Genomic DNA, 62,650 nt, shown 5'->3' on the forward strand with positions numbered 1-62,650 from the left:
TCCAGCTTTCTGCTCCTTGATGCTCCTCTCTTGAAGCTCTTCGGGGAGGGACTGCCACGACCTAAGTCACCACCTCGGGTCTCCTTGATGTGCTCACTGCTGGACAGCCATCCCTCGCAGAACATCTTTCCCTCTCTGCCCAGACCTTCCTGATTCAGGGCAGCATCCCAAATGAGCTCCCAGAGAAGTTTCTGCATGTCACTGCTAGCCAGCGTGTCCCCATGCTGGTGCAGGAAAGCTTTGTGAACGGCCACTGCTGGGAAAGCAGGCTGAGGTGGCACAAGCAGCTCCTGCACTGCAGTGCAAGCTTCTCAGAGCTCCTGTCACAGCCCCAGCCCTGCTCCCAGCTCTGTGCATTCTGCCCCAACAGAAACAGCCACAGCAGGCAAGAATTTACTGCTTTTGGAAAAATATTTATTTATCAAGATCAAGAAAACAATCATTGTCTGCTAATACCAAGTATCACTATCACTAAATGTACCACTATCACAAAAACAATCACCATCCTCCGATATTAACTATCACTATCGCTAATACAATCACTGTCCTCTAATATCAAAGAACGCTATCATTAAAACAATCACTATCCTCTAATATTAACTATCACTATCATTAAAACAACCACCACCCTCTAATATCAAGTATCCCTATCACTATCACTAAAAGAATCACTACCACTATCACTATTTATGACTATCACTATCACTCTAATATCAAGTAACGCTATCATTGAAACAATCACTATCCCCTAATATTAACTAACGCTATCATTAAAACCATCACTATCCTCTAATATTAACTATCACTATCATTAAAACAACCACCACCCTCTAATATCAAGTGTCCCTATCACTATCACTAAAAGAATCACTACCACTATCACTATCTATGGCTATCACTATCACTAATCATCATCCTCTAAGAGATAGTAGTCCTGCAGGTATTGGTGGTAGGAGGGCCAAGAGGATGCTGTGGGCTGAGGTGACTCCAGGGAAATCCAGTGGTCCCGTGAAGAGGTGTTGTCAGCCAGAGCACAGAAGGAGCAGGTGGGCAGAGGTGACGGGTATGCGCTCATGTTCTTGTACAGCCGGGCGAGCTCTGCTGCAAAGAGCTCAGGAAACAGGCGGCAGCTGTCCCTGAACCCGTTGCCTTGGGCTCTCTCGCCGCTTCCCGCTCCTTCTCCTGGCTCTGCTTCACCTCTAGGCTGACCACAGCTTTCCCAGGAAGAGTCCCAGTCCTGTCCTGTTGCCTCTTTGTCCTCCTGGCTCCTCCTGCAGAAACAGATTTCCAAGAAGACTCCTCACAGATAGCAATTTGGAGCACAGTTTCCTCAGAGCCCTGCTAGGAGTCACCTGGGCGCTCCTACATGCTGCAAAGACTTTCTTGCCAATGGCAGCAATTAATAACTCACCTGTCTCTCTTCAGCAGCTGATGCATGACTAGATAGCCAGACACTGCCCCAAGCAGAAGCAAAGCTGAGGCTGCTACTGTCCCTACTAGGATGTAGTACTTGCTCGGGTCACAGTGTCCAGCAGTCTCGGCTTTTTGCCCACCGGATGACCCTGGCAGGAGAAGAGACAATGCAAGAGTCAGCGTTTGTGCTCTGCACTAGGCATAACCCCACAGTGTGCTTCAGATGCCCAAGGACTGGCACTGCTAGTGGATCAGAACTGACATCTGATGCTGTCTTCAGAGATGGCTTCCTCTGGCTCTGGTGTCTTAGCATCAGGGACCAAGAGGGATCCCATCGAGCTCTCATGCACAAGAGGCCAGTGTGTGCCAGGGAGCAGCACTGCCCCATCTAGTCCTCCGGGCTGCAGGCCCGGGCTGCGTGCTGGGCACCTGCAATTCACCCATGGAGAGCACTGCAGGGATGCAGCAGAAATGCTGCTCTTTGCCCAAGACAGCATCTAGCAAGCACTCACCTGAATATTCCTCAGGCTCAGCAAGTGTCCTGGTGTCCTCTATTGGTTCTCTTTTTTCATGTGAGCCTGGCACAATGTCACTTTCTTCCACAGCTAAGGTCTCCGGCACAGTCTCAGAATCTGTCTCTTCAGAAAAACAAGACATTGCACACATTAAGCAGAAGCCACTGCCCCTCAGCACAAGCAGGGTACCATGGCCTGGGCATTGCGGCAAGCGGCGCTGACGAGGCCGCTGTCCCCCCCAAGACAGGAGGAATCGACAGCTGGATTTTCTGCAGTGCAACAAGAAGTGCAGACCCAAACCAGCCAAGACTTAATCAACCAAATGACCCACAGAAGGAGTACCTTCAGGTTCCCCCTCACCCTTGGACTCCAGCTTCAAGCCGTCCCTGAGCCTGAGCTTTGCAAGGGGCAGCCAAGGCTTGCTCTGATGTCATTGCTGCCTCCATGCGGTGCTGAGCGTGTGGCGAACCCAAATTCAGCACTGGCCTTTGCCCAACATCTGGATGCCAATGTCTGCACAGAGCAGCCCTGGCCAGGAATGCTACAACTGCAGCAGCAGCTGGAGATGCCCCTGGCAGTCATCTGGAAGCACAGCTGCGAGCAGAGGCTGTGCTGGACCATCTCTAGGGCTCCCTGCAGGAGGTGTGAAATGCAGTGGGCCTGCAGCAAGACTCTGACTGAGTGCTTCTGCCTGTCCAGGATACAGCACATGCCTACAGGAAGCAAAAGCTCAGCTTCCCGGCTGCCAGGGTTAACAGAGTGGGATATGCTAACCAGACGGGGCTTCATGCAAGGCTGCCAGGAGCTCCTCTGGAACATCCGGCAATCCTTCAGGGAACTCTTCAGGAACCTTGTCATCGTTCATCCCTATTGTTAGATTTACAAAAGCACGTTAACCTATGACGGTATTTTTCTCGTGAATAAAACAGGGAAAAGGGGCGCTCCTTTTTGTGAAGGCAGGACAGACTGACTACTCACGCTTGAGGTACCAGCTCGGAGTCAGCACGGTATCTGCCCCTCGCTCAGGGGCTGAAAGAGCACTCTCTGTGTCCACAACTACAAGCAAACACCCACAAGAAGTTACCATCACGTGCACTGCCCTGATGGGCACACCTCAAGGCCTGGATGTGGGAGGCACTGCTAGGGCACGCTCAGGCAGGTCTGCATCCTCACAGCTGCAGGGGGGTCTGGCTGCCCTCGGGACACTGAGCTGGCAGCTCCCACATGAAGGGAAAAGCCGTGGCGTGCCCACATGATCTGTGTGCGGGTCAGCCCTGGAGCCGGACCAGAAGGCTGGACACCCAGAGCGGAGGGACGGACAGCCACTGCTGAGTGATGGAGAACTGCTGCTGAGCTTCCGGGCCTGACCCGACCCTCCCCACATCCTTGCTCCTTAGGAAGCTCTCTCCATGCTGCACCCGAAAGCAGCTGCAGCCCCTCACACCTCCCCTGGAGCCTCTGCCCCTCTGCCTGCCCCGTGGTGCCTTCCTGGCTCAGCCATCCCGGCTCAGCCATCCCTGCTCCCGGCCCCGCTGCTGCCAGCCAGGGCTGTGTGCTGGCCCCTGCCTGCCTACCTGCTCCCTGCCCAGCTGCTGGAGCACTCTGGGCATTCTGGGCTGGCAGGGCCACGAGAAAGAGCAGCAGGAGGTAGCGGCTCAGGACCATGATCCCCCCTGCTAGAAACACTCTTCTGCTGCTGCTGCTGCTGCTGCTGCTGCTGCAGTGTTGCCCAGAGTGAGCACTGAAGAGCACAGTGGGGCTCTGGAACCTGACATCAAACAGAGCTCTGTGACCTCATACCAAAGTGATGGCTGTGAAGGCCCCAATGTACACCCACGTTGCCTGTGAATTCTTGCACCTCCCCTCTACTGAATTTCCTTCTTCTGCACAGGAATGGAAGGAGCCAAATGGAGAAGGGCTGGAGTATTTTGGAGGCAGCATTGTGCATGGGAATGCAGAGGCACTCATGTCTTATTCCTCCGAAATTCCCTAGAAGAAGACCTGGATGAAGGCTGCTGTAAAAAGCCCAAATTCAAGAGTGTTTCTTTGGTAGTATTTTGGTCTGAAAGAATTGTGGCAAAAACCTGCTTTTCCCATGACTTCTGCTACACTTTCATGACCTTTGATGGCAGCACTGCTTCCATCCTCCACTGTCACACAAACATGGCTGTGCAGTGCTGACGCATCTCCCCCGCCAGCCTGCTTTACTCCCTTTTCCACTTCCAATGCTACTTAAAGCTCTCTCAAGGAGCCCTGCTAACTCTGGAGCCAAGAGCCTTTTTCCCTTTGAGGCAGATGTAGCCCATGTGCCACCATCAGGCCTGCTGTCCTGTAGAGTAACCCACGCTCAAACTCCCACACTGTTGCTGGGAACACCAGGCTGCCGGCCATTCACCTCTAGAGCCTTCCTGGGTCTGGCTCACTGCACGTGGCGGAAGAAAATACCACATGCGGCCCAGATCCCTCAAGCAGTCATCCAGAGCCCCTGAGCTCCCTCTGCCTTGTCCTCGGACACCATCAGGCACCGCCACGGGACACACACAAATGTCTTGGTTGCTGCAGATATCAGGTAACACTGCTGGCCTTTTAGCCGAGCAGCTCTTCTGGCAAATAAATATGCATGACTTATGTGTGCCAGGCAACCTCCGCTCAGAAGCTCTTGGACAGCCTTCTAGAGCACCTTTGGTACAGTTGTCCCTGAAGCACCACTTAAGCCCCAGGTGTTTCCAGCTGCAAGCAAAGAGGCACTGACAGATTTCCACCCTTCAGGTCTCTCTCCAAGGCTCGTAAGAGTCCTATGCAGCTGACAAGCTGCAGAAACTCGGCCCATGGCATCCTCTGGAATCAAGCACACATCACTGCCCACCGTGAAGGCCGCAGCCCATAATGAGCAGAGGGCCAGAGCAGGCTGGAGGGTGTCTTGGTGACATCTCCTTCCTACGTAGCACCCAGGCAGGCTGCCCAGCTGCCTCGGCCTTGGCTCTGAGCACCATCTCGGGCCCTCCATTCCTGCCCCAGGGGAGGCACCGATGAACACGGCCCTCCTTTGTTCCTTGAGGGGCCACACGCCCAGGCTCTCCCTTACCGCGCTCCGCGCCATTGTGCTGCTCGGCGGCCCGTCACCAGCTGCGGCACCAGTGTCCCCAGAGCTCCTGTGCTGCTGCTGAAGCCGCCCGCGGCGTGTGGCCCGGCGGGGCGGCAGCGCTGCCCGCAGCCCGCGGCCTCCTCGTCCCCTGCTGCCGCCATTGCGCACGGGGCCCTGAGGGGCGGGCACGGGGCTGCGGGGCTGTGCCGGCCCCGCTTGCCGGGCCTCAGCCCCAGCTGCTGCCGCTGGCTGGCAGCGACCACTGCAGCAGGAAAACACCTCGGGCTTTACTGGATTACATACAAAAACTGCCCCCGGTCTTCTCCTTTTGTGTTGCTCTAGCCACTTGCCCGTCCCTTGCTTGCCCGCTATAGCCCTGTTCTTTGCCACTCGCTCTCTATTTTGTTGTCCCTCCAAAGCTTCTTCAACAGTCTCCATCCCGCCCCAGCCCAGCGTTCGCTCTCTCCTGCTCCCTCCTGCTCATTCTGCGTCTCTTCCTCTGTCCCTGCTGCCCCTTCCCGCAGCTCCGGCCCCGTTCCCTGGCCCTCTTTTGCTCCTCTTGTCTCTCCGTTCTGCTTCCTGCCCCTGTCTCTTGGGTCTCTATTTCTCGGCTCCGCTCCCTGGGCCATGCTCGCTTCAGACTCCCAGGCCAACCGCCCCGGCAGCCGCTCTCTGCAGCTGGGACGCGGCGGGGAGCTCTCCTGCGGCGGCACGACAGCGGCCAATGGGGCCCGGCACCGGTGCCTCGGCCCTCGTGCCGGAGCGGGGCCGCTCCCAGGCAGCGGCGGCAGCTGGAGCTGTGGCCCGGGAAGCGGGGCCGGCACAGCCCCACAGCCCCGGGCCCGCCCCTCCCGGCCCCAGTGGCAGAGAGCAGGGATGAGGTGGCAAACCAAAGCACTGGCCACTGGACAGAGCAACACACAAGGCAAATGCCAGGCACGCTTTTTGCCGGACCCCATTGAATCCAGAGCTCTTTTGCTGCTGCAGTGGCATGTCAGCTCCCTCAGAAGCAGCCGAGGCATTTGAGAAAGGGCACTGCAGGGCATGAGCATGCATATGTCCCACAGCTCTCAGTTGTGCATCTGGAAGGCTGCAAGTATGGGTGTCTATATGAGAAGAGTTTGTCAGGCTTGCTTCAAGGCTTGAGGCACAGCTCTCTTCTCAACAGAGCCTTGGGCTGCCCTCTCAGGAGGTGGCTATCTCAGAGCTGCTGCTATCTCAGACAGGCCCATGAGAGACAGCGCAGAGGCGCAGCTGGAGCTGCTGTGGAGAGCAGAGGAGAGGAACAAGGCTGAGGAGCTCAGTGGTTCCTCTTCATCACTTCAAAGGGAAGAGCATTGTCTTGGGACAGTCTTTACCACCCGAGCAAGAAGTAGAAGGACCCCCCCAAAAGCCCACTGTCCAGAGATGCCTTCAAGCATCTCTCCGGCAATTGCTGCCGGCAATATCCTCCCCACACACTGCAGGCAACAGTCAGCCTCAACAGCAGCTGTGCTGCGTTCCTTGGACAGCAGCTTTGCTGCACTCACACCTCCAGCTTTGGCTGCAGATGGCCCAGCTGGAGCAGGCATGGGCAAAGGCCTGCAGGACCACCGTCAGTCGGATTCGTGAGCCCAGGACAGCAGTGCCCTGGCATGCTGGTTTCTTGCAGTGCCTCGCTTTCTTCATCTGAGACAGGCACTCCGTCACTTCTTTCCACCTGGAAGGCCTTCCTACATTCCATCACTTGAGAAATCCAGCAGGAAATACCCCCATCTATATTGCCTGAGTCTTAATCTCCCTGAACTAAAAGTTAAGTCAAGTCCAAAAACAGGGATAAAGGAGCCTGCAACTGCCACACTCGCTCAAGCAAAAGATCACATCAAAGTTTGTGGTAATCGGCGGAAGAAATGCGGCACTCAATATGAGTGATCAGCAAATCTCAAAACGTTATTGGTAGGCACATACATTTATATTGGTGTTAATGAGGCCAATACATATTGCAAAAGGCGAGCTCATTATTGGTTAGTTACTTATCAGCTAACTACGCCTACCTTAGCATTCTTGTGGCTACTATGTTGCAGCTGTCCACATCTTTTCTTCATATTTCTAACTAACGATCCTCTCCCCCATCCTGATGTTGCACCAAGGGCACAGTGCCCTTGCCAGGTTTGGACATTGACTGCTGACTCCTATCCTCATCTACTTGCTTAACTAACGGTATTATATCAGTGTGACCTTTGTCAACTAGCTAGCTGTTCACAAAATCCTCCACAAAAGTTCTCTGTTGTATTCCAGCTCTGGGCTTTTTTCCCATACTGCGTGCGACAAGACTGTAATTTTTGTTATAATTATAGTCACTGTTAGCCATCTAATTTTTAAGAAGGCTCCTGTGATTGATAGGACAATCCTTCCCCTCTCACACAGCCCGGCTCCAGCTTTCTGCTCCTTGATGCTCCTCTCTTGAAGCTCTTCGGGGAGGGACTGCCACGACCTAAGTCACCACCTCGGGTCTCCTTGATGTGCTCACTGCTGGACAGCCATCCCTCGCAGAACATCTTTCCCTCTCTGCCCAGACCTTCCTGATTCAGGGCAGCATCCCAAATGAGCTCCCAGAGAAGTTTCTGCATGTCACTGCTAGCCAGCGTGTCCCCATGCTGGTGCAGGAAAGCTTTGTGAACGGCCACTGCTGGGAAAGCAGGCTGAGGTGGCACAAGCAGCTCCTGCACTGCAGTGCAAGTTTCTCAGAGCTCCTGTCACAGCCCCAGCCCTGCTCCCAGCTCTGTGCGTTCTGCCCCAACAGAAACAGCCGCAGCAGGCAAGAATTTACTGCTTTTGGAAAAATATTTATTTATCAAGATCAAGAAAACAATCATTGTCTGCTAATACCAAGTATCACTATCACTAAATGTACCACTATCACAAAAACAATCACCATCCTCCAATATTAACTATCACTATCGCTAATACAATCACTGTCCTCTAATATCAAAGAACGCTATCATTAAAACAATCACTATCCTCTAATATTAACTATCACTATCATTGAAACAACCACCACCCTCTAATATCAAGTATCCCTATCACTAGCACTAAAAGAATCACTACCACTATCACTATTTATGACTATCACTATCACTAATACAATCACCCTCCTCTAATATCAAGTAACGCTATCATTGAAACAATCACTATCCCCTAATATTAAAGAACGCTATCATTAAAACCATCACTATCCTCTAATATTAACTATCACTATCATTAAAACAACCACCACCCTCTAATATCAAGTGTCCCTATCACTATCACTAAAAGAATCACTACCACTATCACTATCTATGGCTATCACTATCACTATCTATGGCTATCACTATCACTAATCATCATCCTCTAAGAGATAGTAGTCCTGCAGGTATTGGTGGTAGGAGGGCCAAGAGGATGCTGTGGGCTGAGGTGACTCCAGGGAAATCCAGTGGTCCCGTGAAGAGGCGTTGTCAGCCAGAGCACAGAAGGAGCAGGTGGGCAGAGGTGACGGGTATGCGCTCATGTTCTTGTACAGCCGGGCGAGCTCTGCTGCAAAGAGCTCAGGAAACAGGCGGCAGCTGTCCCTGAACCCGTTGCCTTGGGCTCTCTCGCCGCTTCCCGCTCCTTCTCCTGGCTCTGCTTCACCTCTAGGCTGACCACAGCTTTCCCAGGAAGAGTCCCAGTCCTGTCCTGTTGCCTCTTTGTCCTCCTGGCTCCTCCTGCAGAAACAGATTTCCAAGAAGACTCCTCACAGATAGCAATTTGGAGCACAGTTTCCTCAGAGCCCTGCTAGGAGCCACCTGGGCGCTCCTGCATGCTGCAAAGACTTTCTTGCCAATGGCAGCAATTAATAACTCACCTGTCTCTCTTCAGCAGCTGATGCATGACTAGATAGCCAGACACTGCCCCAAGCAGAAGCAAAGCTGAGGCTGCTACTGTCCCTACTAGGATGTAGTACTTGCTCGGGTCACAGTGTCCAGCAGTCTCGGCTTTTTGCCCACCGGATGACCCTGGCAGGAGAAGAGACAATGCAAGAGTCAGCGTTTGTGCTCTGCACTAGGCATAACCCCACAGTGTGCTTCAGATGCCCAAGGACTGGCACTGCTAGTGGATCAGAACTGACATCTGATGCTGTCTTCAGAGATGGCTTCCTCTGGCTCTGGTGTCTTAGCATCAGGGACCAAGAGGGATCCCATCGAGCTCTCATGCACAAGAGGCCAGTGTGTGCCAGGGAGCAGCACTGCCCCATCTAGTCCTCCGGGCTGCAGGCCCGGGCTGCGTGCTGGGCACCTGCAATTCACCCATGGAGAGCACTGCAGGGATGCAGCAGAAATGCTGCTCTTTGCCCAAGACAGCATCTAGCAAGCACTCACCTGAATATTCCTCAGGCTCAGCAAGTGTCCTGGTGTCCTCTATTGGTTCTCTTTTTTCATGTGAGCCTGGCACAATGTCACTTTCTTCCACAGCTAAGGTCTCCGGCACAGTCTCAGAATCTGTCTCTTCAGAAAAACAAGACATTGCACACATTAAGCAGAAGCCACTGCCCCTCAGCACAAGCAGGGTACCATGGCCTGGGCATTGCGGCAAGCGGCGCTGACGAGGCCGCTGTCCCCCCCAAGACAGGAGGAATCGACAGCTGGATTTTCTGCAGTGCAACAAGAAGTGCAGACCCAAACCAGCCAAGACTTAATCAACCAAATGACCCACAGAAGGAGTACCTTCAGGTTCCCCCTCACCCTTGGACTCCAGCTTCAAGCCGTCCCTGAGCCTGAGCTTTGCAAGGGGCAGCCAAGGCTTGCTCTGATGTCATTGCTGCCTCCATGCGGTGCTGAGCGTGTGGCGAACCCAAATTCAGCACTGGCCTTTGCCCAACATCTGGATGCCAATGTCTGCACAGAGCAGCCCTGGCCAGGAATGCTACAACTGCAGCAGCAGCTGGAGATGCCCCTGGCAGTCATCTGGAAGCACAGCTGCGAGCAGAGGCTGTGCTGGACCATCTCTAGGGCTCCCTGCAGGAGGTGTGAAATGCAGTGGGCCTGCAGCAAGACTCTGACTGAGTGCTTCTGCCTGTCCAGGATACAGCACATGCCTACAGGAAGCAAAAGCTCAGCTTCCCGGCTGCCAGGGTTAATAGAGTGGGATATACTAACCAGACGGGGCTTCATGCAAGGCTGCCAGGAGCTCCTCTGGAACATCCGGCAATCCTTCAGGGAACTCTTCAGGAACCTTGTCATCGTTCATCCCTATTGTTAGATTTACAAAAGCACGTTAACCTATGACGGTATTTTTCTCGTGAATAAAACAGGGAAAAGGGGCGCTCCTTTTTGTGAAGGCAGGACAGACTGACTACTCACGCTTGAGGTACCAGCTCGGAGTCAGCACGGTATCTGCCCCTCGCTCAGGGGCTGAAAGAGCACTCTCTGTGTCCACAACTACAAGCAAACACCCACAAGAAGTTACCATCACGTGCACTGCCCTGATGGGCACACCTCAAGGCCTGGATGTGGGAGGCACTGCTAGGGCACGCTCAGGCAGGTCTGCATCCTCACAGCTGCAGGGGGGTCTGGCTGCCCTTGGGACACTGAGCTGGCAGCTCCCACATGAAGGGAAAAGCTGTGGCGTGCCCACATGATCTGTGTGCGGGTCAGCCCTGGAGCCGGACCAGAAGGCTGGCCAACCAGAGCGGAGGGACGGACAGCCACTGCTGAGTGATGGAGAACTGCTGCTGAGCTTCCGGGCCTGACCCGACCCTCCCCACATCCTTGCTCCTTAGGAAGCTCTCTCCATGCTGCACCCGAAAGCAGCTGCAGCCCCTCACACCTCCCCTGGAGCCTCTGCCCCTCTGCCTGCCCCGTGGTGCCTTCCTGGCTCAGCCATCCCGGCTCAGCCATCCCTGCTCCCGGCCCCGCTGCTGCCAGCCAGGGCTGTGTGCTGGCCCCTGCCTGCCTACCTGCTCCCTGCCCAGCTGCTGGAGCACTCTGGGCATTCTGGGCTGGCAGGGCCACGAGAAAGAGCAGCAGGAGGTAGCGGCTCAGGACCATGATCCCCCCTGCTAGAAACACTCTTCTGCTGCTGCTGCTGCTGCTGCTGCTGCTGCTGCTGCTGCAGTGTTGCCCAGAGTGAGCACTGAAGAGCACAGTGGGGCTCTGGAACCTGACATCAAACAGAGCTCTGTGACCTCATACCAAAGTGATGGCTGTGAAGGCCCCAATGTACACCCACGTTGCCTGTGAATTCTTGCACCTCCCCTCTACTGAATTTCCTTCTTCTGCACAGGAATGGAAGGAGCCAAATGGAGAAGGGCTGGAGTATTTTGGAGGCAGCATTGTGCATGGGAATGCAGAGGCACTCATGTCTTATTCCTCCGAAATTCCCTAGAAGAAGACCTGGATGAAGGCTGCTGTAAAAAGCCCAAATTCAAGAGTGTTTCTTTGGTAGTATTTTGGTCTGAAAGAATTGTGGCAAAAACCTGCTTTTCCCATGACTTCTGCTACACTTTCATGACCTTTGATGGCAGCACTGCTTCCATCCTCCACTGTCACACAAACATGGCTGTGCAGTGCTGACGCATCTCCCCCGCCAGCCTGCTTTACTCCCTTTTCCACTTCCAATGCTACTTAAAGCTCTCTCAAGGAGCCCTGCTAACTCTGGAGCCAAGAGCCTTTTTCCCTTTGAGGCAGATGTAGCCCATGTGCCACCATCAGGCCTGCTGTCCTGTAGAGTAACCCACGCTCAAACTCCCACACTGTTGCTGGGAACACCAGGCTGCCGGCCATTCACCTCTAGAGCCTTCCTGGGTCTGGCTCACTGCACGTGGCGGAAGAAAATACCACATGCGGCCCAGATCCCTCAAGCAGTCATCCAGAGCCCCTGAGCTCCCTCTGCCTTGTCCTCGGACACCATCAGGCACCGCCACGGGACACACACAAATGTCTTGGTTGCTGCAGATATCAGGTAACACTGCTGGCCTTTTAGCCGAGCAGCTCTTCTGGCAAATAAATATGCATGACTTATGTGTGCCAGGCAACCTCCGCTCAGAAGCTCTTGGACAGCCTTCTAGAGCACCTTTGGTACAGTTGTCCCTGAAGCACCACTTAAGCCCCAGGTGTTTCCAGCTGCAAGCAAAGAGGCACTGACAGATTTCCACCCTTCAGGTCTCTCTCCAAGGCTCGTAAGAGTCCTATGCAGCTGACAAGCTGCAGAAACTCGGCCCATGGCATCCTCTGGAATCAAGCACACATCACTGCCCACCGTGAAGGCCGCAGCCCATAATGAGCAGAGGGCCAGAGCAGGCTGGAGGGTGTCTTGGTGACATCTCCTTCCTACGTAGCACCCAGGCAGGCTGCCCAGCTGCCTCGGCCTTGGCTCTGAGCACCATCTCGGGCCCTCCATTCCTGCCCGAGGGAAGGCACCGATGAACACGGCCCTCCTTTGTTCCTTGAGGGGCCACACGCCCAGGCTCTCCCTTACCGCGCTCCGCGCCATTGTGCTGCTCGGCGGCCCGTCACCAGCTGCGGCACCAGTGTCCCCAGAGCTCCTGTGCTGCTGCTGAAGCCGCCCGCGGCGTGTGGCCCGGCGGGGTGGCAGCGCTGCCCGCAGCCCGCGGCCTCCTCGTCCCCTGCTGCCGCCATTGCGCACGGGGCCCTGAGGGGCGGGCACGGGGCTGCGGGGCTGTGCCGGCCCCGCTTGCCGGGCCTCAGCCCCAGCTGCTGCCGCTGGCTGGCAGCGACCACTGCAGCAGGAAAACACCTCGGGCTTTACTGGATTACATACAAAAACTGCCCCCGGTCTTCTCCTTTTGTGTTGCTCTAGCCACTTGCCCGTCCCTTGCTTGCCCGCTATAGCCCTGTTCTTTGCCACTCGCTCTCTATTTTGTTGTCCCTCCAAAGCTTCTTCAACAGTCTCCATCCCGCCCCAGCCCAGCGTTCGCTCTCTCCTGCTCCCTCCTGCTCATTCTGCGTCTCTTCCTCTGTCCCTGCTGCCCCTTCCCGCAGCTCCGGCCCCGTTCCCTGGCCCTCTTTTGCTCCCCTTGTCTCTCCGTTCTGCTTCCTGCCCCTGTCTCTTGGGTCTCTATTTCTCGGCTCCGCTCCCTGGGCCATGCTCGCTTCAGACTCCCAGGCCAACCGCCCCGGCAGCCGCTCTCTGCAGCTGGGACACAGCGGGGAGCTCTCCTGCGGCGGCATGACAGCGGCCAATGGGGCCCGGCACCGGTGCCTCGGCCCTCGCGCCGGAGCGGGGCCGCTCCCAGGCAGCGGCGGCAGCTGGAGCTGCGGCCCGGGAAGCGGGGCCGGCACAGCCCCACAGCCCCGGGCCCGCCTTTCCCGGCCCCAGTGGCAGAGAATGGGGATGAGGTGGCAAACCAAGGCACTGGCCACTGGACAGAGCAACACACAAGGCAAATGCCAGGCACGCTTTTTGCTGGACCCCTTTGAATCCAGAGCTCTTTTGCTGCCGCAGTGGCATGTCAGCTCCCTCAGAAGCAGCCGAGGCATTTCAGAAAGGGCACTGCAGGGCATGAGCATGCATATGTCCCACAGCTCTCAGTTGTGCATCTGGAAGGCTGCAAGTGTGGGTGTCTATATGAGAAGAGTTTGTCAGGCTTGCTTCAAGGCTTGAGGCACAGCTCTCTTCTCAACAGAGCCTTGGGCTGCCCTCTCAGGAGGTGGCTATCTCAGAGCTGCTGCTATCTCAGACAGGCCCATGAGAGACAGCGCAGAGGCGCAGCTGGAGCTGCTGTGGAGAGCAGAGGAGAGGAACAAGGCTGAGGAGCTCAGTGGTTCCTCTTCATCACTTCAAAGGGAAGAGCATTGTCTTGGGACACTCTTTACCGCCCGAGCAAGAAGTAGAAGGACCCCCCCAAAAGCCCACTGTCCAGAGATGCCTTCAAGCATCTCTCTGGCAATTGCTGCCGGCAATATCCTCCCCACACACTGCAGGCAACAGTCAGCCTCAACAGCAGCTGTGCTGCGTTCCTTGGACAGCAGCTTTGCTGCACTCACACCTGCAGCTTTGACTGCAGATGGCCCAGCTGGAGCAGGCATGGGCAAAGGCCTGCAGGACCACCGTCAGTCGGACTCGTGAGCCCAGGACAGCAGTTCCCTGGCATGCTGGTTTCTTGCAGTGCCTCGCTTTCTTCATCTGAGACAGGCACTCCGTCACTTCTTTCCACCTGGAAGGCCTTCCTACATTCCATCACTTGAGAAATCCAGCAGGAAATACCCCCATCTATATTGCCTGAGTCTTAATCTCCCTGAACTAAAAGTTAAGTCCAGTCCAAAAACAGGAATAAAGGAGCCTGCAACTGCCACACTCGCTCAAAAAAAAGATCACATCAAAGTTTGTGGTATTCCTCACTCTCCCACAAGCCAAGCAATTATTGAAAGAGCACATCAAACATTAAAACGCATTTTAGATCAACAGAGAGGGGGAGCAGAGGTCACACCGCAGATGAGACTGAACAAAGCTTTGTATGTTTTTAATTTCCTAAACAGTTCGTTTTGCAGAAGCTGATCCATCAATTTTTAGGCATTTTTCAAATAACACGCAGGCGAAACTGAAAGAAAATCCACCTGTTTTAATTAGAAACCCTGAGTCTGGACAAATTGAAGGTCTTTTCCAATTAATAACCTGGGGCAAAGGGTATGCTTCTGTCTCTACAGGTGCTGGAATTAGGTGGGTCCCAGCCAAAAATGTCAAACCATATCGCACCCCAGAACGTGTTGACAAGTCCAGAACCGAGGAAGCAAGTACGCAGATGTGAGCCGAGCACAGAGATCCCTGGTCACGCCTGACGTTCCTTGTTCATCGGTGGAACCTGCAAATTCTGGCTTTGTGTTAATGTTATTTATAAGTGTGTCAATTGTATGTCAAATGTTTGTTTTGTAGAGCTGACTTTTGGCAAAAGTTTGGGTTTTTGTTTTTGTTGAAAGCAAAATTTTAGAAATTGATATATATGTAAGGATTCTGCCAAAATTTAGCTCATGGATAAGATGAAGCAAATGCAAGTTGTATGTTGGTATTGGTGGGTTTTAATTCTTTTTTGTCGTGCAGATTTGCCTGTGGAACAACCAAAACCAAATGTTTGGGTGACCTTAGCCAAGGCAGCCGGCTCAGATACCATACGGTTGTCTAATTCGGAACCAGAAAAACCTTTCTCAACCTGTCTGGTTGGTGTGCCAGTAAAAGAGTTGCCTTTAGTCAAAAAACAATCCAATGGTAAGCCAGGTGAAATTGACAATGGAAACAATCCCACACTGAATTGGAACCTTTGGGCCAAAAAACTTCTGAGGTCAGCTTCTGAACCCCAAGAATTGGAAATCCTTGGTTCTTTAACAATAGATTTTTGCTTTACCTTCATAGCTAGTGCTTGGCGAAAAGGTGATCCTCCAAATTTCAATGTTACTCCCCATTACTTTGCATATAGAAATTTGAGGTTTTGGTGTAATTCTTCAAACAGTTGGGATGTGCTTCCTGAGGCTGACCTACATCTACGGCAATTGCCTAAGGGATATTGGTTCATTTGTGGAGACAGGGCTTGGCAAGGCATTCCAGCACACCTTGAAGGTGACCCTTGTGGCATTGGGATGCTCACTGTAATCGCACCCTCAGCTAAAGCGGTCAGGAAAAGGAAACAAAGGAAAACAAGATCTGCTCATCATTACGATGAGAACTGTCAGAGTGATTTCATGCCTTGGAAAGCTGCAAGAAGGGTTTCAGCAAGTATATTTTTACCCCAATTGACTTCAGCAGTGGCTTTGAAACAATTAGATCGAGTTGGGTGTTGGCTGAGCAAGCAAACTAATGCCACATCCTCTGCCATTAGTGATATGCTGACCGATGTTGATAGTGTTGGACATGCTACCCTTCAAAACTGAGCAGCAATTGACTTTCTTTTACTGGCACATGGACATGGTTGTGAGGAATTTGAAGGACTGTGTTGTATGAACCTGTCTGATCATTCGGAATCCATTCACAAAAGCGTACAAAACCTGAAAGATTTGACAGCCCAAATTAAAGAGGATGGTGAATCCTGGTTGGATGATCTGTTCCAAGAATGGAGCTTTGCACCTTGGCTAAGGCAACTTTGCAAGATAGGTCTCTATTTATTGGGTGTTTTGTTAATGCTTCATCATGGCCACACTGTGGGTCAGCAGCCTGTCTTTGAAAGTGGGAGAAGAAGGATGTTGTGCCACTGAGGCAAGAAAAGTGGTTTCCAAGGCTGTTCACAGGACACCCCAGGAGCTCGTCAGGCAGCACAAGCTCCTGGGAGCGCTCAGTGTCTCTGACAAGCTCAGGAGGAGCTGGGCCCAGGGGCTGTTCAGCAAGGCCCAGGCCTCACAAGCTTTTCTCAGGCCACCGTGTGGCCGCACAAGGCCGGGGGCATTCACCACCACAATCTGAAGCACAAAGTTTTGATGTAGGGTAAAAAGCCATGGCCCAGTGGAAGTGGGCTGTGTCCTCAGGCCTGTGGGAGAATCACAATGCAGATCCTTGTGCACCTGATTCCATCTCTCCCACTTTTCTAAGTTCTTGGTGGCAAGGTCATTTAGGTTAGACACACAGCTCACTGTAGCTTTCTGCACAATGAATTAAAGTGAGATTACACATCCCAAATCGTGTTCTCTTACCGTTTAACTGACTGATTTAAGGAATTTCTGGAGCAGCAAACTTGCTTCCTCAAATATTTACTGTCTGTGGCACAGAGAACAGAGGAAAGATTTAATGTCAAAGGCATCGCCCAGGCAATGCTCTTTTGACAAGTTCTGCCCTGAGCTTTCCTGAGGAAGATTGGAAAGGTTCAGTGTCACTAGCACAAGCTCCTGCAATGGCTGCTGGCCAGCAGAGCAGGGCTGGCAGCTGGGAAACAAGTGTTGCCACAAGCAGCAGCTCAACCAGGGCAGCAAATCCAGAGCAGGGAAGGAGCTGATCTGAAGGCCAAACCCCCTTTTAGCTCCTCCCAAGAGGGCTGGAACAGTTCCTCATCCCAGTGAGGTGCAGTGCTGGACCCCACAGCTCTGTGTGAGCACTGGACAAAAGTTTGCTCCCACTGGCTGGTGCGATGGTTTCTACAGGAGCTCTGGGTTCGTGTTTGTGCTGGACACAAGGAGGAGACGAGGAGCCAAGTGCACTGACACACCTTTGCCTTGAGCATAGCCCGGCCTGGACCAAACACACTGCAAGGGTTCCCCTTTGGCCCATGTCTCGAAACATCAGGTGCACTGTTTGATGACTCAGGCTGGTTTGGTGTCAAGGAATTTGCCTCAGAAAGACTGGGTTTGTCTCCCTCTGTGCCTTCCCCTCAGCAGCATTGCGGATGTTCCTGTGTGAAGCCATCTATCCCATGCAGTTTGAGACAACTTAAAACAATAAGTTGTGTCCTCTAAACTGTTCCAACAATCCCCTTCCAGCAACAGGAAATGAAAACTAAAGAAAAAAGGCCAGTGACTTCTAGATACCAAACTGTCAGACCTCACTGTCCCCCCTCTGGAACAAAGGCCCAAAATGCCGGAGGACAATCCCCCCAGGACACGCGTCACAAGATGGCTCCGGGTTCTCCCTCAGGAAGAACAGGAGCTGTCACAGAGCAGTTCCAGCAGGAGATGAAAGTTCGGTGGCTCGTCTGGCATCTGGCACTTTCTCCCAATGGCAGAGCTCTGTGGAGTGCTCACGGCAGGGGAATCAGCTGGGCTGGAGCCCCTCGTGTCTTTTCTGCCCAGCGTGGCACAGCTCACACTCTTGGGCTGGGAGTGGGACCGTTCCACTTCTGCCAGCACGATGTCCCTGGGCTTGGACAAACAGTTTTCTGCCAGGACAGCCCTGCAGACTGTTCCACATATCTTTCATAAAGCCCATAAAAACAACTCCAAACACTCTGCCTACAGCAGCTTTCAGAAAGAGCTGCAGAAATCCAGGACAGCTTAAAGCGAGAGTCAGAAGGCTTTTGTCTTGTTCCTGCCTGCAGAATACTTGATGATCTGATGCAATTTTATTCAAATGTAACATGGGATCTGAGTTTTTCTATTAAAATATTTCATGATGAGTGCAAGCCTCTAGAGCATGAGGTACAGGAGTGATGTGTGAAACCATGAGCATATCCTCCAAAGTGGCCAGTTTAGTTGTCCATTTTACTATTCTTGTATTTATTCTACACTAATAAGCAAAATCAAGCTTTGCTTGGATGTAAAACAGGCACGGCATACACTACAGTCCTCACAGGATCACCAGGGCTGGCAGTGACAAAGCATGCAATCTGCTTCATTGTGAACCACTACAGAGCTACATCACAATGTGGGTTTAAGTAGCATGGTATTATTAAGACCTCCTTTTTTGCATGAGATACAAAAAGGAAGTCCCACATGACCTTCATGCAAGCATGCAGTAAAGAACTGATCCTGCTATCCTAACAAAGCTTTGGCTTTGGCATTTACACTCTTCCCATTCATCTTTTGACGCAGACACTCCAGGTTTTCCCCCCCACCCCTGCAAGGCTGGCAGTCGCTGTTTCCCATTTACTGTTCTTCCCTAGAGCCAGTACAGCGGCTGGTGAAACTAAAAGCCCTGAGATCTGGATATCATGAAGGAGAATGAAATACTAATTAAGTGTTCACATTAGTAATACCCAGGTCTGCATTCCCAGTGCTCTGAAGTAGCAGCTGGAGGTCCTCGCATTGTTCCTGTTTGTGGATGTTCATGTTTCAGGGCTGCAACAGCAATGGCTTTGAGGAGGGACAAGAATGCCCCTATTCAAACAGTGGTTTTGCAAGGAGATATGAAGTTTCACTGCCCTTTTTAGAATATTTTAGAAAGATCTAAGAGAATATTGTGGCATGGAGCAGATCCCTAATTGTGTCTCCAGAGAAAGCCCCAAAGCACACGTTCACTCTGCCGCTGATGGCAACCCCATAAGCACATGGACTTGTTTTCCCTGCAACATGCCACCCTGCCTGGGCTTTACTAGACCAGGACTAGACTCATAGCTAAGCAAACACATGCAGCCACGTGATATAGAGTTTTCCCATCAGAAAACCTAATTAACGCATTCACACGCAGTTCCTTCTGTAACATCAGAAGCTGGCAACCATGAGGACTTTGCTGTCAAAAGCTTGCAGTATGCATTGGGCCCAGGAAGTGTTTTCCCTTAAGGCAAAGCAAATTGAAATGTGAACTTTAAAAGTTTCAAAAGACTATGAAAGGAAACTGCAAAAGAATTTCTGGATAGGGAGTATTGTCAATGATTATGCAGCCCACCAAGCAATTCTGGAGCAGAATCCTGAATTGCTTGTTCCAGCTATGCAGGAATTCATTACCCTGGCAGGCAGTGGTCCATGGGAACAAATGATCCCTCAGCTCTGGGCTGAATGGTACACAGGCTGCACTTTAGGTTTGAGGAAACCTTGTCACTCGTTATTGGCCTCCCAGTCCACTCATCCTTCTGCAAACAAGTTGCAAACAACAAAGTTGGACTGCTGGCCTGGGTAAATCTATATACAGATGACTTTTCCAAAGCAGTGCATCGTTTCCCAGTGAAATACACGACCTCTTCTTACCTATGAAATTGTGCTTGAAGACACCTGTGAGCCAGCTCTGTGCAAGATTGCAAAGGAGCAAAGCTTTGGCATTTGGGCACACTTCTCTTTGTTTCTCTGCTCAGGCCTTTGGTGAGCACAGAACTCATCTAGGTAGAAAACTTTTGACCATACAGGATCTTTTGGATCCATTGTCCCCCAAACATGTCAATGTGTGGCCCTGTTGTCATGACAAATTAAAAACAGCAGCACAAGTGACACAAAGAAAACATGGCAAAAGAGGAAGAAGAGAGGCCCAGTGAAGAAAGGATGTGGTGAGACACTGCACTCCCATAATCTCCAGGAGATCCTGGTGTAACATTCTTCTTTTGGTTTATTTAAATTTAATTGATTCATTTAGGTTGTTTTAAATCATCAAAATAAAATATATACAATTAAAATATGTCATCAAAATTTAAATATACAATCAAACACATTTATTCAAAACTATCAGAACATAGATACATTTGCAACTATGAAGCCTAAACCTATTCCAAAATCCTAACTCCTATTGTTGATGAATCCTATAGTTGATGAATCCTATTCTTGATGAATCCTATTGTTGATGAATACTTTTCTTGATGAATCCTATTCTTAATGAATCCTATTCTTGATAATCCTAAAGCCTAAATCCTATTCTTGAAACATTCTTTGGACAGTTGGCAGCTTCTTCCTGATCTTGGAAGAAAGAGCATTTCTGGACTGGAGGCAAGGACTTTCTTGGTAAGGGAATATCAGAAATGTCCAGACAAAACTTCTTGGAAAGACTGTAGCCAGTCGTATCTGTGGAGACACAAAGTTTAACAGAGCCTGGAATGCAAACCTAAAGCATCTGAAGCTCCGTATTTAATAGGACAGATTCCTTGGAAATTTCTAAAGAGCTGCACAGGGAAACATGCTCCTGCTGGCTGCAACTTGAAACAGACCAGAGGAAAACCCTGCCCCACTTCCACAGAGCTGCCACAGGAACAGCCTGGCCTCTGGGCTGCCCTGGCACAGCAGGGAGCCCAGAGCCCTGTGCTCTCCAGCCATGGCTCAGCTGCACATGCACCCTGCTGCTGCTCTCCCTGCCCCACAGCTGAGCAGCCCTACAGCTCCACGGGGCACTGCCAGCAGCACAGCTCATTGCAGGGCACATGCAGGGCACAATGTGCACAGCCATTGTGTAATTCAAGCCAGTGTTCCCTGCCAATGTGCACAGCCTCTCTGGGCTGCCACAAGACCCTTCCTCCCAACAGAGAGTGGCCCAGCTCCCACCTCACCTCTGTGTGAGGCAGATCCATGCTTGGTCTTCATCTTGTCCTCTGTCTGCAGTTGCTTCAGGCTGATCCATGCTTAGTCTTCACCTTTTCCTCAGTCTGGGTTCACTTGAGGCTGATCCATACTTCATCTTCACCTTGTCATCAGTCTGCTGTTGCTTCTGGCCCCCCATGTCATGACTAGGAAGGGCAATGGTGATAACAGAGTGGGGGCAGATGCACACCCTTCCTTAGTATTTTGTCATTTCTGGCACAGCTGAAAAGTCATGTCCGGTGGTGTCCAGCTCAGAAACTTGTCCGCTTTCTGGAGAACATCAAACTGTTACCAGCCCAGAAGGCTGTTGAGGTTTTCCTGCACATGTGGAGGTGTGCTGTCAGCAAACTTAATGATCTGGCTGCCCAGTGCCTCACATAGGGCACAGGCCAGCTTGGTGACCACAGCGCAGACGTTGGCGCTTCGCACAGGCAGCGCCTTGTTCTCCAGGCAGGACCAGAGCACGGGCAGGGCGTAGCGCTCGACCGCTTCAGGGCTCCTGGCATGAGCCCATTCCACAAGCACTGCCGGGAGAGTGACACAGCTGCTTACCCACCAGCCTCCATGCAAACAGGGATCTACCTCTGCTCTTGCTTCTTGGAAGCCTCTCGGGCCAAGATCAGTGAAACAGCACACACAGCCCCGTGACCCAGAAATGGGCAAAGCCGCTGATCATCCTTGAAACACAACCACCAGCCCCTCGGGACTAATATCTCCAACCAGAGCCTTGTACCTGTGGCAGACTTTGTACCTTTACTCAATTATTGCACAATTTCTTTCTGCATGAACAATGAATGAAACGTCAAATTGCCTTCTATTTCCATTAACAAGTTGTCTAAACCCACGTAGAAGATTTGGAAATGCACCCTAGAGAGATAATTGAGAGATTTCTAATAAAAGCAATGATTCCATTTTTGTAACTTTGATGTCAAGGGCCAAAAGTCTAATCTGGCTCTCCCCTTTGCTCTGTGGCACACAGCAAAGGGCAGTATTAGAACACACTTCAAAACTCCAGCCCACCAGAGATGGCTGCTACTTGACAGCTGGATGAGAACCACCAGAGACTAGCCTGGTGTCTTTGGCAGAATGCTTTTGTGGCTTCCAACACAGAGCTGTTTCAAACCTCAGGGTGTCTTGGAGAATTACCCAGACCCATTGCCCTGGCATTTGCCCTGGCACTTGAGCATCTCCACATTTTAATGACATTTTCCCTCCCAATGTTAATAGCATTTCTTCTTACAACGTGCACTGAAATAGAGGCATAGAGAGAGAAAAAAGCTACACAGGGGACTGAAATTTGTCCAAAACACGAGGGTTTTCTCACATTGCCTCTGGAATCTGCTCTCTGCTCATTTTCTGAACTGAACTATATCAAACACAGACAAAAAGTGACTACCAACAGGCTCCTTGCATGGCAGATTTGGCTGAAAGATCAAAACCTGAAATGCTCAGGAGACCAGTCTTGTTTCCTGATCAGGCAAACTGTTATGTAGTAGCCATTTACTATTCTGTGGTGGAAGAAACTTCATTTCCTCTATGCTGTTAATCCACCAGCAGTCATCAACATTGAAAAAGCTCCTGAAAGTACCCAAAACCAATTTGGCTAAGCAGGAAAAGGGTTATGGTACCCATTCAAAAATGGGACTTAATTTGAGTTTAAATGCAATTAAAGACATTGGCCACTATGGGACTTGAGAAGGGCCCCAGTGAGAGCTCAGCACCTCCTGATGTGGAGGAGCTACTCTACTGTCTGTTCACTGGCATTCCCTGTAAATACTCCCTCGGAGACCTCTTGGCTTAGAAGGGGAGGCCGTACCTGTGATACGCTCCGTGACATCCAGCAGAGCTTGGCCACTCAGTCGTCTCCATTGGTGGCAGAGCTCTTTCATCAGTGATACTTCATCTACAAGTGAAACACACGTTTCTGTTCACTCTTCTGAGGGCATAGGAGAGAGAACAGTGGTGAGGGAAAGGGCAGGGGCAACCCCATTTTATACAATAAAGTCCATTTCTGCTGATTTTTGAATCCTTTTCTTCTTTCCTTCCAGCCTACTTGTCAGTGTTTAAAATGCCAAAAGAAAAGCTCTCCTTTCACATTTGTAAATCCAAAGTTGTCTGCTCTATCAGGAGCTATGTTAAAACATTTCACATCAGGGTCCTCGAGAGTTCAGTCACATGGAAGCAATGAAAAGGTTCTGCATCCCAGAGCCAAAAGGAAGAAGCCTATACTTGGGACACAGAAAGGCACTGAGTCAGGCAGTCCATGACTTCGCAGAGCAGCTGAGGTGGAGAAAGTGGAAACTCCCCTTGAAGACCTGCCTCTTCAACACTCCATTGTTCAGCCATATTCCCCCAGTGTGGCATTTTCAGACCCGACATCAATCTGTGTGGCAGAAAAATTTACAGCTGCCCTTGCCTCTATAGGTATTTGCCATTTCCTTCTTGTCCCATGCAAAACAACGTGTGGAACAAGGCATCATTGACAGATGGATTTTGACCCATGTGTTATAAAGAAATGAACTTGATGAATCCTATGGTCCCCTTTGAAAAAAGAAGACAAAGAAGAAAGGTGGAAAACAGGCAGCTACTGCCTATAATGTAGAGCCTTCCAGGTGGCTGCTGTGCAGAAGCTCTGATGGGCCGGTGTCCCTTCATGCCTACAGCAAAGCTGTTCATTTGGCAAGTCAGACGGGGCCCAAGCAAACTCCAAAACCCCTTTGCCTCTGAATTGCAGCAAAGCTCTAGTCCAGGACTTGCTCTTCAGACCAGCAGCACAGAGCCAAGGGCTCCTGGGACTGTTGGGAAATGCTGCTGCACATTCCAGCCAGTTGGGGATGGTGCATAAGGACTGCACCTGCACAGCTTCTGGTGGGTGTCAGCTGGAGCATTCCACAGACAGCAACAGCTACCAAGGCACTCAGCGTTCTCTTGTGTCGGACAGACAGAGACACAGGTGAGGAGAGTCCATGCCAGAGCTCAGCCTTACCTAAATGCACAACAGATTGGTCCAGTGCCGTCATAGCTGCAGCATGAACCCCGGGATCCTTTGAGTTTAGGTTCTTTGTTATGCCTTCAACCAAACGGATCATCAATGGGTTCATGGCATCCTGCAGCAGTCCTATGATTTCTGCCAGCGCCTCCAGCGCCTTCTGCTTCACTTTCTTATGTGTGTCACAGATTCTCAGGCCAAAATAATCAAAAATCTGTGAAGAGAACAAACAACATGAAAGCTTGATTAAAATGACCTTTTTTGAAGAGGCGATGTAGAAATGAGCACTCAGGAATCTAAAAGATGAAAGTGATCCTTTCTTTCAGGTCAGCCCTTGCTTGCACATTTTCACTGTTTTCCTGTGGGCCACTCACTGGAATGGTTGCACAACCTCATGCTGCTTGAAAGATTTTCATCTGTTTTTAAGAGGTTTGGGTGGGGACAGAAAAATTCCTATGGTGTTTCTCTCATCCTATAAATCATTGAATCAATTCCATTTATTAATTCAAAAGACTACCTTTGCTTTACAAGTATGGAAGCAGATGTTTACAATGCCCATTTTTTTATACAGTTGCCTCAAGTATTGAGGGCAGCTATGATTTTGCCTAAACTATGGCTGGAGGAGATCTAAGTTTTATTTTCTCTGTCTCAGAACCTGTGTCTGGAGAAGGGCAGGGCTCAGATCAACTCTTCCAGGATCCAGACCATTGCTCTGACTAACAGGTGGACTTGTGAAATATAATGTGCTGTACAGCTCTCATTCCAGCAGGTTCAGTCCCTTGACAGCCACATTATCAGGCACAATTTTCTGGAAAAAGGGGAAAAGCAGCTACTGGGAGAAGGGATGGATCTGTCCTTATTTGTTTTCTTCCTTTCCAAAGAGAAAAAAAGGCCCCCCAAGAAGGGTGAGCACCATCTTTACCAAGAGGAACAGGGACGAGGATGGAAATGAGTTTTACCTGTGCAAGACAAGATGGAGTTCACAGAAGTATCCTTTTAAAAATATTTTGTTTAAACCAACCCAGCCGGATACTTCTCTTCCCCATGCAAACCCATTTTTTCTCTAGAAAATAATTGCCATGTCTTCAATGGCTCAATTCCCTCCACTTAACCCAACTGGGAGTAGGAGACAGCAGAGGTTACACCAGCAGAAAATTCTGCCATCATCTGATGAACAGCAGCAATAGGCACCTGCCAGACAAATACAGCTGGACTGAAATAACTTGTCCTGAAGCCTGGAGCTCAATTAATTTGTCTGGATAAGAAGGGCCAGTCTGTCCCAAACAGCCAGGATATAGTGCCAAGACACACTGAATTGAATTTACTTCTGCAGGCTTGGGAAAGGAGCTAAATGAAAGGAGCAATGAAGGTATCCTACATACTTGGACAATGTTAGTGGAGATGAGCTGGGGTCTGGTTTTGGACAGGTCTAGGAGGAGTGCCACTCCTTCCATCCGTGTCTGGAACGCCTTGGCTTCCAGGAGATGGTAAAGCTTCTGGAGCAGCTCCCTTTCTTCCACAGATGCAGGTAACGTGACCTGGGCTCTTGCACGGTGTAGGCGGCGTCCACCAGTGGCAGACTTTGCCCTGGAAAATAAAATCAAATTAGGATCTGTTTCTGATAATCCCTTCAGTTAATTGTGAGCCAAACATCTTGGGGAGCTTTCCTAATGATGTGATTTCAAGCTAGAAAATCATGAGGCTCTGAAGTGAAGAACAACGTGGACTTCATGACAATCATTATGGGAAACAATCTGCAAGTCACATTCTTCCAGTGCTCACGCAGGAAAACCAAGGATGAGATGCATCTGATCTACCTTCAGATGGCTTCTAAGACACACAGGTCACGTTGCTTTGTGGGGAAAGAGAGACACTGCTTCCAAGTTTAAATGCCTCCTCATACGGGATGTGTGTGTCTTACAATAAGGAAACTCATCACTCTGGAGAAGTGTCTCTACAACCAGGCATGACAATCTGCAAAAGTAGCTCAGATGCATCTGAACAGATGAACAGGGGCATAGCTAAATGATCCAGAAAATCAGTAACATAGAGAAAAACAGAAATCAGACATCCCAGAACTACGCTCACATTTCATTTGCTTCCCTAGAAACTAGATGCACAGCGTAACAAACCCACTGGGAATAATCCTCTTGGATCAACCTGTCTCTTCCATGAGAATGGGAAGATGCTGGGTATGCTACTGAGGCATGTGGTCACTTTCTTGCCACCGCTGAGCATGACAGAGCTAAATAAATCCCCTCTGTTGTCAGAGGAGAACAGTACAAGTAGCTCTGCCACTGGCATGAAGAGACAGCAAGGACCAAATTCCTGTCTTAAATGCTGATTGCAGCACAGGGCGAAAGAAACCAAACACGCTGTCCATCAAGCAAACTGTAGGAAGGACAGGAATCGCAAGACAAAAAGTCCACTTTGAGATACCTGTTGACCAAAATGGCTTAGGAATTGTCTTGCTCCTTACTACTCAAACTTGGTACTGCTGTTTGAGGGTAAGAAAACCAACAATCAGCTAGACCAAACCTCATGGAAGGGAACTGCTTGTTTGAGGAATGGCATCCTGCCTCTAGACTGGGACTTCTCATTAAAACACCCATCTAAAAAGGACTCCACTTGGATGAAAAAAAACCCTGGTTGAATTTACTTGTCTCAAGTCAGGCAGCAGAGACTTGGCCCTCTCTCCCAGCCTCCACAGCCCTGCCCTTGCCACTGCACTGGATCATCTGAACTGCAAGCAATGGGTGACTTTTTGTCGCCCAGTATTTGTGGAAAGCCCTCCAGAGAAACTGTGTTCAACACAATGCAGAAATAGATATTTTTTATCCTAGAGCATTTGTAGGGAAAGGAAACAATCTTTGGCACTGGTCATCTCAATCAGAAAGGTGTGCCTGAGGAAGAGGCATGTGAAGTTTTTCATGGGCTTTGTCACATCTGGCAAAAGTGCTCAGTACCGTTTGCTAGGAGGCGATGTGGCCTGGGGCTTCTGGGAGCCATCATTCCTCTTCTTCACCGGCTCCTGCACAGGTGGGAGTTCAGCCTTCTGGTTTTCCATCCCCTACAGAGACACAGAGAAACCCCATCAATCTTTAGAATAGAACTAGGAAATTCCCTCTTTAAAACACCAGTTAGAACCAGGATCACTGCTACCATGGCCTAGGGAAACATTTCCTAACTTACAGAAATAAACAGACCAGAGATTCAGTGATGCCAACTCTTTGTTTTTGGTAGCCCAAGGCAGGTTATGGGTGCTACCATACTGAGCTGCTGTCTAAAATCCCAAATTTATGAGTTTTGACCATAAATGGGAATTATGCAAACTGGTAGGCAATGAGTGGTCTTAAAGGAAGCAGCAGAAAGAACTGGACTCTTTGGGGGTTGGCCCATTGTGTTGGAAGTTGATTTGGTTCAACACTTATTCTCCCTGCCCCTGCATAAAGAAACACTCCCTTCTGTAATGTAGATAAAAAGAATAAAATCCCTCCCAATAAAAGAAATGATTTTCCACTGGATGCTGCTGAATTTACCAAGCTTCTTCCAGCTCCACAGGGCTTGACAGCAGGGCAGTATTCCTAAAAGACAGACAATAATTGTAGTAACTAGGATTGACTTGGACATCTTTTGTATATTTGGGAATTTTCTTGGTACTACTAAGAGACTTAGAGTCTCTTTTGCAAAGACTCTGTTATGTTCAGAAGCACTATTGTCACTTAATTGCTTTACTGAGGGCAGGGTAGGGAGAGTGCTGTGGGGGCTTACACATGAATATAAACCCATTTTCTCCTCTCTCCCTTTCCTCTTTGTGACCCATATTCAAAGTATTCAAAACCCCACTTTTCCCCTAATAATACAGTTCCTCTGTGGTCTGCAGAAGAACAGGCTGAGGATTAACAGCTCATTTTCAGGAATAAAATGATTCAGCAAAAGAGGAATGAGATACAGACACATTGGGTATGTTGGATCTCCTATTAGCAGTGGCAATACTTGCACAAAGGAGACATTTGTCCTGCCAAGCACTTACTTTCTTCTTAATTCTCTTCAGGATATCTTCCAGGTCATGCGTTGAAAGAGATTGTTCCAAAAGCTTTTTAAATTTTTGATTACTAAGCAACATCTTCACCATCTCCTGTCCATAATGCCTAAGGAAGGACGGAAGGAAACAAAAGAAAATTTAACAAAGGAAGAGTGTTAACAGAAGAGGCTGATGCCTTAAACTCATCGGGTGCAATGTTTGCATGAGAAGGTGTTACCTACACTCAGCAAAGAGGGAGATTTACCTCACTTGACACTGCACAGTGCTGTCAGCTGAACACAAGAGGCAAGAGGAGAATGTGGGGCAACAGAAAAATACCATTTCTCTCTGAAACTGGGGGCGTGCTTCTGTGGGATCAAAGGACCCCAGGCAACAAGGGAAACACATCTGCTTTGTTGTCAGAGCCTGTTAGCAGTGTTCTGCTGCCCTTGCACATCCATTTTCCTTCCTTTAACTGGAGGGAAGCCAGGACAAAACACCTCATCCTTGCTTTTGATTATTCTATACTATCTTTATGCACATGGGCAGTTAGTTGCTCTGGTGTTCTTGGCAGCTATTAATGGGAATTTCATCATCAAAGGAAGGGGATTTTGGTGGCTTGGGGTGATTTTGCCACTAGGAAACCACAATTTTCTTCAAGAAGAAATGTGGAGGTCACTGAGCCACACATAATAGCACTCTAGAAATCTGCAGAAGAGGTTTAGAAAGACTGAATACATTGGCTAAAGACCTCTAAAATATTTGTAGGGAAGTCTTAAGTTAATGAGAAACAGATGTTTGGGATCCTTCAATGATGAACATTAGCCAACACTTTGGCTTTCTCTTGTGCACCTAAGGCCAAACAAAACTGTTGGACTGGCTAATCAGAGCTCTTGTGATCTCAGTAAAGAATCTTTCAAGTGTCACAGGAAGTTGGCAATGCTCCTTGCTGCCAACCTCAGGTTACCCACTACAGTCATGTCCCCAGACAACCCAGAGCAGTGGTCACAGCACCAAGCCTGACAGAGCTCAAGAAGCGTTTGGACAATGCTCTCAGGCACATGGAGTGACTCTTGGGCTGTCCTGCACATGGCCAGGAGCTGGACTGCATGACCCACATGGGTTCCCTCCAACTCTGCATATTCCATGATTCTGTGCCCCTTAGCCACACTGTGAGGTCACTTATTATTGCCTTGAGTTTCCACTCTTTCTGGTTTTAGCTTAAAGCCAAACACAAAACGGTTTTCCTGTTTTAGGAGGTGAAAGAAGATCATTACCTCGTGTCCTTGTGACTGTCCTGAGCAAGTGTCCCTGCCACCTGTGCCAGCCTCTCAGCCCTGGGTGTGCCTGCAAGCTTCGTGACTCCCATTTTCTCCATCAAGGACAGGAGGAGTTGGGCCGTACACTTCCGCGCCAGGACGTAGCGGCTCCTGGGAAGGAGAGAGCAAACCCTGGGACACAGGGAGAAGGAGCAGCAGCAGCACAGGCCTTGGCCACAGCCTGCTCCCTGTCCGTGCTGGGGGAAGGAGCCTGGCTTCTCCCTGCAGCTGCAGACACCTGTAGAAGGTTCTGTCCTCAGATAAACACAAAGTTAGCATTGTACAGAAGGGCTGTCTGCCTGGAAAAGGGAAGCATTCAGTCTCCCTGCACTATCGGATGCTCAATTTCTTTCCCGAAGTTTACTTGGAGAAAGATTAAAGTAATAGATTACATATGAATTATTTAGAAATTAAGGATAATTCGTGCTGACCCATCAGAGGGCACCCACTACCCAGAGCTGCAGCAGGATGAGGCTCTTTCCACCCATTCATCCCCAAATCTGCAGACCCCTGGGAAAACACAAATGCAGAGAAAACACGCCGTGGGCCGTGAAGTTGAGGAACACCCAGCAATGCAGCCTGTTTCTTTTGTAAAGCTTGGCAAGGGATACGTCTGAGTGCTTTACCATATTCCAAAGCTGAGGAAAGGGTGGCAGTCAGTTTAGCAGCTTGTCCTATTCTAGAGACTGTCTCTTGGAAACTATCAGGCCCAGCACCAACACTTAAGGCAGCATTTGCTTCAGCTGTCCCATGGCACTCAGCCGGTGAGGGTGCCTGGAAAGTGCTCCATCATCTCAGGGCTAACATGAAACATCAGTTTGAATAGAAAGCAGAGCTCTAAGGCCAGGACAGTCATACAAGACTCCTTTTGGCAGGAGCTGCACCTGCTGTGCAGGCTATGCCACACCCAGCACATTCTCCCTGATGTGCTCCATGCCCCAGCAAATACCCTCCTTATTTCTCAGAAAGGAGAAATGAGGTTGATCAGAGAATCATGTCACTGAGTCCACAGAAGATGCAGGATACAGGGCCCTTCCCTTCCACCATTCCTGTTCTCTCTGTCATCCCTTCCCTCACCCACACACTAGAAGGTCAAGAATATCACAGAAAGAAGAAGAACCTACTTGACTCCATTGTCCATGAGAGCAGTCATTGCTCGTGTAGGAGTCACGTTCTGTACCATCATGCCCAGGCTCTGACAGGCTGCCTTCTGAATAAACTCTGGGGAATTCCGCAACATGTGGAGAAGGACTGCAGCAATCTGATCCACCTCGGAGTCCATGTCCTTCCCCAAGATCGCAAAGAGCTCTCCCAGAGTGACAATTGCAGAGCAGGACACGTTGGACCGGAGGTTGGTCACCTGGGGAAGTCATGAGGGGAAACATAAGCATCACCTTGAAAAGAAAACCAGTTTCCTTAGACAAGACTCCCAGGAAATCACAACACGTCCTACTGTGTATAAAAGCACATTAGGAGCAGAAGAGCCCAAGCACAGAAAGGCACTTACTCTGGCACCAATTTCTGGCCACACACCTGCTTACTGCAGGCATGAAAAATAGGCTTCACTAAAGTGTTCCACTTAACCCTTCTATAATGTCTACTGCTTTGATTTTAGGCCCTTTTATTTGAAAAACATAGAAGCAAAATATAGGAAGGGCTGCTTTCAAACCATAAAGGCACAAGGCATAAAGATAAAACATTCAGATGCTCCTGTTCAAAAAAGCAACACCTATAGCTGAAGCAGCCAGGCAGAAAACAGAAAACAGGCTCAGGTCTACAGACTCATTTGCAGTGTTCAATTACAGCTTGAGCAGAGATTGGGACTCTGGTATATCATGTCATTAGTGTCTCTTTTCTGCCTTGCATTATAATGGTACCTCACTCACAGACAAGTGTCAGATACCCAACCTGCCAGTAAATACAGCTACATGTACACACAGATCCTACAGATAGCTGACAGACATTAGAAATAGAAGGTCTAAAACCAGAAATGAAGGCAGTCCCTGAGCACACATGGAGATGAACAAGCACATATTCTACTCTACAAGGTGTGTATCAAGTATGGGGGACAATTCAGAGCAATGTTCTCACCTCACTGGTAACTGCCAAGCAAATCTCACGAAGTCGACAGAGCAGGACTTCTGAATGGGACTCAGCCAGCAGTGTGATGTTCAAGAGTCCCTTCTTCTTCTGTTCCCTGAAAGGCAAGTACAAAAAAGATTGATTTTTCTCTCTACCCAAGCACTTGGCAGCACCCTCTGAAATCACCAGGCTGGCAGCTCAGTCAAAGCATGGCAGGTGCTTTTCAAGGAGTATTTAATGAAATCGTGGAACACATTGCCACAGGATGTTGTGGCTGTCAAAAGCATACACAAATCCAAGAGGCAAAGAGAGGGCTTTCAGAGTCTTCATTTGTGACCTTTCTGAAAATCTCTGCTATGAAGTCCCTCTGTCATCACTGCTTCCTAGAAGCTGTGAGGCCAGGCCATGCTGCTGGTTCTTGTCACCTCCCTGTACCTGTCCCTGAGACACAGTCCCATTGGGCTGTTACTGGGACATTTTCCTTCTTTAGCAGCCCCAGCAGGCAGTTCAGCACTGAGAGTCTGCACTGGCACTCTGGAGCTGAGTTTCCACTCTACAATCGAGGCCTGTGTGTCACCAACTCCACCTCACACGTTCCCCAAAAAAGCAGCAGGATGTCCCAGAAGATTAAGATTCCACCCCTGGGCAAGACCTGTTAAAACTCTGGCTTTTCCCAGGACACTCTGACCTAAAACAACGCCCACAACAGCAAAGTGTTATTGAAAAGGAGCAAACAACTCCATCTCTCAGCACTTGCTTTGTGCAGGCCCTCAGCTACAGGAAGGTGTGTGAGGCATCAGAGCTGCAGCCAGGGCTGGCAACTGATCCCACGGGCACCCCTGAGTGTCATCTGGACCCCCACACCTGCAGAAGCTCTCTGCACCTCCCAGGGCATCAAAGAGAAATGGGGAAGAGAAAGCAGAAGAGAAAGGGCAAAGCAAAGGAGACTGCACAAGGAGATGCAACGTGGCTAATTTTTCATGCTTATTCCTGTGAGAATGAAGCATCCACCAGTGAGTGGATGCTAACCCAGACATCAAAAAGACAACCAATATCACCTAACATTTGTAAGGGTATCACCTCTGGGCCTCCTTCTGTCTGTGTAGAGTTTTGGGACACATTGTGAGTATTGACAAAACATCTCAAGCCCGTAGGAATCAGTGAGAAGGAAAAGTTGAATTGCAAAAGTGCAAGATTCCCAGAGGATTTTATTTCTCTTTCCTTCTCTTCTGCCATGAGCCCTTCAGGAGTAATGGTAGGCAGAAGGACTTGAAGGCACAACTCAGTCCATTTCTCAAAAAGAGGAGCTGCCTGGAGCTGCTTCTGCGACTCACATGCAGGAGTCCCTGCCATTTCTGTCAGCAGTGGGAGCAGAGAGGAATCTTACTCAGTCCCACTGGGCCAGTGGCCCAAGGCACCCAAATCTCTACACTCAAAACTGCTGCCATCCTGCTTCTGCCTTCAGCCAGCAAAGCATCTCGTCCCACAGCTTTCTCTCTTCCCTCAGCATTTCCTTTGCAGCTCCATGGAGCAGCAGCCAAAGCCAGGAAACAGCATGGACCTGCTGCAGTTGGCGCAGTGCTGCAGAGCAAGGCCAAGAAAAGGCTGCTCTCCATCTTTATCCTCTCACAGCTCCACAGAGGTTTCAGCAGTGCCCTTTGGCCCTCTGGGCTCTCGGGGCTCAGAGGCACCAGCAAGACACACTTCTGACCGACCTTAATGCCAAGAGGGACACAGAGTGATAGGGCCTTTCTTACCAGTCGTCGCTGCCCAGCAAGGACAGTGCCTCCTGCAAGGCCTGCTGTGGGTCCGAAAAGGCTCTGTCCTTCTGCCTGTGCCCACGGAGCGGCTCCTCTTGGCGCTGGGCACCAGTGGCTGTCTGCGAGGTCTCTGCAAGGACAGGGTCGGCCATGGGCGCTGCAGGCCCGGGCAAGGCACCCGCCATGGAGCGGCCTGCAGCCCATCTCCCAGCCAGGGTTCCCTGTGGCACACACTGCCACTGGGGCACAGACTTCCCTGCTCTCTGGATCCTGGGGCTCCCTGCTTTCTCTCAGCCTCCCCAGCTGAGCACAGCTCCAGGCTAAACCTGACAATTGCCCCACAGCCCCAGCTCCAAGTGCCACAGGTGCCACAGCCAGCGGCAGGTTCCTGAGGCCGCAGAGCTCCCACTCCCTGCCAGGCAGTGCCAACAGCAGGACTGGCCAGCCCAGGAGGGAACCCCTCAGGTGCCCCTCTTGTCTCAGCACCCTGATTTCCCACAGCCCTGAGGACAGGAGGTCTCGGCAAGTCCCTGAGGAGAGACCTGCAGCTGCCTCGTGACAGCACCAAGCCAAGCCTGAAGAACCCAGCCCTGCTGGGCCCAGCTCAATCCCCAGGGAGCAACAACCAGGGAACAGCCACACCTGACCCTTCACACCTGACAGTGCCTCTGTTTCCATTGACTTCAAATATTCTAGACTACCAAGCTGCAGTAACTCCAAAGTAGATTTGCTGTTCATTCTCAGGACACACTATGAACCCAAGATCCCGGCTGTGCTGGCTGAGGCAGGAGGCAGTTCATGCTCCTTTTGCAAGGACAAACCCCTGCAGGAAAATGCTGCCACGGAGCAGGCTTACCTGAGGAGCTGCATGGGAAGCTGCCATCTCCAGGGAGGGTGGGCGTACTGGGCTGTAAGGGCACCGTGTCCTGCTTTCTCACGACCATTTTCTTCATGGCGCTACCAGGGTCTTTTCTCTGTACACTGGGAGCTGTGCCATTGATAGGTGGTAGGCTGAACCTGCAGGGACCAAAGAGGAGCTTGTAAGTGGAGAGTGCTGGACGGGGTGATGATGGAAAAGGCCAGAGAAGTTGCTAGAGCTGGGTAACATTCTTTGTTGTCCCAAAGAACTACAAGTATAACAATGGCACACTAACATGGGACAGTGATCACAGAATCCCAGAGGAGTTTGGGCTGGAAGGCACCTTTAACCACCATCTAGTCCAACCCCTGTGAGCAGGGACGTTGTCTAGATCAGGTTTGTCAGAGCCCTACGTAAACTGGCCTTGAACACCTTCAAGGATAGACCAACAACAGCTTCCCTTGGCAAATCCTGCCAGCTTTTCATCCCCTTCATTTAAGAAAAAATTCTCCTTAATATCTAATGTAAATCTGCCCTCTTCTAGTTTAAAAGCAAACTGCAGTGACGCTTCTCCTAAGAAACAAAGAAAACCCAGAGTATTGCTTTGCTTTTGTTCTCCTGTTCCAGAGGCAGGCAGGGAAGTTACCAAAGTGCAGATAGCCTGGTGTGATGCCCTCGGGCTGAGTGCTGCCCCTGAGGGCCCCGCTGCCACCCTCGGGCAGCGCTCACGGCCCTGCAGGCTGAGCCCCTCAGCCAGGATTCAGTTGGGAATGCTGCTTGCTCCTGGGGCTACAACACAAGCACTGCCTGGGGCTTCAGCACAGCTCTACAGCGCCAGCTCCTCAGCAGGGAGCGGCAGGAGAAGGATCTCTGGTGTTTTCATCAGAAGGAATGGAATTTAGTTCCTTCCAGGCTGCAGCCTGGTTGAAAAGCATCCTTTTGGCCTCACCTTCCCTGGAGGCTGCTCTCCAGGAGAGAGTCTGAAGTCCCAGTGTACTTTGCAAGACAGAATTTTCTACTCTGAAAGACTTTACAAGTGGAGGTGGGAAGCTAATAGTCTGTTACTGACTCAATGAGGCCATGGGCAAGACACTTCATGTCTCTCTGTTTTTCTTTAGGAAACAGAATTAAATCCTAATGCAAGCTTCTTACTCATATGCAAGCAGAACAGCCCCGCCAGTCTGATTGCAACATTGTGCAAAGTGCAAGCAAGTGGTCAAAAAGGACCACTACAAGTGTAGCCACCACTTACTTGCTTCAGCTGCATCCCCAGGCTCAAATGTCTCTGGAGGAAGCAGCAAGGATTTTTCATTTTGTCTCCTCTTCATCTCTTCCATCAAAATCTCCATTTTCTTCAGCTCTAAGTTCTCTTTAGCCAACCTGCACAATTCAGCGTGGGTCTAGGTGCAATGGAAACACATCACAGACTGTAAGCAGAAACACACCAAGCAGACACAACATCTCATCAGGAGCACAGAGTGCACAGAGTGCCACAGTCTTCCATGCAGCTCCATATCCATTCCAATAGTTTCAGAGGAATGTCTCCCATGCTCACCTTGGCAATTACACACAGTGAGGTGGAACACTTCACTGCCACAACCTCACACTGCTGCAACTGCAACCTATGTCAGGAAGCCCTGCTTGAAGCATGAAAGTCATAGGAGTGCTCCAAGACAGATGAAGAGCTCACATGACAGTGAGCAGGCAGTGCAGTTCCTACAGGCCATGGCAGAAGAATGAAAACCATGTGCAATACCCAGCAAGGAGGGGGAATGGCTCTTGCTTAACACTCATGGCCAGGAATTGCAGCTGTTTCTCACTTCCTGGCTTCTGAAGGACTCAGCTCTGAAGGACTTGGTCTCTGAGGCCAGCAGACCAAAAGGAGGAGTCTTGTGAAAACAAGTTGCACAAACGCTGATGTTAATGAGCAGAAAACTTGAGAATGAGAGGGCTGTGAGATACAGCCACAAAGGTAACCAGGAAAAAGCAAACTCTCCCATTTTAGTTTGCAGCCTTGCTTACACTCAACATTAGAGTCTTTGCTTCTCTGCATCCAAGGATGCACTTCTCCCACATTCACTGATGTCTAGCATGATCTGCCATTCAGAACTTCTCTAAACCAGCCTTTGCACATAAAGAATGCTTCTGGCATGACTTAGCACCATCTCCAAACCAGTCACCTTGGCACTACTGGAAATAGCCAAGCAATTGCTCTGTAGCTGTCAAATACATTCCCAAGAGAATCCCCATCCCCCAAGGAGTGGAAGATTATGATTTTCAGTGACATTTTGGGCCAAGCACTAAACAGCCACTGGAAAGGAAGTCTGCTCATCCCTGTTCTTATCCCTTACCTTTCCAAAGCTGTCCCTCCGCTCTTTGTCACTCCTAAGACCAGGACTGCTGGGATGATCTGTCTCCTTGGCCTGACTCAGTGAGAGGCCTGGGAATGGAAGCAAAGGTTCCTGTAAATCTCTGGCACCACGTGTTGGAGGCAAAAGAAGCTTAGCTTTCCTCATGAGATGTGCCCAGTATTCTGCAATCCTGTATTTGCAGGGAACAAAGTTCTCATCCAAAAGTTCCACTTTTGCTCTCCTTCCTCGTTCCAGGGGTTTATTCTCTGCTTTCTTTTCAGCAGAGACATCCAAACCCAAATAAACATGACCTATCTCAAAATAAATTTGATCTTGGCTGATATTGACAATTCAAAATGTCCTTAATAGAAATAGCTGATGGCTGGTCATTCTGAAACACTCCCCAACAGAGCTGGTAGAACTAGGAGAACTAATTCTTCACATGGTTTCACAGAGGATAAAAAAATGTAGCAGTCAAGCACTATGAGAGATATACCTGTCTTAAAACTGGATTCTATCACCCTGCAGAATGATTGGGTCAGTAACAAAAGAAAGACCGGAAAGGATGAATGACAGAAGTGATTTATAGTCCAGAATTAATCCATAAAAAATGTCATTTACTTACTGAGGACTACCGCTGCCTAGCTGCAGTAAGCATTGCAGTTGCATATACACAATTAAGGAGTTATTCCAAAGGTGCCATACTCAGGATGTGGCAGAACAAACCCTGAGCAAAGGGACCAGGGGATCTGATCCCTCTTTCTGCATCAGCAGAATTACTTCTCCAAGTCTCATCTCTCCTATCATTACACAACCAGAGATGCCAAAGGAACTACAACAGTGTCATTGAGGCTTAGACCTTGAAAGCAGTGGATGACCCAGAGGTGCCAGAGACTGCATTTTGTCTGGCATAATTCCACTTGTCTGGGATCAGGCAAGGCAGGGACAGGAACAAGGCAGGAGGCATCTCCTCCCCAGCCTCAGCCTGCAGCACTGACACAGGCACAGACAGCCAGGGAAGAGATTTGTCATTGGGAACCTGCCACAGGTGGCTTTGGCCTTGTGCTGTCAGAGGATGACAAACTCACACCCTGCCTAGGCTGCAGCCATTTGGAAGTCTCCTTCTCCTTCACTGGAAAATTCAAAAGGACTTTCCATCATAGGAGGTATGCCTATTCCATACAGTGCAAAACAAGGAATAACCAAGTGCAGACCAAAAATCCATGAATCTCCATCAAATCTCAAAGGGTTCAGACCAGAAACTACCTCAAGGAATGGTTTACTCCTTCAAAAGCAGGAGGAAGGAGTGGAAACATTTCTCATTTCATACTAAATTCCTTCATTTTCTACTCTAATTTTGACACAAGAAAGCCTGCAGGGAGATAAAAGGCATGTGCAAGAAGGAGAGGAATGTTTCCTCTTCCTGCACAGCACATCCAGGAGCCAAGGTATCCCTCCAGCTCCTGCCACTCAGCATTTCACACTGGAGGAATTTTCACTGCACTGCCAGAGAACACTCCCAGTCATTGGGCTCTGGGACAGTCCACTGAGCCCATCAAGAAAATGAAATTAATATAAAGATATCTTTAAATGAATGTGTTTTATCAAAGCTTTCCAAGTGTCACCTCTGAGTCAAGATCCCAATGATCATTTTAGGACAGACATGCCCTGTACATACTTGCATGCTCCGGGGTCTTCTCTTGGCTTCTGCTGCTGGGTCTTGCCCTGAAGAAAATGGAGGACAAAAAAACATATGAGGAGCTAGAAGGAGAAGGGAGAGAATGGGTGTACCATGCAAGGAGGCAAACCTTCTTAGCATGGTCACTGTGATGAAGGAGGAATTGTAACACATAAACCCAAATATGATTTATTGTCCTTAAGCTTTCAGTTGCTGGAATCACACAGAACTGGCCAAGCTCTGGCTGAAGTAACAGCCAAGTCCAGCAGGGGACCCATTCTGACATGTTTTGAAGCCCTGCCTCCTCTTCCCCAGCACCACCTCTGCTCTTGGGGCATTGCTCTTGGGTTTGACATTGGATGGGCAAAATGCGGAATATTCAGAGGTTTGCCTAAATACATGGGAGACTGTGCCAAATCACCACAGGAGATGGGAAGAGTGAGGTGAAGAGCACACTGGAGCAGCAGACACCTTGGCTTACCTCATCTCCTGGGACTCCTGCAATTCCATCTGGGGAGAGCTGTGCACAGACCCAGCAGCACTGCCCACAGGGGGAATTCCTGCCTTGCGTAGACGGGGGATTAAAGATTTTCCCAATTGTCTCTTCTTCATTTCCCCACCAGTGGAGCACAGCAAGGAGGTCTGGAAAGAGTAGAACACAGTGCTCAGATCAATCATCCACACTTGCCCCCTTTGATGCCTCAAGAATTTTATCAATGCTCTTAACTGGGACCTGGTAGGAAAAGTCAAACTGATGCAGCAGCTTGGCTGTGGATTGGGAATGCAAAGGGAACTGGGAGAGACCATGTCCCACATTTCCGAGCTCTCCCCACCTTCTCACTTCCCTGGAAATGCGACTACATTCCCAGCTGGCATCCACATGTTTGACATCAAGGTGTTCTGGGGTGCCACTGCCTCCCCTGGCCTTTTGGATGCCATGGCAGTGGGTTTAGATCACTGTTCTCTCCCTGCCCCTAAGGTGTCTCACAGCCAGTGCTGATCTCCAGCCAAATCCCCACAAAGCCATTCTGCAGCATGTCCAAACCTGCTTGTCTCAAGTCCCTCATTCCTTCTGCTGCTGCCCTTCCCTCCTACACTTCCCCAGCAGCCTTGCAGCCCAGATGCTGCTGCTGAGCTCTCGGGATGCTCGCTGCTCTCCAGCTCCCACACATCCATCATCTCAGCCTCACTGCCATTTAGGAAGTTCAGCAGAGCTCCCTGCCCTGCTGCTCTCTGCAAGGTCTCTGCCTGCCCAACTTGCTCCAGGGCCCCCATGCCATGGCCAGGAATGGGGGAGGAGGCAGCAGGGGCAGATGCACACCCATGCTTAGTATCCCATCATTTCTGGCCCTGCTAAAGAGCCAAGCCAGGACCTGTTCAAAGTTCACTGAAGCGGTCAGTTCCTGTCAGGGAAGAGGTCTCAGAGCTCTGCTGACAGCACATGAAATGAAAATTTAGCACAAAGGACTTAGCTTGGTCTCCTTACCTCTCTTCCCTCTGCTGTGAGCTCCTGGTTTTTTCTACTCTCCTCATCCCAGCCATTGCCAGCATTCCCAGTCTCCTGCTCTCCGCTGCAAATCTTGCTTGGCATGGCAGAAGGAGAGCTCCTCTGGATGGGAGGCAACGGCTTGGAGGGAAGGAGCATCGAGGGACTTGCCAGGGAAAACCTCTTGGCAAGAGGGTAGCCAGTCAGATCTGCAAAGTGGAGACACAAAATATAAGAGAGTCCACAAAGTAAATCTAAATCATCTGAAGCTCCGTATTTCATGGGACAGATTCCTTGGAAGCTTCTAAAGAGCTGCACAGGGAAACATGCTCCTGCAGGCTGCAGCTTGAAGCAGACCAGGGGGAAAACCCTGCCCCACTTCCACAGAGCTGCCACAGGAGCATCCTGGCCTCTGGGCTGCCCTGGCACAGCAGGGAGCCCAGAGCCCTGTGCTCTCCAGCCATGGCTCAGCTGCACATGCACCCTGCTGCTGCTCTCCCTGCCCCACAGCTGAGCAGCCCTACAGCTCCACGGGGCACTGCCAGCAGCACAGCTCATTGCAGGGGCACATGCAGGGCACAGCTGTTCCCTGCCAATGTGCACAGCCTCTCTGGGCTGCCACAAGACCCTTCCTCCCAACAGAGAGCGGCCCAGCTCCCACCTCACCTCTGTGTGAGGCTGAGCCACGCTCACAAGGGAACAAGTGAGTTCGGTGAACTCCCACCTTTACAATCAATCCATCTAATGGGTGAGGCATACAAGGGGTGTTTTCATTATTCAGAAGATCTCTCTGCTTTTTCTTTTCATGCAACTACCATCACTAGAATTCCTTTGAAATGTATGGAGCTGGCAAACCAGGAGAGAAAGCTTCTACAACTTTGCTTATGTGTTGTTCATTACCCATCCACTACTTTGAAATCCCTTTCCTTCTAAACTGTGGGCAACCCACAGTAGTCAACAGAATTTGACAATTACAACCCAGAAGTAATTGCTTTTCAAAGCTAGAGTTCATGGCCTTTGTTTCAGTAACTCCCACTCAGTTCTGGGTTGGGTTTTATTGCTTCATTGCTTTTCTTTCTCTTCACAACAGAGGAAGTGCTGACACATGAACAATGGCACCTCATGTTGGAAGAAGCTTTGCAATCCAGGTTACATGACCCCAGTACTCAAGGAGTCTGCATTTGCAGGGCATAAACTGGCCATTCAATTGGAAATTGCCACTTTTGCTGTGCTTCATTGTTCCATGGGTTTTTCTCCCTGCGTTCTTTCATGCAGACAACAACCAACCAACATAAAACCCAACAACAACATAAACATGATCTGCCACAACACATTTCTTATCTTGGCTAATACTGCCAATTTAAATTTTCTGAATGGGAAGAGTGGAGGGCAGGTGATTCTGAAATGCCCTCCAACAGAGCTGTTAGAAGTAAGAGAACTAATTTTTTACATTATTTCACAAAGGGGAAAATAAAAAGGCAGCCAAGCAATACAAGAGGAACACATCTTTTAAAACTGGATACTTTCAGCTGCTATATTGCTCTGAGGGAGCAAAAATATCACCTGCTTACAGAGCAATACTGGTCACTTGATGCATTAAGTATTGCAGGTGCATACCAGCAATGAAGGAGTCATTCCAAAGGGGCCATACCCAGCATTTGGCAGAACTAACCCTGAGCAAAGGGACCAGGGAATCTGATCCCTTTTTCTGAATCATTTCTCCAAGTCTCATCTCTCCTATCTTTACATGCCCATAGATGCCAAAGGAACAACAACAGTGTCAATGAGCCCTACACCTTGAAAGCATTGCCGGACATAGATGTGCCAGAGACTGCTTTTGTCTGGCACAATTCCACTTGTCAGGGATCAGGCAAGGCAGGGACAGGGGCAAGGCAGGAGGCATCTCCTCCCCAGCCTCAGCCTGCAGCACTGACACAGGCACAGACAGCCAGGGAAGAGATTTGTCATTGGGAACCTGCCACAGGTGGCTTTGGCCTTGTGCTGTCAGAGGATGACAAACTCACACCCTGCCTAGGCTGCAGCCATTTGGAAGTCTCCTTCTCCTTCACTGGAAAATTCAAAAGGACTTTCCATCATAAGAGATTTCCCTATTCTTCCCAGAGCTAAACCATGAATAACCCAGTGCAGAACCAATATCCATGAATCTCCTTTAAATCTAAAGGTGTTCAGACCAGAAAATACCCAAAGGAATGGTTTTCTCTTTCAAAAGCAGGAGGAAGGAACGGGAACATTTCTCATTTCATGCTAAATGCCTTCTTTTTCTACTCTAATTTGGACACAAGAAAAGCTGCAGGGACATAAAAGGCATATGCAGCGTGGAGCGGAAATGTTTTCTTTTTTGCGCTGCAGTTCCAGAATCCCAAGGTACCACTCAAGCTCCTGCCACTCAACACTTCACACTGGAAGAATTTTCACTCCACCACCAGAGAACACACTCAGGGACTGGGCTCTGGGAGAGTCCACTGAGACCATCAAGGAATTGAAATTAATTTAAAGACTTTTTTTAAAGAATGCATTTTAACCAACCTTTCCAATTGTCAACTCTGAGTCAAATTCCCAATGGTCATTTTAGGACAGACGTGCCCTGTACATACCTGCATGCTCTGGGGTCTTCTCCTGGCTTCTGCTGCTGGGTCTTGGCCTGGAGAAAATGGAAGACAAAAGAACATATGAGGAGCTAGAAGGAGAAGGGAGGGAATGGGCATACCATGAAAGAGGCAAACCTTCTTGGCATGGTCACTGTGACGAAGGAGGAATTGCAACACATAAACCCAAGAGGATGCAAAGGTGATGCATTGTGCTTAAGCTTTCAGTTGCTGGAGTCACACAGAACTGGCCAAGCTCTGGCTGAAGTAACAGCCAAGTCCAGCAGGGGACCCATCCTGAGTCACTTTGAAGCCCTGCCTCCCCTTCCCCAGCACCACCTCTGCTCTTGGGGCATTGCTCTTGGGTTTGACATTGGATGGGCAAAATGCGGAATATTCAGAGGTTTGCCTAAATACATGGGAGACTGTGCCAAATCACCACAGGAGATGGGAAGAGTGAGGTGAAGAGCACACTGGAGCAGCAGACACCTTGGCTTACCTCATCTCCTGGGACTCCTGCAATTCCATCTGGGGAGAGCTGTGCACAGACCCAGCAGCACTGCCCACAGGGGGAATTCCTGCCTTGCGTAGACGGGGGATTAAAGATTTTCCCAATTGTCTCTTCTTCATTTCCCCACCAGTGGAGCACAGCAAGGAGGTCTGGAAAGAGTAGAACACAGTGCTCAGATCAATCATCCACACTTGCCCCCTTTGATGCCTCAAGAATTTTATCAATGCTCTTAACTGGGACCTGGTAGGAAAAGTCAAACTGATGCAGCAGCTTGGCTGTGGATTGGGAATGCAAAGGGAACTGGGAGAGACCATGTCCCACATTTCCGAGCTCTCCCCACCTTCTCACTTCCCTGGAAATGCGACTACATTCCCAGCTGGCATCCACATGTTTGACATCAAGGTGTTCTGGGGTGCCACTGCCTCCCCTGGCCTTTTGGATGCCATGGCAGTGGGTTTAGATCACTGTTCTCTCCCTGCCCCTAAGGTGTCTCACAGCCAGTGCTGATCTCCAGCCAAATCCCCACAAAGCCATTCTGCAGCATGTCCAAACCTGCTTGTCTCAAGTCCCTCATTCCTTCTGCTGCTGCCCTTCCCTCCTACACTTCCCCAGCAGCCTTGCAGCCCAGATGCTGCTGCTGAGCTCTCGGGATGCTCGCTGCTCTCCAGCTCCCACACATCCATCATCTCAGCCTCACTGCCATTTAGGAAGTTCAGCAGAGCTCCCTGCCCTGCTGCTCTCTGCAAGGTCTCTGCCTGCCCAACTTGCTCCAGGGCCCCCATGCCATGGCCAGGAATGGGGGAGGAGGCAGCAGGGGCAGATGCACACCCATGCTTAGTATCCCATCATTTCTGGCCCTGCTAAAGAGCCAAGCCAGGACCTGTTCAAAGTTCACTGAAGCGGTCAGTTCCTGTCAGGGAAGAGGTCTCAGAGCTCTGCTGACAGCACATGAAATGAAAATTTAGCACAAAGGACTTAGCTTGGTCTCCTTACCTCTCTTCCCTCTGCTGTGAGCTCCTGGTTTTTTCTACTCTCCTCATCCCAGCCATTGCCAGCATTCCCAGTCTCCTGCTCTCCGCTGCAAATCTTGCTTGGCATGGCAGAAGGAGAGCTCCTCTGGATGGGAGGCAACGGCTTGGAGGGAAGGAGCATCGAGGGACTTGCCAGGGAAAACCTCTTGGCAAGAGGGTAGCCAGTCAGATCTGCAAAGTGGAGACACAAAATATAAGAGAGTCCACAAAGTAAATCTAAATCATCTGAAGCTCCGTATTTCATGGGACAGATTCCTTGGAAGCTTCTAAAGAGCTGCACAGGGAAACATGCTCCTGCAGGCTGCAGCTTGAAGCAGACCAGGGGGAAAACCCTGCCCCACTTCCACAGAGCTGCCACAGGAGCATCCTGGCCTCTGGGCTGCCCTGGCACAGCAGGGAGCCCAGAGCCCTGTGCTCTCCAGCCATGGCTCAGCTGCACATGCACCCTGCTGCTGCTCTCCCTGCCCCACAGCTGAGCAGCCCTACAGCTCCACGGGGCACTGCCAGCAGCACAGCTCATTGCAGGGGCACATGCAGGGCACAGCTGTTCCCTGCCAATGTGCACAGCCTCTCTGGGCTGCCACAAGACCCTTCCTCCCAACAGAGAGCGGCCCAGCTCCCACCTCACCTCTGTGTGAGGCTGAGCCACGCTCACAAGGGAACAAGTGAGTTCGGTGAACTCCCACCTTTACAATCAATCCATCTAATGGGTGAGGCATACAAGGGGTGTTTTCATTATTCAGAAGATCTCTCTGCTTTTTCTTTTCATGCAACTACCATCACTAGAATTCCTTTGAAATGTATGGAGCTGGCAAACCAGGAGAGAAAGCTTCTACAACTTTGCTTATGTGTTGTTCATTACCCATCCACTACTTTGAAATCCCTTTCCTTCTAAACTGTGGGCAACCCACAGTAGTCAACAGAATTTGACAATTACAACCCAGAAGTAATTGCTTTTCAAAGCTAGAGTTCATGGCCTTTGTTTCAGTAACTCCCACTCAGTTCCGGGTTGGGTTTTATTGCTTCATTGCTTTTCTTTCTCTTCACAACAGAGGAAGTGCTGACACATGAACAATGGCACCTCATGTTGGAAGAAGCTTTGCAATCCAGGTTACATGACCCCAGTACTCAAGGAGTCTGCATTTGCAGGGCATAAACTGGCCATTCAATTGGAAATTGCCACTTTTGCTGTGCTTCATTGCTCCATGGGTTTTTCTCCCTGCGTTCTTTCATGCAGACAACAACCAACCAACATAAAACCCAAAACCAACATAAACATGATCTGCCACAACACATTTCTTATCTTGGCTAATACTGCCAATTTAAATTTTCTGAATGGGAAGAGTGGAGGGCAGGTGATTCTGAAATGTCCTCCAACAGAGCTGTTAGAAGTAAGAGAACTAATTTTTTACATTATTTCACAAAGGGGAAAATAAAAAGGCAGCCAAGCAATACAAGAGGAACACATCTTTTAAAACTGGATACTTTCAGCTGGTATATTGCTCTGAGGGAGCAAAAATATCACCTGCTTACAGAGCAATACTGGTCACTTGATGCATTAAGTATTGCAGGTGCATACCAGCAATGAAGGAGTCATTCCAAAGGGGCCATACCCAGCATTTGGCAGAACTAACCCTGAGCAAAGGGACCAGGGAATCTGATCCCTTTTTCTGAATCATTTCTCCAAGTCTCATCTCTCCTATCTTTACATGCCCATAGATGCCAAAGGAACAACAACAGTGTCAATGAGCCCTACACCTTGAAAGCATTGCCGGACATAGATGTGCCAGAGACTGCATTTTGTCTGGCACAATTCCACTTGTCAGGGATCAGGCAAGGCAGGCACAGGGACAAGGCAGGAGGCATCTCCTCCCCAGCCTCAGCCTGCAGCACTGACACAGGCACAGACAGCCAGGGAAGAGATTTGTCATTGGGAACCTGCCACAGGTGGCTTTGGCCTTGTGCTGTCAGAGGATGACAAACTCACACCCTGCCTAGGCTGCAGCCATTTGGAAGTCTCCTTCTCCTTCACTGGAAAATTCAAAAGGACTTTCCATCATAAGAGATTTCCCTATTCTTCCCAGAGCAAAACCATGAATAACCCAGTGCAGAACCAATATCCATGAATCTCCTTTAAATCTAAAGGAGTTCAGACCAGAAAATACCCAAAGGAATGGTTTTCTCTTTCAAAAGCAGGAGGAAGGAACGGGAACATTTCTCATTTCATGCTAAATGCCTTCTTTTTCTACTCTAATTTGGACACAAGAAAAGCTGCAGGGACATAAAAGGCATATGCAGCGTGGAGCGGAAATGTTTTCTTTTTTGCGCTGCAGTTCCAGAATCCCAAGGTACCACTCAAGCTCCTGCCACTCAACACTTCACACTGGAAGAATTTTCACTCCACCACCAGAGAACACACTCAGGGACTGGGCTCTGGGAGAGTCCACTGAGACCATCAAGGAATTGAAATTAATTTAAAGACTTTTTTTAAAGAATGCATTTTAACCAACCTTTCCAATTGTCAACTCTGAGTCAAATTCCCAATGGTCATTTTAGGACAGACGTGCCCTGTACATACCTGCATGCTCTGGGGTCTTCTCCTGGCTTCTGCTGCTGGGTCTTGGCCTGGAGAAAATGGAAGACAAAAGAACATATGAGGAGCTAGAAGGAGAAGGGAGGGAATGGGCGTACCATGAAAGAGGCAAACCTTCTTGGCATGGTCACTGTGACGAAGGAGGAATTGCAACACATAAACCCAAGAGGATGCAAAGGTGATGCATTGTGCTTAAGCTTTCAGTTGCTGGAGTCACACAGAACTGGCCAAGCTCTGGCTGAAGTAACAGCCAAGTCCAGCAGGGGACCCATCCTGAGACACTTTGAAGCCCTGCCTCCCCTTCCCCAGCACCACCTCTGCTCTTGGGGCATTGCTCTTGGGTTTGACATTGGATGGGCAAAATGCGGAATATTCAGAGGTTTGCCTAAATACATGGGAGACTGTGCCAAATCACCACAGGAGATGGGAAGAGTGAGGTGAAGAGCACACTGGAGCAGCAGACACCTTGGCTTACCTCATCTCCTGGGACTCCTGCAATTCCATCTGGGGAGAGCTGTGCACAGACCCAGCAGCACTGCCCACAGGGGGAATTCCTGCCTTGCGTAGACGGGGGATTAAAGATTTTCCCAATTGTCTCTTCTTCATTTCCCCACCAGTGGAGCACAGCAAGGAGGTCTGGAAAGAGTAGAACACAGTGCTCAGATCAATCATCCACACTTGCCCCCTTTGATGCCTCAAGAATTTTATCAATGCTCTTAACTGGGACCTGGTAGGAAAAGTCAAACTGATGCAGCAGCTTGGCACAGGATTGGGAATGCAAAGGGAACTGGACAGGGAGAGACCATGTCCCACATTTCCAAGCTCTCCCCACCTTCTCACTTCCCTGGAAATGCGACTACATTCCCAGCTGACATCCATACGTTTGACATCAAGGTGTTCTGGGGTGCCACTGCCTCCCCTGGCCTTTTGGATGCCATGGCAGTGGGTTTAGATCACTCTTCTCTCCCTGCCCCTAAGGTGTCTCACAGCCAGTGCTGATCTCCAGCCAAATCCCCACAAAGCCATTCTGCAGCATGTCCAAACCTGCTTGTCTCAAGTCCCTCATTCCTTCTGCTGCTGCCCTTCCCTCCTACACTTCCCCAGCAGCCTTGCAGCCCAGATGCTGCTGCTGAGCTCTCGGGATGCTCGCTGCTCTCCAGCTCCCACACATCCATCATCTCAGCCTCACTGCCATTCAGGAAGTTCAGCAGAGCTCCCTGCCCTGCTGCTCTCTGCAAGGTCTCTGCCTGCCCAACTTGCTCCAGGGCCCCCATGCCATGGCCAGGAATGGGGGAGGAGGCAGCAGGGGCAGATGCACACCCATGCTTAGTATCCCATCATTTCTGGCCCTGCTAAAGAGCCAAGCCAGGACCTGTTCAAAGTTCACTGAAAGGGTCGGTTCCTGTCAGGGAAAAGGTGTCAGAGCTCTGCTGTGTCCTGGGTTGACTATATGATGCTTTTATCCCCAATTTTCTTGTTCTGTTTATACTGAATAATAAGTTTTACACCTTTAAGACTCTCTTCCAGACAGTGAAGAGGGGAGGGAAGAAGCGCGCAGTTTGTTTTCAGACTGCTCTCACTCCTCCACATTCCTGCTCCTGGAATGTGTTGTCTGCGGATGGACAGACAGCCGGACAGTGCTCCTTTTCCCCTTTTTTTCTGCTTTTAGTTAGTTTTAGCTAGCTGAGGCAAAGAAGTTCCCTGGACTGTGATTTTTTTCCTTTTTTCTTGGACCTGTTCAACCCTGCTCTGGACTGAACACCCAGAAGAGCACCGGCAGCTCCACCTGTGGCCCCCTGGCCAGGCCTGGGCCGCGGCGTTTCCAGCACCAGAGACTGGTCAAAGACTGAGTGAGCCGAGCTGCAACCCGGGGAGGGGACTGTTCTGAGTTTGCTTTCTTTGGAGCAGTGAGAAGTTTTATTGTTTAATATTGTTTGGGTTCTATTGTTTAATAAACAGGTTTCTTTCCACTTTTTCTCCAAGGAGATATTTTCTCCCGAACAGGTTAGAGGGGGCAGGGGCAATTGAATCTGCTTTTGTAGAGAAGCCCCTTTGGGGGTTATCTCCCAAACTTGCCCTAAACCAGGACACAATGCCACCCAGACAGACAGTGCCCAGGGAAGCAGTGCCCATAAGGAGCCCAGAGGAGTCCAAAACAGCACACAAACTCTCTTTCCACACTCTGTGCCTCTTGACTGCCTCTGCTTAGTAGCTTTTTTTCTTCAGCTTGCATGAGGGCAATTTCCCCCTTCATCTCAAGCAGCCTTTTCTCCTGCTCCCTCTGTACCTCTGCCAGGAAGTTTGCCCGTTCCTCCAGCTGCTTCCATGCCTCCACATGCTGCTCTTCCAGTTGTCTCTCCTGATGAGGGGAACAGACACTTCCTGATGAAGTCCAAGCAATGCTCCCCATAGAAAGAAATGGAAGCTTCATCCCTCCAACAACCCCCCCCACCTGGAAAGTGCACATGAGTTGTGACTTTGTGCCCTCCAGCAATGCTGTTCTAACCCAAAATGTAGAGGGAGTGTCAGCAGCTGGAAGGAAGGAGATGCCACCTTCCTTCCCTGCTCTCATGGCTGCCCGTTTTCTAGCCCCTCTCTCCTCAGCATTTCTGCCTGTTCTTAGAGGCTCTGTGCTCACATTCCCCCTGCCCTTTGATCAAGGAAGAGCTGCACATGGACTGCAGGATGAGGATGAGGCCAGCGCCTCGATGATCCAGTCACAAGGCAGGCCACCAGCTGAAATACCAGCAACACGGGGCCTCTTGCATATGATTCAGGCCCAAAGACATCTGTCCACCATGGGAGGACTGAAAGCAAGGAACCCAGTTGCTGGGACTGCAGTTGGCAGCAAGGTCAGCAGCCGCCTGCTGCATGGCACAAGGCTGTGGGGAAGATCCTGCCCCTTCGCTGCCATGCTTTGGGTGGCGATCACCCAGCCTCTTGGGGAACTTGGCTGATGCCCATCCTCAACCTGTGCATGCATATACTGTCCCAGCATTATCCTCTGGCTCTTCACAGGCCTTCAAGTATGAGCCCTTGAAGGCCCCTGCTGCCTGGCCCAGCAACGTCTGGCCTACAGCAGATGCTTGTGGCCATGTCACATACTCAGGCTGCTCTTCTGCTTAGCCAGGCCACCAAACCTGCCTGAAATCTTCAGGGGCCTCTTGTTTCTTACCAGTTCTTGCATGAGATTCGTTTTTTCCTCTTCCTGGGCAGAGTGCCAGAGTCTCAGAGCCTTGCAGCACTGCTCTTGTGCCCAGCGGAGCTGTTCAGCCATGTCTTCACATTGCTGCTGGCTGAGAGCTCTTACAGCCAGCAGCTCACGACGAAGGCCCCTCACATCCTCTGCAAACATGACACACGGCAATCAGACACTCCACAAGCAGAGCAATCTGCTGGCCTTAAGCCCTTCCAGTTTCAGGCAAGGAGGGACCTGCCCTCAGCTGCTTCACTGCTCAGAAGCCCTGGGCACAGAGCTGCCTTCGCAGCCACTGCACTGGGCAGGGCCATCAGCAGAAACAAAGCACACCAGGCTCTCACCCAGTATCGCCTCCTTGGCCTGCCTGGCCCTGCACACTTGGGCTTCCACACGGCTCCTGGCCATCTCCAGCTCCCATATGTGCTGCTGTGCCTCCAGCAGGCTGCTTTGCAGGCTCTCCTTCTCTGACCTACAAGGCGTGAAGATGAAGAGCAATTGCTCCTGGCACACAGGGGCAGCTTCTCCAGTAAGATGTGCCTTAAGATCCCTACACCTTAGTATGCAAAATGGCTTGCATGGAAACTCAGATACAGCAGGACTATTTTGCCACTTTACATAGCAAAGCAGGCCCCTCCAGGTGACTGGGCAGCCTTTCCTCATGACCTAGCCCAGCTCAGTTTGGTCTCAGCAGCCAAAGCTGAAATTGCTGTTGCCTGACCTATCACACACGGGTGTGCCCACCAAGTATCTGCAAAGGGACAAAAGCCCAGCCTCTGCTCACAGCCCTGAGCTCATCAGCACTTCCAAGTCACTCTGCAGGTGCAGGACAGAACAGGGCTCTTCTGGCTGACTCCTCAATGCTTCATGCCATTCATAGTGGATGTATAGGTACTTTGTTGGCCAGGCACTCTCTAAGTAAAAGGGACTAAAGGCATTCACCAAACCATATAGCAAAACCTTTGACTTCTAGCAGCATGAGTAGGAAACCAGAAGTAGGTTTCTATCTGCACAAGAACTCACTAGGAGGAGGGACAGATATCCGGCCAATTAAATTACTGGAATTGGATGAACAAGACCACTTGCTACCTTTATGTTTGGCTAACTAAGCCAGCAGTGCCCAAATATCTGGGCACTCTTTAAAAAGGAAAAAAGACCAGCCAAAAAGATCCTTGACAGGTTACAGAGGTGGCTGGACAAGTGGGAAAGAATCAGTGCGCAGCAAGAATCCCCAGACACTGTCAAGAAGTCACAAGACCTTTCCCTTCTGCTGCTGCTGCTCTTTGTAAGCAGTTCTAGGTTCTGCACCATTCTTCACAGGAGTCAGCTCTGCAGGCTCTCAAGATTTTCAGCATGACCCTCCAGCTTCACCTGAAGCGTCAGCACCCTATTCACAACATTCACATCTAAGAGCCTTGAATTCCAAAAACCCCATGTCAAACAACTTGGCAAGCAAAGATTGATGGTCAGATGCACTGAAGGAGAAAGCAAAACCAGAGGGAAACTTCTGGTTTCAGCAAACATCTGCACAGTGTCCCTGGTCCTCAATTCAGTGCCAAGTTGGCTTGCTTTGCACTTGTCACAGGAATGTGCAAGGGGTCCCAAGCAGGCACCCAAAAAATGCTTTGAGAGCTTGAGCTGGCAGAAAAGTAAGATTCACATCACAGTATCCTTCTCTTTTTGCTTGTATCTCTTTGTTTCTCTGTCCGACAAACATCTGGAGAGCACAGAGCAGGCAGTAAATCCTGACATAATGCTCACCACCTTTGTAACTACAGACCTTCAGTAATGTCCCACCCAGGGTCTCCTCCCTGCCTTTACCTGGCCTCTGCCAGCTGCTCTGAAAGGCCTCGCAGGTCCCGCTCCGTGGCTGCCAGTCGGGCTTCCAGGGCAGCGTTCTCCTGTGCCAGCACCGCCTTCTCTCTGCACACCTGGGACAGGGTGTGCCCTTGGCAGGAGAACTCCTGCAGCAGCTTCTCCAGGCCCCTGTGGGCTGGCCGCTGCCGGCGGAAAACCTGGCAGTGGAGGGGCACCATTTTTCAAGAGGAACAACAACAACAACAACACAGGCTCGGTCTCAGCTTGCTGCCAGAAGCAGCATTCGGGGGGGTCTTGCTAGGACAAATCCCTCTCCCACAAGTGCTGCCTAGGAACAAGGTGAGCGTACCTTTGGCACGGCCAGAGGAACCGCTTCCTTCAGCAGATCCCTCTGAGGCTGCCATTCCTCCGCTGTCCGTGCCGCCACTTCAGACGCCCTCTCCAGTGAGGAGTGCCACTTTCTCTCAAATGCAGCCAACTCCTTCCATCTACGGCAAGCAGACAGACAAACAAGCCTTTAATTGCAACACAGTCTCCTTGCAAGACCAGGACTGCATACCATGTCCCACACAAGGCAGTCTCAGGGGCTTCCAACAGCCCTCTACTTCCACTTCAAGAGAATGCTGCAATTCCCTCCCTAGACCAGCATCTTTCTTCGTCCTTCATGCAGGTGAAGGAGTCACCACTGAGGAAGTCAAACAAGCTTCCAGAAGCCACAGAACACTTCCAGAAAGCTCAGGTACTCTCAGCTGAGTAACAGCTTCCTGCCTGCTAGCTCTTACACTCCTTTCTGATTACAGTGGATACTGGACTTGCAAAAGTTCTTCTATGGCGAAGACATGCTTGCTAAGTCTAGGTGAGTAGTGCCACAATTACTCTTGCTTTCACTAGTGAAACAAGGAAAGAGCCTGCAAGCCATAGCTTGGGGAGGAGGTGGGGACGATTTTCCAATCCAGTTATCAAAGGATGGTTAGGCTGGCAGAGATGCCAGGAAGCCTCTAGCCCAGTCTTCAGTTCCAAGCACTTGGGGTCAGCATCTGGACAGGCTGCTCAAGGCCCTATCCAGCTGGGGCTTCGGAATGTCTAGGGCTGGAATCTGCACAAGCTCTCTGAGATGTTTGCTCTGCTGCATGACTGCCTTTGCAGGTCAATGCTTTGCTCTCCTTAAGCCCAGCCTGAGCCTCCCTTGCTTTTACTCTGGTCTAGTTTGGAATGCTTTTTGTCAAGGTTTAAGGAGTGAGTCCCAGGAGGCAGCTGTGCTCTAGGTTGCTCAGCAGCCAGACCTGTCCTGGGCTGCCTTCCCCCGTCTGTGCTGAGCAAGTCCAACAAGGAGAAAGCCAAATTTGTTCTTTGACACTGGGCCTCCTAAAGCCCAGCAATGCCCAGCCCTGCTCAGAGAAAGCGAGAAAGCTCAACACGCACCTGAACTCCTGGGCGCCGTGCACTCTGTCCGTGCTCTCCTGCCGCTCCGCATTTCCTGCCTGGGCCCAGGAGTCCTGACTGGCAAGATCCTCTCCTCGTGGGACCTGCAAGGAATAGGCAGGGAAAAAGCACAAACAAGCAGAGCTGGCAGCGCCTGTGAGGTGAGAGCGGGCCCGGCCTTGGCCGGGGTGCAGCCCCAGCAGAGGCCTGGCAGAGCCCGGAGCAGCCTGAGCCTGGGCAGAGGCAGGCTGGAAGGAGGCCCTTGGAGCTGCAGGAGGCAGCAGCCGGGCCCTGGGTGCCTCTTCCTGGCAGCGGGCGAATCCTCCGCTCTCAGAGCCCAGGTGGCAGCTGGCTGCTCCCGAGGGGAAGCGTAGCCGTGCTGGGCACAGCCCAGACTGGAGGCATTGGCCGTCTGGAGTCTGCCCAGGAGCAGAGAAAGGCCAGGGGCAGCCCAGGGCCGGTGGCCTGGCTGAGGATTCCTACTCTTCTGCCGGCTGCCCTGTGACTCCTGGCAAAGGGCAGCAGTGTGTGCAGCACTCTGGGCAGCGGCGCAGGGAGCCGGGCTGCTGGGCAGGCTGGAGCACAGGGCAGCGTCCTTCAGGCACGGCACTTCTGCCAGGGCCACCAGGCCAGCCTGAGGCACTGACAGCTTGGCAGCTCCCATCTGCAGGAGCCAGTGCCTCCCACAGCTCTGCCAGGAAGCGCCTGCAGGCCTGCAGTTCTGCCCTGAGCCACAGCAAAGGTGTGAAATGCAGAGTGTTTTGCAGAAATATTCAGGGCCACCAGGCCAGCCTGCTTTGTGCTCTCTGGAGCACAGCAAGCACTGTGCAATGCTGCTCTGAGCTGCTGGGAGAGAGGGAATTGGGGATGTGCCTGAAATTGTACTTGAGTAGTGAACTGATTTGGAAAAGAGCTGAATCATTTCATTAGGCAATCTGTGTTTTCATGATTAATTTCTGAAAGAAAGTCACCATGTGTTGCACACAGGTAGGGGTATTAGAAAAGAAAGGCCTTATAAAATCAGGCCTTGCTCTGCTCAATTACCAGCTGGCCTGTTATGTCTTCTATGTGCAGCTAGCTAACTTCCCATGTGAAAAATCATAAGAATGAGTGCAGTTAACACAGCAAGCTGTTGTAGTTAGAAAACAGTTTGCATCTGTAATAAACAAGAAATCTGACCCCTGAGAGTCCACAGAGGAAAAATGGAAACACCTGAGTAAAAGAGAAAGTCTTAGCATGTACACACAAAAACACCTTCTAAGCAATGAATGGTGTGTCAAGGAAACTACCAGGCAGTTGGAATTGAACACGAGAGCTGTGAAAAATGTATAAAAATGTGTTATATGAATAAAGAATTGGCCTTCCCTGCGTGAAGAGACAGAGTCCCAGCTGCTTTATTGACACAGCAATGTGGTGTCACTCAGCAAGAGCACTTGCAGGGTGTATTGATGAAATGCTTGTGTTTGATTCCCAGAAAAGGAAGGAGAGGCGTTAAGTGTAACAAATAGGGCTTAGTCTTGTGAATTCCTTTAGCTTTAATGGGCAGTACTGGACCCTGTATTCCCCCATTGCAGTGATCAATGTGTGCAAGTGGCTATCTTAGCCTTGAGAATAAAGAGAGAGGTCCTGCTAAGAAGATAGCTGGAATGCATTGAAAGGGAAGGTAGTGTTTTTAGGAGTCTCTTGACTAGCAGAGGCAAATTTGAAGATTGAAATATTTCCTAAATGACTGTGTGAGGAACAGGAGTCGTGTTGGAGTGTCAGAACCCAGGACATCCCTCTGGGTGCCCTGGATGGCTCGAGCCCTGGCAGGGGGCTCGGAGATCCTGTCAGGAAGCCAAAGACACTTGGGATTTTGATCTTAAGCCATGGAGCAAATTAACAACCTTGTACGAAGAATCCCAAGTCACAGGAGTTGAAGTAGCATAATAGTAGTTGTCACAGGGTGAAAAGTAGAATTTTGGGATTTTTAGAACAGGGGTTTGGATTCCCAAGATGGAGGAATTTGGGTGTTCCCTGTCCTTCTTTCTCCTTCCTAACGTCCATGTTCTGGGTTGTGCTGGCACTCTTGGATTGGTTTAGAGTAGAAGTAGACAGTCTAACATAGGTGATAGGTATTGGAAAATAACTGTAAATAAAGTACATGTAGTTTTTAGTATCAAGAGATAGCAATTCCTCAGGGCAGGGCAGTGTGCCCTTGACAGACCTGCAGATCAGACCTCTGTGAATCTGAGAGAAAATATTTTAGATACTAGATAATGAACAATCTTGTGAATCAGAGCCAAAGAATTCCGACTCTTCCTTTGACCATCGGGCAGGGAAAAGGGACACTTGGATCATCCTGACAGTAGGAAACCGGAGATCCGAGGCCCTGCCATATTTGATCCATGTTTGAGCAGGTTGACAAGACAATGAAGAAAAGTGTATTGTTTAAAGGGGGGAACTTGGCCCTTGAAAGAGAAAGAATGTATTGGTGAGTGGGTGGGCAGTTCAGCCTTGAAAGGGGAACAATGCATCATGGAGCCCTTGTTGGCAGGGAGTCATGGAGTATGGTGAGCCATGGTGGCCTCATCTCACACGCCAGCCGTGTGTGAGCTGATGCTGTAACTGGGAAAATCCCACTCCTGAGCAGGAGATAGAAGGCCTGGTCTGGGGTGGAGGGGTGAGAAGGATGAGATGCACACCGTTTTGATCCAGGGGATGTCCTGGAAGTGCACTGCCTACCTGTGCCTCCTACCGAGCACCACGCTCCTGCTCCTTCTCCTGCTCAGCGGATTTTTGGGAATCCAGGGGTTGGTATGTATTATTTGCTACTGCAGCTAATGGAATAAGTTAGCTTTGCAAGCCCAGTTGTGTCTTAGTTATTTTGTGCATGGGTCTCCTCCTGAAGCTGTGGCAATGACCACCAGGGACCTACAGGACACTCCTACTCTGATGTCAATAAATTCTGAGAAGAGGTTTAAATATGTCAAATAATTTGGAGTAATGTTTAGCCTGTGAGTTTCAGCAAAGTATTGAATATGTCTTAGTTCCATGGATACAAACTAGTAAGTCAGATTGCTGGGAGTGCAGGTGTTAAGGAAGTGATTCCCTACACACCCAACACTGAAACAAAGTATTGCTTTCTTTCTAACCCTGAGCTGGCAGCAGGGATCAGGCCCTGCTTGGTAACCTTTCATTTTGGCAACTTCTGTTAGCAGGTAAGAAAGGTCCCAATGAAACCTTTTCCAGCTGTTTCCCTCTGGTTTCTCTTCTTAGGCTCCAGAGCTCTTTGCTGCAGGTGTCCTGGGTGTGTGCAGAGCAGAGGAGCCCCACAGAGCCCTTGGTTTCCCACAAGGTGTGCTGCCTTGTTCCCAGGTGTGCCCAGCTGTGGCAGGAGGAAGAGCCCGCAGCGCAGAGGGCACCGTGCCCTGCCCAGCCGGGGCTCCCTGGCACAGAGCAGCAGCAGCGCCAGCGCCGTTCAACCCGCTCCTGCCTTGCCTTCCCCTGGCACACAGAAGCCTCTGGAAATCAGCACCTCCAGTCACGTTCCCAGCTTGGAGCAGCTGCTGCTGCTGGGCAGATGCTGCCAGTGTGAGTGCTTCCAAAGGGGACTAAAGGCAGAGATGTACATGCACAGGAGCCCTGGGCATGTCCGGTAAACGTGCAAATATATGGGGAGATTTGTTAGCAATTATTTCAGCTGTTATGCCAACAGTGGCTTCTCTCCTGGCTCTGTGTGTTACAGATGAGTAACGTAATGGTTGGCTTTCACAATTAAGAGATAGATATTATATGGATATAAAAATATAAAGTGATGTTAACGTAATATATCCTCCCATTGTCCTCTTTCCCCTCCCCCTTGTAATAACCTTGGTCGTCAGGGCATTTGGGGAGGGCTGGCTTGTGACCAGGAGGCGAGGTGTAAAACACCTGACCTCCAATCAAAATGTAAGAAAGTAATCTCCAGCAATGGATAGCAGAGAAAGAGTTGACTGACCAAACTTTTGGAGGGGCTAAGGCTATCAAAGGCAGAGTATCTCTTTTGTAGATGAGGATGTGGCTGCAAGTCACAGAGACTGCCAGTTCTGAACATTTTTCCTTGTTCAGTCCTTTGTTAAGGTTTAATAAACCTTTAAAATGTTCAAAGTGAGAGTCGTTTCTCACATGTGCAATGCTGTGGGCCATTTTCTCGATCTCGTTTCCTTTACATGGGTCCCATCTGAGTGCTCACTTGGGCTACAGGCTGTAGGTGCTTGGGGCACTCTTGGAGTTGCTCTTGGATCCCTTGAACAATGGGGTTTGGCCCGGGAGGGCAATTTGTGCTGCTTTGTGGCAGAGGAGAACTTCCCAGGCTATTTTGTGTTTGCTGTGGGGAAGGTTGGTTATTGCTTTGTATAAAGTCACAGACCAGCATGGAGCATTTGCTTTGTGATGTCAGGTCATGGTTGCCACGTCACAGTGGTGACATGAGAAGGTTGCCTTGGTGCACGGAAGGCCTCAGTGTCAGAGCAGCCCTAGGGCTTGCTCAGAGCAGGAGCACCCTACGCCTTGAGGCATTTGTCAGTGGGCAGCTGCACACTGACAGGAGCCTTGTTTGTTCTAGTGTTGGAGCACAGCGTGCAAACTTGCACGGCAGTGCTACAATGATTCAGCAGCTTGCTGCTGCAGTGGTTACTGTTTATGGCGTGACTTATTCCGGCTATTTTCTGACTCACCTGGCACGTAAGTAGAGATTTCCCCTCTACTTAGGTTAGGGTGTAACCTAACCTGGCTTTTGTATGTCTTCCTGCTCCTTCTTAGTGACTGAGCTGATTTAGAAACAGAAAGAGCATTAGGATGCCACTGGTTTAATAAAGCTCCTGTCAATTTGTTCAGCTAAAAAGGGGGTGTCTGTAGCCACAGGGGCAGCATTGCCAGGGAACCTGCAGGGATTCCCTTCCCTCCATGGGAGAGTCTGTGGCAACAGGGTCTGTCATTTCCTCAATTTGCTGGGACAAGCAAGACAGCTTTGAAACTGTAGACTGGGAGAACTTCTCGGAAGGCCTTCTAAAAACTCTGTTGTTCCCAGTTGCAGTTGTTCCCAGAATTCAGGGAAAGCTTCTTTCTTTCTAAATTTGGTCATGAAAGAATTTGATTGTCTAACTTGACCCTTTACCTAGTGCTAAAAGAGTGATTCCCTTTGCAAAGAAGTGCAAACTCCAAACCAGTGAGTGTCTCCTCCTGAGCCCTGCAGCTGCTGCTGTGCTGTTTCACAATAGAACAGCCAAAGCTCAGAGGAATTTTGGGGCAACTGTTTACAGCAAGTTAATGAGAATTAGTGCATGCAACTGATTTTTTTTAAAAAGCACCTGAAGGAGAGGATTTTAGAAGCTATTTTAAGTGTTTACTAGAACAGGAATATTGAGTGTTAAAGAAGAATTTGTATTTTCTTGATCGTGTTTGTATTCTTTTGCTGACTAAAGAGGTTGAAGTGTAGGCACAAGCAAGAACATTGTCCTGATCTCTTGGTGGCTTTGTGAATGAAATGTGTCTCCTGGAGGGATGTTGTGAAAGGGAAAATAAGCTCTGTTTGGATTGACCTCTTGTGTGGGATTCACCAGGCCAGGAACTTTTCTCACAGCATCTGATTCATTTTCCCTGCCCAGTACAGGTCACATAAAACATGTATTCAGTGGAGTTGCTCCTGAGGTGAGTGAGAAAGGAAGATTTCATGTTCCTCCTATTTAAAAATTCCGGAGCGAGCTGTCACCTTGACTAGACACAGAAGAGTATAGAGGGCCAGCAAGGACGGCCAAAAGAAAATCCAGAGAGAAACGCCCAAAGAAAATAATTCCCATGACTTCAACAACAACAACAACATCAACAACAACAACAACAACAACAAAAAGGAGTGGATATTTCCTAATTTCAATCTCAGAAATCTGAAGAAAGAGAACTGAAGAATTTCCATAGATACCCATATGACAGTGCTCAGCACAAGGACTGCTGCCCTGCCAAACCTGCCCTCAGTGCATCCAAGTGCTTTAGACACTGGAGTGGCTCACTTGCATCCTGGGGCTTGTAGGTGCTTTTGGTATGCCAGGAGGAGAAGCCCTCTTCTTTTTGCCTTTCTCCAGCCAGCAAGGGGGCTTCTGCACAACATGTCCTGCCCTTTTCCAGCACTGGATGGGATTCTGCCCAGTTCTGGTTTTCCCTGTCTGCTGCAGCAATAGCAACAATGTTGCTGGCTCTTTCCTACTTGTCCATTTCTGAGCTTGCAAGAAATGAAAGTTCTGTTTTACAGCTACAATGTTGCTTGCTGATAGCAGCCAGGAAGGAATATCCAATTCATAGCCATATAGTGTTGAACTGGCCCATTTTAATTAATTAATTACTCCCACCCAAAAGTGATCCACTTCACACCCCAGGGGTTTTTTATTTCTTGGCAAGCCCTTGTCTGGAGAGAGCACATCCCCTGCAGCAGCAGTCATCCTGGCTGGTGTGCAGGGGACAGTCTACAACAGCAGGTGCTGTTGCTCTTTCAAAAGCTGACATGCCTTTCCTTAGAAAGGTCCTGCTCTGCAAGTGTTGCAGCAGCAAGCTCTTCCTCTCAGTGGCACTGTCTTCTGCCATTACTCCCCATTCCCCTGGGGAAAGGGAATCTTTTAGAGCGGTTTCCTTTCTTTTGTGATGAAATCACATCACTTAGTTTTGCTCTCCTGTTTCTGTTTTCTCTCTCAGTGCCTGAGAGGACTGGATTTTCTTCACTCAAACCACATGATCCACCGAGGTCTGAAGAGCTGCAACATCCTTCTCGGAACCAATGGCTCTGTCAAGCTGGGTCAGTATATTCTTGGTCAAGTGCAGCATTCCAGGGATGTGGGTGTGGGGCTGCTTGGAGTGACTGCCAGCTCCCCAGAAATGGTGCTGGTGGCAGTGCAGGGACCCCTCTGTGAGCTGGTGACATGGTTGCAATGTGCACAGAGGCATGACAAGGAACCACAAGCAGTCAACAGTGGCATTGGCTTGTGTGTCCTTTCAAGAGGGAGGGAGCTACAAGTCTAAAGCTTCAGATAAAAAGGCTACTGATGGAGGTAGTGTAAAAAAATGATGAGGCTTTTTTGAAATGGAAAATTCCTTATTTCCTTGTGTTATAAATAAAAAATGAAAAATAGCCAATTTTGATAAAAAAATTAAAAATAAAATTTATTTCACGACCGTAATACATTCCCGACAGCCACCAATCAATCGGACAGCGTACCACCCCCGGGAGGTGAGCCGGGTGGACGTGAGATTGGTCTCGCTAGCACCAAATTCTCCTTGTCCACACTGGCTGCTCCAAGGTAGCAGTTCTTATAAGATTTTGCTGCGGCAGAGTCTCTTTGTCTCCTTCTAAGTTCTGCATATTCAAGTTGGTTTCATTCTTCGGTTCGGGCTGCACAAAATCTTCGTCTGGGAATAGAATAATACATTTCCTCGATTCCCGGAATCTGGCATTCAGATGGAAGGTGTTGATGGCTTTGGTCATCTCAGATAGGTACCTCGTCTGGGCCATCATCGCTTGGGCATCACTGGGTGCATGCTTCTGTGAATGCCCATCTCCTGTGCAGCCCAGGTTGTATTTTGCATGTAAATGTGGTGATGCCACTCTGCCCATCTGCCGTGGTTTCGCCATCCTGGGGAAGATGTGTACCGGCCGTTTATTTTACACATATATATTTCATACATCTTTTATTTCCACAAATTACTAACCATATTTCTAACACTCGGCTAAAGCCCTGAGGAAATAGAGCAGGGACAGATTTCCAGCAGATGACACAGTGCATTCTTAGACTGAGAGTGGGAAATTTTTTTGCTTAGTTTCCTAAATGGAGCTGGCTTTGATGGTTTGTTGTTTTCTCCACAGGTGACTTTGGCCTCTTTGCTCAGCTCACTCCTGAGCAGAGTAGACAAAGCTCCGTGGCCAGCACTTCTGGGTGGATGGCGCCTGAAGTGGTGACAGGTCAACCATATGGCCCCAAAGTGGACATATGGTCTTTTGGAATCGTGGGCATTGAAATGGTGGAACGAGAAGCTCCTTACTGGAAAGAAACTTCTGGCATGGTAAGGAGCAAATACTGACTGATCCCTCTGTCTTTCTCACCTGTCCCGTGTCCTGTGTGCCACTGGACAAAATCCCATTGCCATCTGCTGGCACCACTTCCACCAAGATCACCTCCTAAAAATGTCCCTGCAGCACATCAGCAGCTGCTGTAGCTTTGGTTGCATCAGAAGGGAAGTGGCAGTTCAGAAACCTAAGCAGTTCAGACACCTAACCAGTTCAGGAACCTGCCATTTAGGCCTCCAGCCATGCCTGGCATTTCTCATTTGCTTTTTGAACAGTGTTGGAGCTCTGTCTCTGAAGGACAAAAAATTTTCAGTGGAATGGTTGGATGTGTAATAAATATCCTTCAAATGGAGGTTCAATCATCCTAGTTTCAATTGTACAGCAAAAGAAAACTGGAAATTGAAAAGGAAGAGAAAATAGATAAGAAAAAAAGGAAAAAGAAGAGAAAAAAATAAAAGAAAGAGAAAGAGAAAGAGAAAGAGAAAGAGAAAGAGAAAGAGAAAGAGAAAGAGAAAGGAGAAAGAGAAAGAGAAAAAGTAAATGAAAAACAAAAAGAAAGAAAAAAGAAAAAGAAAGAGAAAAAGAAAATGAAAAAGAAAGAGAAAGAGAAAAAGAAAATGAAAAAGAAAAAGAAAAAACAAGACAAAGAGAAAGAGAAAAAGAAAATGAAAAAGAAAAAGAAACAGAAAGAGAAAAAGAAAAACAAAGAGAAAGAGAAAAAGAAAATGAAAAACAAAATGAATAAGAAAAAGAAAAAGAAAAAGAAAGAGAAAGAGAGAGAGAGAAAAAGAAAGAGAAAGAGAAAGAGAAAAGAAAGAGAAAGAGAAGAAGAGAAAGAGAAAGAGAAAGAGAAAGAGAAAGAGAAGAGAAAAGAAAGAGAAAGAGAAAGAGAAAAAGAAAAAGAAAGAGAAAGAGAAAGAGAAAGAGAAAGAGAAAGAGAAAGAGAAAGAAAGAGAAAGAGAAAGAGAAAGAGAAAGAAAAGAAAATGAAAAAGAAAAAGGAAGAGAAAAATAGAAAGAGAAAAAGAATAGAAAAAGAAAAAGAAAAAGAAAAAGAAAAAGAAAAAGAAAAAGAAAAAGAAAAAGGAAAAGAAAAAGAAAAAGAAAAAGAAAGAGAAAGAGAAAGAGAAAGAGAAAGAGAAAAAGAAAAAGAAAGAAAAGAAAATGAAAAAGAAACAGAAAGAGAAAAAGAGAAAGAGAAAAATAAATAGAAAGAGAAAGAGAAAGAGAAAACGAAAAACAAATAGAAAAAGAAAAAGAAAAAGAAAAAGAAAAAGAAAAAGAAAAAGAAAAAGAAAAAGAAAAAGAAAAAGAACAAGAAAAAGAACAAGAAAAAGGAAAAACAAAGAAAGAGAAAAAGAAAAAGAAAAAAGAAAAAGAAAAAGAAAAAGAAAAAGAAAAAGGAAAAAGAAAAGAAAAAGGAAAGAGAAAAAGAAATAGAAAGAGAAAGAGAAAGAGAAAGAGAAAGAGAAAGAGAAAGAGAAAGAGGAAAGAGAAAATGAAAAACAAATAGAAAAAGAAAAAGAAATGATAAGGAGAAAGAGAAGAGAAAGAGAAAGAGAAAGAGAAAGAGAAAGAGAGGAAAGAGAAAGAGGAAAGAGAAAGAGAAAGAGAATGTGAAAAAAAAGAAACAGAAAAAGAAAGAGAAAGAGCGAAAGAGAAAGAGAAAAGAAAAGGAAAAAAGAAAATGAATAAGAGAAAAAGAAAATGAAAAGAAAAAGAAAAAGAAAAAGAAAAAGAAAAAGAAAAAGAAAAAGAAAAAAGAAAAAGAAAAAGAAAAAGAAAAAGAAAAAGAAAATGAAAATGAAAGAGAAAGAGGAAAATGAAAAAGAAAAAGAAAAAAAAATGAAATAGGAAAAAGAAAGGAGAAAGAGATCATGAGAAAGAAAAAGAAAGAGAAAAGAAAAGAAAAGAAAGAGAAGAGAAAGAGAAAGAGGAAAGAGAAAAATGAAATAGAAAAAAGAAAGAGAAATAGAAATAGAAAA

At 49.3% G+C, this 62,650-nt stretch overlaps 5 protein-coding genes across 7 annotated transcripts; all 5 read right to left on the reverse strand.

The window, feature by feature from the left end:
- Positions 1-392: 392 nt before the first annotated feature.
- Positions 393-4,915, reverse strand: LOC135291780 (uncharacterized). Of its 2 annotated transcripts, XM_064406044.1 has the most exons (6): positions 3,503-4,915; positions 2,907-2,984; positions 2,703-2,795; positions 1,926-2,051; positions 1,412-1,562; positions 393-1,271 (listed from the first exon to the last, which is right to left on the reverse strand). In XM_064406044.1, exons 1-6 carry the CDS (start codon positions 3,591-3,593, stop codon positions 905-907), a joined length of 906 nt encoding a protein of 301 aa, XP_064262114.1. In that variant the 5' UTR covers positions 3,594-4,915; the 3' UTR covers positions 393-904. The 2 variants fall into 2 exon arrangements, with proteins under 2 accessions (XP_064262114.1, XP_064262115.1); XM_064406045.1 differs by lacking the exon at positions 2,907-2,984 and having other exon boundaries at positions 3,503-4,914.
- Positions 4,916-7,817: 2,902 nt separating this feature from the next.
- On the reverse strand, positions 7,818-12,404 carry LOC135291779 (uncharacterized). Of its 2 annotated transcripts, XM_064406042.1 has the most exons (6): positions 10,967-12,404; positions 10,371-10,448; positions 10,167-10,259; positions 9,390-9,515; positions 8,876-9,026; positions 7,818-8,735 (listed from the first exon to the last, which is right to left on the reverse strand). In XM_064406042.1, exons 1-6 carry the CDS (start codon positions 11,055-11,057, stop codon positions 8,369-8,371), a joined length of 906 nt encoding a protein of 301 aa, XP_064262112.1. In that variant the 5' UTR covers positions 11,058-12,404; the 3' UTR covers positions 7,818-8,368. The 2 variants fall into 2 exon arrangements, with proteins under 2 accessions (XP_064262112.1, XP_064262113.1); XM_064406043.1 differs by lacking the exon at positions 10,371-10,448 and having other exon boundaries at positions 10,967-12,403.
- A 7,598-nt stretch (positions 12,405-20,002) lies between these two features.
- LOC135291771 (TOG array regulator of axonemal microtubules protein 2-like) lies at positions 20,003-29,290 on the reverse strand. Its single transcript, XM_064406027.1, has 9 exons — positions 29,164-29,290; positions 27,896-28,013; positions 27,402-27,446; positions 26,829-26,932; positions 25,245-25,449; positions 23,860-24,076; positions 22,690-22,776; positions 20,843-21,397; positions 20,003-20,363 (listed from the first exon to the last, which is right to left on the reverse strand). The coding sequence occupies exons 1-8, from the start codon at positions 29,262-29,264 to the stop codon at positions 21,162-21,164; spliced, it is 1,113 nt and encodes a 370-aa protein (XP_064262097.1). The 5' UTR covers positions 29,265-29,290; the 3' UTR covers positions 20,003-20,363; positions 20,843-21,161.
- A 570-nt stretch (positions 29,291-29,860) lies between these two features.
- LOC135291783 (TOG array regulator of axonemal microtubules protein 2-like) lies at positions 29,861-34,049 on the reverse strand. The gene is made up of 4 exons (XM_064406046.1): positions 33,904-34,049; positions 33,045-33,177; positions 31,297-31,402; positions 29,861-30,565 (listed from the first exon to the last, which is right to left on the reverse strand). Exons 1-4 carry the CDS (start codon positions 33,998-34,000, stop codon positions 30,326-30,328), a joined length of 576 nt encoding a protein of 191 aa, XP_064262116.1. The 5' UTR covers positions 34,001-34,049; the 3' UTR covers positions 29,861-30,325.
- Positions 34,050-35,135: 1,086 nt separating this feature from the next.
- LOC135291774 (uncharacterized) lies at positions 35,136-56,765 on the reverse strand. The gene is made up of 18 exons (XM_064406031.1): positions 56,745-56,765; positions 52,599-52,702; positions 51,526-51,664; positions 51,180-51,373; positions 51,024-51,075; positions 49,703-49,862; positions 49,338-49,507; positions 48,450-48,521; positions 46,638-46,798; positions 46,148-46,194; positions 43,532-43,740; positions 42,527-42,687; positions 42,037-42,083; positions 39,422-39,630; positions 38,417-38,577; positions 37,936-37,982; positions 36,258-36,346; positions 35,136-35,306 (listed from the first exon to the last, which is right to left on the reverse strand). Exons 1-18 carry the CDS (start codon positions 56,763-56,765, stop codon positions 35,136-35,138), a joined length of 2,214 nt encoding a protein of 737 aa, XP_064262101.1.
- Positions 56,766-62,650: the final 5,885 nt, after the last annotated feature.

This window comes from Passer domesticus, unplaced genomic scaffold (genome assembly GCF_036417665.1).
Source record: "Passer domesticus isolate bPasDom1 unplaced genomic scaffold, bPasDom1.hap1 HAP1_SCAFFOLD_116, whole genome shotgun sequence".
NCBI lineage: Eukaryota > Metazoa > Chordata > Aves > Passeriformes > Passeridae > Passer > Passer domesticus.

Coding starts and splice junctions, on each gene's coding strand:
- LOC135291780 (XM_064406044.1), bottom strand. CDS start 3,593: ATGGTCCTGAGCCGCTACCTCCTGCTGCTCTTTCTCGTGGCCCTGCCA. Junction 2,985..3,502: donor AGCAGCTGGGCAGGGAGCAG/GTAGGCAGGCAG, acceptor GTTTGCTTGTAG/TTGTGGACACAGAGAGTGCT. Junction 2,796..2,906: donor TCCGAGCTGGTACCTCAAGC/GTGAGTAGTCAG, acceptor ATCTAACAATAG/GGATGAACGATGACAAGGTT.
- LOC135291779 (XM_064406042.1), bottom strand. CDS start 11,057: ATGGTCCTGAGCCGCTACCTCCTGCTGCTCTTTCTCGTGGCCCTGCCA. Junction 9,516..10,166: donor CTTGCATGAAGCCCCGTCTG/GTTAGTATATCC, acceptor GTTTTTCTGAAG/AGACAGATTCTGAGACTGTG. Junction 8,736..8,875: donor CAGCTGCTGAAGAGAGACAG/GTGAGTTATTAA, acceptor CTGTTTCTGCAG/GAGGAGCCAGGAGGACAAAG.
- LOC135291771 (XM_064406027.1), bottom strand. CDS start 29,264: ATGGAGAAAATGGGAGTCACGAAGCTTGCAGGCACACCCAGGGCTGAG. Junction 28,014..29,163: donor GACAGTCACAAGGACACGAG/GTAATGATCTTC, acceptor GTCCTTCCTTAG/GCATTATGGACAGGAGATGG. Junction 24,077..25,244: donor TCTCCACTAACATTGTCCAA/GTATGTAGGATA, acceptor TTCTCTTCACAG/ATTTTTGATTATTTTGGCCT.
- LOC135291783 (XM_064406046.1), bottom strand. CDS start 34,000: ATGAAGAAAATGGTCGTGAGAAAGCAGGACACGGTGCCCTTACAGCCC. Junction 31,403..33,044: donor TTGCTGGGCAGCGACGACTG/GTAAGAAAGGCC, acceptor CTTGCCTTTCAG/GGAACAGAAGAAGAAGGGAC. Junction 30,566..31,296: donor GCTTGGCAGTTACCAGTGAG/GTGAGAACATTG, acceptor TGACTTCCCCAG/GTGACCAACCTCCGGTCCAA.
- LOC135291774 (XM_064406031.1), bottom strand. CDS start 56,765: ATGGCCCACAGCATTGCACAT. Junction 46,195..46,637: donor CAGGAGTCCCAGGAGATGAG/GTAAGCCAAGGT, acceptor CATTTTCTCCAG/GCCAAGACCCAGCAGCAGAA. Junction 38,578..39,421: donor TCACAGCAGAGGGAAGAGAG/GTAAGGAGACCA, acceptor TACTCTTTCCAG/ACCTCCTTGCTGTGCTCCAC.